The 71568-nt window shown below is 46.5% G+C and overlaps 2 protein-coding genes and 1 long non-coding RNA gene across 3 annotated transcripts; 2 read left to right on the top strand and 1 right to left on the bottom strand.

The window, feature by feature from the left end:
• Positions 1–16045: 16045 nt before the first annotated feature.
• LOC119968641 (craniofacial development protein 1-like) lies at positions 16046–32482 on the top strand (the record flags this gene model as incomplete). The annotated part of the gene is made up of 2 exons (XM_038801265.1): positions 16046–16642; positions 32363–32482. Coding segments are annotated over 2 exons (717 nt in total), but the record flags the coding sequence as incomplete, so codon positions are not given.
• A 143-nt stretch (positions 32483–32625) lies between these two features.
• adamts1 (ADAM metallopeptidase with thrombospondin type 1 motif, 1) lies at positions 32626–41201 on the top strand. The gene is made up of 9 exons (XM_038801409.1): positions 32626–33506; positions 33881–34309; positions 34512–34644; positions 35113–35280; positions 35703–35989; positions 36473–36659; positions 36847–37025; positions 37568–37743; positions 38643–41201. The coding sequence occupies exons 1-9, from the start codon at positions 32964–32966 to the stop codon at positions 39379–39381; spliced, it is 2841 nt and encodes a 946-aa protein (XP_038657337.1). The 5' UTR covers positions 32626–32963; the 3' UTR covers positions 39382–41201.
• LOC119968747 lies at positions 34881–51413 on the bottom strand. The gene is made up of 3 exons (XR_005461195.1): positions 51258–51413; positions 42666–42821; positions 34881–35294 (listed from the first exon to the last, which is right to left on the bottom strand). It is a non-coding gene; the product is annotated as an uncharacterized LOC119968747 (long non-coding RNA).
• Between the last annotated feature and the right edge of the window lie 20155 nt (positions 51414–71568).

Genomic DNA, 71568 nt, shown 5'->3' with positions numbered 1-71568 from the left:
TAGGTGTGGAGTGAGGTTCTTGACAGAGTCAACTTCACCTCCCCGTGTGCGAAGTTATGCCTGATCCAGTTCAATGTGGCGCACAGGGCGCAACTGACTCGGGCACGCATGAATGGGTTCTTCTCGGGAGTGGAGGATTGGTGTGACCGATGCTCTATGAAGCATATGTTTGGTCTTGCCCCAAGTTTGTTAGATTCTGGTTTTGATACAATGTCAGGGATTATGGGTGTTCAGCTGCAACCATGCCTATTGGTGACTATTTTGGAAGTTTCGGACTCACCGGTGCTGCAGACAGGGATCAAGGCAGATGTACTACCCTTCACCTTGCTAATAGCCGTGGGCTAGTTCTGCTTGGGTGAAGTCCCCGATGCCGCCGAAAACCTTGGCTTGGCTGGAGGATCAGATGGAATTTTTGCAGCTTGGAAATATCAATATACCGTGAGGGGGTCAGTGGAAGGGTTCTACTCGAAGTGGCAGCCTCTTATCTCCTTTTTCAGGGAACTGATTACCATCAGCTGTTGGGGGGGCAGTTTGTTTTCCTGTTGCGGTTTTGCTCTCTTTTGGGGGGGGGGGAAGGGGTGGGGAGGGGGAGACTGAGGCATTGGATGGGAGTAGTTCTGGCATAATACTGTTTTGGGATTTGCTGTATTGTAGTTGTTTTGTTAAATTTAAAATCTTATTTGAATAAAAATATTTTTTTTTAAAAGAAGAAGCTTTTCCTCATGTCCCTTCTAATACTTCCACCAAGCAACTTAATTCTATGCCCCTGATAATTAGCCCCTCAGTTGGGGAAACAGGTCCAGGCCCCTCATAATTTTGTGCACCTCAATTAGGTCAAGGGGCTGGTTTAGCACACTGGGCTAAATCACTGGCTTTTAAAGCAGACCAAGCAGGCCAGCAGCACGGTTCGATTCCCGTACCAGCCTCCCCAGACAGGCGCCGGAATGTGGCGACTAGGGGCTTTTCACAGTAACTTCATTTGAAGCCTACTCGTGACAATAAGCCATTTTCATACCAAAAACGGCCAACATTCTAAATGGTGAACAGGGATTCTCACTCCCTGACTCCGATGCAGGCTTCAGTGGGTGCTATTCAGGTCAAACTATATTTTCACGTTATTCCCCGGTTTAACCCATACCTTCACCGAAGATTTCATCTAATTACCACTTAGTAGCATCGCTCCTGGGTCCCACATTGCTAAGTAAGTAAAGTACACTTAGGAATAACCACAGTTTCAGGTTAAAATAAGTTATTTTATTATTATTTTTTTTATTTTAAAAGCTGCAATCACTTTCTTTACAGATAGGTAAAAGGATCTTGCTTCTGGATCTTTCTGGTTGGTTGAAGGGACCTTCAGGCCCAACTTGACAATCAATCTCCTTTATAGTATGTTTTCTTTTAGGTGTATTCGCTAGTTAGCTCGGTTGCTATGTCTTGTCGATCCCATGTACTGAGCTATGAGAGCTGGCTCTGAGCTGACTCTGAGCTGACTCTGCCTCCTCTTTAAATTCTAGTCTTCCTTAGATGTATTAGCTGTTTTAGCTCGGCTGCTATGTCTTATCTTCCCCATGACCGAGCTGGCTGTAAGCTGACTCTGCTTGCTTCTTTTGTTCCTTCTCTGCTTCAATCTGAGTTCTGGTTCTGGTAGTTCCTGCTCTGGTCTCTAGGTTTATATTCTCTTTCTAGCAGTTATTAAGTTTTTATGACCTTATTGTAAAGTAACTATTATTCCACTTTGATTGTAAAAAGTATCTTTGATCTAAACATTCTAATACAACTAAGTATTAATTTTGACACAACCTCACCTCTCAGGTCTCTGATTACATTGTTTCCTTTGTGATGTTCAAAGTTCCTTTGTGACATACAAAAATGCTTTGGTTTCAATAGAGGTCTGAATTTTGGTTTGGTTCCTGTCATTTCTATAGTTTTATTTTCCAATTGTGTCCCCAGCTCATAATTTTGACTTTGATTTTGACTTTAAATTATGTTTCTCGTAGACTGATAGTCTCCAATTTTCTTTAATTTACTTGGTGTTCGCAGAATTTCACACCTAGAATTGTCACCAAATTTAACTCAACCTCATCCTTTCCTTTCCAGCTGCTTACTAAGAGTTAATTTCAATGAAGGTGTGAAACATTGCTTTAAGCTTCATACAAAAATCCTGTGTGTTTGCTAAGCCTGCTTAGAAGAAGAATTTGCATTTTATAATCCTGCTCTTTGCAGCTGCTGTTAACCCTTCGTGGAATCTTTCCCTGTATCCTCTCATGTTTCTGTCAGACCAGATATTGCCAGACTTCCATGTTTCAAATGACACATCTTTCCATATTTTCAATAGCAAGGCTTTCAACAATATTAACTCTTTTGTGATTGCCATAGCTTTCTTTTCCTGCGTTATCTTGGGTTGTATGCTTCTGTATATCCTGTGGGCTCTAGGTTTGGCAGTTCCACCCTTTTTCTTTGTGGGGACATGTCTATACTGTGCCCACAGGATTTTGCCTTTGAATGCCTCCTACTGATTTGGCAGTTATTCCTTGAATAGTTGTATCCCATCCACTCTTGCCAGCTCACCTCTCAGCTTTGGAAAATTTGTCTTCCCCCAATTTAGAACTTTTACTCCTGTTCCATCTTTTCTCTTTTCCATAATGACCCCAAATTAAACTATACTAGGCTCAATCCAACGGCCACACTGCGCCTAAAAAGCAGTTCTCTGCGGCACAGCATGGTTAATAGAAGCCAGGAAACCCCACTCCCGGGATCAACAAGGCTCGAGGCGCCTCGCGAGACCGAACGCAATCTCTAAATCCTGTCGATTTTGAACGGGATCATTTATTAGCAAATCTGCATATTAAAGCGATACAGCTAGTCTCACTTTAATGTGCAGATTCCCGGGTGACCTGAAGCGTGGGATCTATCTCCTTTGCCTCTGAAACCTTGGGCGAGCGTCGTTCACTACTGCTCTCCACAAATGGGATCCAGGTGGAACGGCACTGTGGGGGTCTCCCAGGGGGTTGAGTGGTACCCTGGCACTGCCAGCCTGGCAGTTCAAGAATACAAGAATACAATTAAAGAATTTTGCTCACTCTGTGCCTTTCTCACTGTTCATATCCCGACTGACATTAGACTATTTGAGTCCTAACAGCATGGCTGTCCCTTTTTTACTTGGAGCTTAACAGATATGGCCTTATGCAGGAAACCTCTATGTGCATCTTGCATTCTAACTAGTATTCAGTTCTGATGAGGGTGATGGTTCCTCCAGGGAGTGTAATCAGAATCAAGACCATGGTATTATGAGTAATGCAGATGTATGGTAGAGGAGGAATAAGATGAGAAAGCAATACTGATAGGGGATTCAGCAATTCGAGGAACAGACTGGAGTTCTACAACCACTGATTCCAAGATATTGTCAGGGTTAAGGATGTCACTGAGGGGTGCAGGAACATTCTGAGGGAGACGACTGAAAAGCCAGAAGTCATGGCAGCTAAACATTCCAGGATTTACATGTTTCAGGCAGGATAGAGGGGGAGGTAAAAGGGGTGGAGGGGTTGCGCTACTGGTTCGGGAGAATATCACAGCTGTACCGCGGGAGGAAACCTCAGAGGGCAGCAAGGCGATATGGGTAGAGATCAGGAATAAGAAGGGTGCAGTCACAATGTTGGGAGTTTACTACAGGCCTCCCAACAGTCAGCGGGAGATAGAGAAGCAGATAGGTAGACAGATTTTGGAAAGGAGTAAAAGCAACAGGGTTGTTGTGATGGGAGACTTTAACTTCCCCAATATTGACTGGGGCTCACTTAGTGCTAGGGGCTTGGACGGGGCAGAGTTTGCAAGGAGCATCCAGGAGGGCTTCTTAAAACAATATGTAGATAGTCCAACTAGGGAAGGGGCTGTACTGGACCTGGTATTGGGGAATGAGCCAGGCCAGGTGGTAGAAGTTTCAGTAGGGGAGCATTTCAGGAACAGTGACCACAATTCAGTAAGTTTTAAAGTGCTGGTGGACAAGGATAACAGTGGTTCTAGGTTGAATGTGCTAAATTGGGGGAAGGTTAATTATAACAATATTAGGCGGGAACTGAAGAACATAGATTGGGGGCGGATGTTTGAGGGTAAATCAACATCTGACATGTGGGAGGCTTTCAAATATCAGTAGAAAGGAACTCAGGACTGGCATGTTCCTGTGAGGAAGAAGAATAAATATGGCAAATTTCACGATCATTGGATAACGAGGGATATTGTAGGCCTCGTCAAAAAGAAAAAGGAGGCATTTGTCAGGGTAGAAGGCTGGGAACAGACGAAGCATGTGTGTAATATAATGAAAGTAGGAAGGAACTTAAGCAAGGAGTCAGGAGGGCTAAAAGGGGTCACGAAAAGTCATTGGCAATTAGAGTTAAGGAAAATCCCAAGGCTTTTTACACGCACATGAAAAGCAAGAGGGTAGCGAGGGAAAGGGTTGGCCCACTGAAGGACAGGGGAGGGAATCTATGTGTGGAGCCAGAGGAAATGGGCGAGGTACTAAATGAATACTTTACATCAGTATTCACCAAAGAGAAGGAATTAGTGGATGTTGAGTCTGGAAAGGGTGTGTAGATAGCCTGGGTCACATTGAGATCCAAAAAGACGTGGTGTTGTGCATCTTGAAAAATATGAAGGTTAATAAGTCCCCAGGGCCTGATGGGATCTACCCCAGAATACTGAAGAAGGCAAGAGAAGAAATTGCTGAGGCCTTGACAGAAATCTTTGGATCTTCACTGTCTTCAGGTGATCTCCCAGAGGACTGGAGAATAGCCAATGTTGTTCCTTTGTTTAAGAAGGGTAGCAAAGATAATCCTGGGAACTACAAGCTGGTGAGCCTTATGTCAGTGGTAGAGAAATTACTGGAGAGAATTCTTTGAGACAGGATCTACTCCCATTTGGAAGCAAAGGGTCATATCAGCGAGAGGCAGCACGGTTTTCTGAAGGGGAAGTTGTGTCTCACTAATTTGATAGAGTTTTTCATGAAGGTCACAAAGATGATTGATGCAGACTGGTACAAAAGGTGAAGTCACACGGGATCAGAGGTGAGCTGACAAGATGGATACAGAACTGGCTAGGTCATAGAAGGCAGAGAGTAGCAATGGATGGGTGCTTTTCTGATTGGAGGGCTGTGACTAGTGGTGTTCCACAGGGATCAGTGCTGGGATCTTTGCTGTTCGTAGTATATATAAATGATTTGGAGGAAAATGTAACTGGTCTGATTAGTAAGTTTGCGGACGACACAAAGTTTGGTGGAATTGCGGATAGCGACGAGGACTGTCAGAGGATACAGCAGGATTTAGATTGTTTGGAGACGTTGGCAGAGAGATGGCAGATGGAGTTTAATCTGGAAAAATGTGAGTTAATGCATTCTGGAAGGTCTACTATAGGTAGCGAATATACAGTGAATGGTAGAACCCTCAAGAGTATTGACAGAGAGATCTTGGTGTATGGGTCAACAGGATACTGAAAGGGGCAACACAGGTGGAGAAGGTAGTCAAGAAGGCATACGGCATGCTTGCCTTCATTGGCCAGTGCATTGAGTATAAAAATGGGCAAGTCATGTTGCAGCTGTATAGAACCTTAGTTCGGCCACACTTGGAGTATAGTGTTCCATTCTGGTCGTCACACTACCAGAAGGATGTGAAGGATTTAGAGAGGGTGCAGAAGAGATTCATCAGGATGCTGCCTGGTATAGAGGGCATTAGCTATGAGGAGAGGTTGAATAAACTTGGTTTGTTCTCACTGGAGCGAAGGAGGTTGAGGGGCAACCTGACAGAGGTCTACAAAATTATGAGGGGCATAGACAGAGTGGATAGTCAGAGAATTTTTCCGAGGGTAGAGGGGTCAATTACTAGGGGGCATAGGTTTAAGGTGCGAGGGGCAAGGTTTAGAGGAGATGTACGAGGCAAGTTTTTTACACAGAGGGTAGTGGGTGCCAGGAACTCGCTGCCGGAGGTGGTGGTGGAAGCAGGGACGATAGTGGCGTTTAAGGGGCATCTTGACAAATACATAAATAGGATGGGAATAGAGGGGTTCGGACCCTGGAAGTGTAGAAGATTTTAGTTTCGACGGGCAGCATGGTCGGCGCAGGCTTGGAGGGCCGAAGGGCCTGTTCCTGTGCTGTACTTTTCTTTGTTCTTTGTTCTTTGTTCATAGCAGTGCCAACAAAATAGGTGGAAAGAGGGGTGAATGCCTGTAAGCAGTTTTTAGGAAGCTAGGAAAGAGATTAATAAACAGGTAGTAATCTCTGGATAGCTTCTAGGTTTACCTGCTATTGCGTCTAGCAATAGGAGTTTGGAACAGATGAATGTTTGGTTGGAGAAATGGTGCAGGAGGGAGTGTTTAGATTCCTGGGACATTAGGACTGGTTGTGTGGTAGGTGGGATTTGTTGAGACCAGACAAGTTGCGCCTTAATAGAACGAGGGCCGATGTCCTCATGGAACATTTGTAAGTACTAATGGGGGAGAGCTGAACTAATTTGGTGGAGAAAGATCTCACATAAAAGAGAAGAAACAAGATGCACAGAGGATTGAAGAGGACAGATAGCACCTGGAGCAAGCAATAGAAACATATTTGGTTGGGTCAGACTAAGAGGGAATAGAATAAGGCCCAAGTTAGATTTACAATGTATATGTGGTAAACGCATGAAGCGTGTAATTAAAGTCAGTGTGCTGCAGAGTCACGTAGCCACATTAGAATAAGAAATTCCAATAATGGAGACCTGGCTCACAAAAGCACAGGGCTGACTAATACATATTCCTGGATATAAAGTGTTCAGGAAAGAGAAAGAAGAAAAGAAAGGGGGAGAGGGTGATAGTCTTGATTCAGGACAATATTGCAGTTCTGGGGCGAAATTCTCCGACCCCACGCAGGGTCGGAGAATTGGCGGGAAGCGGCGTTATTTCCGCTCCCACAGGTTTTTGAATTCTCCCGCCGGTCATAAACCGGCGCTGTGCAAATCCCGCCGGCAGCCTGTGAAAACAGCTGGCGCCGGCGGGATTTCATTTTTTTTAAACTTACCTCAAATCTCCGGCCCGGATGGGCCGAAGTCCCGCCACTGGGAGGCCTTCTCCCGCCGCCGAGTTTTAAACCACCTCTGGAACGGCGGGCTCAGCGGCGCGAGCAGGCCCCCGGGGTCCTGGGGGGGCGGGGGGCGATCGGACCCGGGGGGGTGCCCCCACGGAGGCCTGGCCCGCTCACTCCGCGGGGAGTGCCGTGGGGGTACTCTTTCTCCTTCCGCGCCGCCACGGCCTCCGCCATGGCGGACGCGGAGGAGAACCCCGCATCGCGCATGCGCCGACCGCCGAAAGCCTTTCGGCCAGCCCCGCTTCCGACTGCGCCGGGTGTTTGCGCCAGTCTTCTGGTGCAAACTGCTCCGGCGCGGGGCTGGCCCCCAAAGGTGGGGAGAATTCCACACCTTTGGGGAGGCGCGACCCCTGAGTGGTTGGCGCCACTCCCCTACGCCGGCACCCTCCGTCACGCTGGGTAGGGGAGAATCCAGCCCCTGTAGAGCAAGGATGTCCTAGAGGGGTCAAGGACCAAATCTATTTGGTTCGAGATTTTCTTTTGTTTGTCCTTGGGATAAACACATCACGGACAATGCCAGCATTTATTTCCCGTCCCTCATTTCCCTTGAGAAGACGGTGATGAGCCACCTTCTCACACCACAACAGTCCATGTAGTGTGGGTATACCAACGGTGCTATTCGGTAGGGAGTTCAGAATTTTGACCCAGCCACGGTCAAGGAACAGTGATATAGTTCCACACCAGGATGGTGTGTGACGCACAGGGGAGGTTACAGGTGGTGGTGTTCCTATGGATTGGATATTCTTGCCCTCCTTGGTGATAGGGGCTGTTGGTTTGGAAGGTTGTGTTGAAGGAGCTTGTCAAGTTGCTGCAGTGCATTTTTGGAATGTTTACAGTGATGCAACTGAGCATTGGTGGTGGAGGGAGTGAATGTTTAAGGTGGTGGATGGGTTAAGAGTTAAGAAACAATGGAGTTGGACCAGCCAGAACTATATATGGGGAAGAGGGCCGTTGCCCTGGCTTTTGCTTCCTTAATCGCACACCAGAGAATCCTGCTTGGCTGGCAATCAGCAGCATAGCTACAGACTGGCTGGCAGACCTGTCGGAATTTCCCCACCAGAAGATGATCAAGTACACCATCCAAGGGTCGGACGAGTGCTTCCACAAAGCCTGGGGGCCATTCATCAGCCTGTTCCAAGACCTGTTTGAAGCCAATAGTGATTAGGAAGAGAGGAGGGGAGGGGGGACCAATGAGGGCAGACAAGAGCACACAGAACAAGGGGGTGGGGGGAGGCAAGGAGGGAACACAGGGGAGAATCATAGAGAGAGACGTAGGAAAAAGAGGGAGGAGAGGGGGCAGGCCCCCCCCCCCCCCCTCCCCCAGCGAACCCACAAGGATAACAACAGGAACCGCATGAGAAACGAATGAAGTACAGCAATATGGCACCCAGGGTGAAAGGTGGTGCCAGGCAGGAGCCCGATTATCAATGGCCGGGTGGTGGGAGGGTGGGGAGAGCATGAGGGGGGGAGGGGGGGCAGGAGGGGGGGGGGGGGGAGAGCAGGAGGGGGGTCAGGAGGGGGGGGGGAGAGCAGAAGGGGGGTGGGGGGGGGAGTGCTGACAGAAGGGGTGCATGTAAAATTGAACCGAAAGACAATCAGTAATTTGAACATTCTGAATTCTCCCTCAGTGTACCCGAACAGGCGCCGGAATGTGGCGACTCGGGGTTTTTCACAGTAACTTCATTGCAGTGTTAATGTAAGCTTACTTGTGATAACAAAGATTATTATTATTATTGTAAATATTATGTGTTGTATATGTTAAACTGTCATACTGTTAAAATTGAAAAATGCCAATACATTTTTTTTTAAAGAAACAATGGAGGTTCCATTTTGACTGGGTGTATTCCATAAGCTACAAACAAGTGGGAAAGATATGGAGCAGCAAATTTTCAGGGAAATTAAGAGAGGTGCAAGAAGTGTGGAGTCATGATAATGAGGGACTTTGGTTCATTTAGACTGAGATAGTAGTGGCGTAAAGGGCAGAGAGGGAAAAGAGTTTCTGTCACGGGTTCAAGAGAATTTTCTTGATCAGTATGTTTTCAGTCTTACAAGGGGGAGTGGCACTGCTGGATCTGGTTCTGGGAATAAAGTGGAACAAGTGGATCAGTTGTCAGTACAGGAATATTTAGGAAACAGTAATAATTGTATCATCATGTTTAGATTTGCTATAGAAAAGGACAACAAGCAATCTTGAGTAAAAATATTTGATTGGAGGAGTGTTGAGAACAGACCTATCCGAGGTAAATTGATATCAAAGTTTTACATGTAAAACTGGAATCAATGGGTTTTCATTAAAAGAAGACGGTTCGGGTACAGCCAAAGTACATTCACAGAAGAGGGAACCAATGTCAGAGCTCCCTGGATGACAAAAGGTGTAGCGAGTAAGATAAAGCAGAGACAGACGTCGGGTTTATACTACAAGTGAGAACCAGGCTGAATATAAAAGTTTTGAGGGGAAGTGAAAAAGGAAATAAGAGGAGCAAAGAGAAAGTACGAGAGGAGACTGGCAGCTAATATGAAAGTGAATCCAATAGGTTTTTAATAAATATACGAAAAGTAAAAGTGCAGTAAAAGAAGGGGAAGGAACCAAAAATAGAGACTTACACATGGAGGCTGAGGGCATGTCTGAGATACTAAATGAGTACATTGCATCTGCCTTTATGAAGGAAGAACAAGATTCCAAGGTCATCCTGAAAGTTACTAAATGGGCTAAGAATTGATAAAGAGGGGTTACTAAAAAGGTTGGCTATATTTAAAGTTATAAGTTACCAGGATCAGAACGGGATACAGTCAGGACATCGAGGGAAGGTAAGGGTGGAGATTGCAGATGCACTGGCCAGAATCTCCTAATCCGCCTTAGATATGGGGATTGGAAGGATAAACCAAACAAGTACAGGCCAGTTAGTTTTCATGTACTTAATGGTGGCAGAAAAGATTCTGGAAACAATTATCGAGGTCAAAATGTTGAAGTCACTTAGACACCGGTATATTAATTAAGTAAATCTAGCATGGATTTATACAAGGCAAACCATGTTTAAATCACTTGATTGAGTATTTTTGCTGAGGTAACAGAGAGGGTTACAGAAAGTATGCAGTGCTTAATTGTACTTGGACTTCTAAAAGATGTTTAATGAAGAGCCACATAACATTTTTCAATGGAAAACTCTGGCCTTTTTGAAGGCCATTATAAGGTGTGGAGATATTGAATAAAGACTTTGACACACATTTGCTGCTTTATGGTGTTTTCATTTGTCACTTGAATCTGTTGTTTTCTGCATAGACTTCGATGGTAGACGAATCAGGTTTCATGGAGATATTTGGGGAATTAGACCTCCTTGGCTATTGCGAAGCTCCACTTCTAACCAAATTTATGGGTGGATCCCCTGAGATTCAATTCATCGGGATCTCACTTTATATGCTGAGACTTGTGTACACAGGGCACAGTTTAAAATTTGTGAATGACACAAAATTCAGAAGCATATTAAAGGATGAAGAGGATAATAATTGACCTCAAGGATGGCACACTGGTTATCATTGCTGTCTACAGCGCTGAGGACCCGGGTTTGAATCTGAGCCCTGCGTCATGGTCCGTGTGAAGTTTGCACATTCTCCCCGTGTCTGTGTGGGTTTCACCCCCACAAGCCAAAGATGTGCAGGTTAGGTGGATTGGCCACGCTAAATTGCCCCTTAATTGGAAAAAAATAATTGGGTACTCCAAATTTATTTTAAAAAAGAAAGGAAAAAAAGAGAAAAATAATTGACCTCAAGAAGATATAGGCAGGCTGGTGAAATGGGCGGACACAGCATTAAATTGATGTTGAGAAATGTGAAGTGATACATTTTAATCGAAAATCAAAGAGTGGCAACATAAAACGAAGGATACAATTCTGAAGATTCTGCAGGAACAGAGACCTGTGGCCTCTCTATTGAAGGTTGTTGAAGGTGGCAGAACAAGTTGCAATGGAATCCAATGGGATCCTGGGCTTTGTAAAGAGTGGAATAGAGTACAAAAGCAAGAAGTTATGATGGACCTTAATAAAACACTGGTTCAGCCTCAACTGGGGTACTTTGTTCAATTCTGGATGCCACATTTTAGAAAAGGCATGAAAACTATAGAGAAGGTGCAGAAAGATTTACAAAATTTGTTCCAGAGATGAGGGTCTCAGAAACCTAGAAACATAGACAAAATAGGAGCAGGGGGAGGCCATTCGTCCCTTCAAGCCTGCACCGGCATTCATTATGATTATTGCTGATCATCCAACTCAATAGCCGAATCGCGCTTTCCCCCATATCTGTTGATCCTCTTTGCCCTAAGTGCTGTATCTAACTGCTCCTTGAAATCATACAATGTTTTGATAGACTTGGGTTACAAGAATGCATTGGAGAAGCTGAGGATGTTTTTCTAAAAAGAAGACTTGAAAGAGGTGTTGAAGATCATGAGGCATTCTGGAAAGAATGGAGAGGGAGTAACTGTTCCCAATAATAGAAGGGTCAATAAGCAGACAACAATAGATGTTAGTGATTGGCAGGAGAGCAAAAGGCAACATGAGGAATTTGTCTTTTATGCAGCAAATAGTTAGGATCTTCAATGCACCGCCTCAAAGGGTGGTGGAGACAGCTTGAATCATGGCTTTCAAAAATTGGATAAGCAACTGAAGGGGAAAATGCTCTTGCGCAGAACTGGCACTATTCAATGTGCTGAATGGCCACCTTCTGTGCTATTAGTCTACAATTGTATGGTCTTGGGTTGTGGCAACAAATGTGATTATGTTATTAATTTATCAACTTCCAAAGTCTTTGGTTCACCAAGATAGAGGGGAGAATAAGAGAGTTAAAATGCCTTCTGTCTCTTTTTTATCCATGCAGCTACTGGAATAATAGCACACAATTAACAAATTGTTAATGCAATTGTGAGCATGCAACACTCTATCTGTATCGATTTGAGTCAATCTGGTTCCACCACCACCAATTTTCATGTTGGTCTCATCCATGGGATATGATCCTTTATTATCTTTAGTTTTCTTCCGATTTCTCCTCTGCTAATCTTTAATCGGGCACATTTTACCAAGCAGTGGAATCCTTTCTATACGGTGTCGGAATATCCATTTTGTGAATCTGGAAAGTGAGTATCACGGTGCAGTTTGTGTCTGGGATACTAAAGCCAAACGCAAACCTGTAGTTCAGAAAAGCAACTCTGAATAGCGATCAGGGAGAGAATTGCTGGGTGATTATTTTCCCTCCCAAATGCAGAGGAGCAGAGACTTTCCTTTTTCACTCAAATTATCAGGATTTTCACAGAATTGAGACCCAACAAGTGAAATATGTGATAAGTTAACACAAAGCGCCATCTATCGCTTCTTCTTGCACACAGCATTTCCACTTCTGCATTAGGAAGTGAACAAAACTCTGAAAACAGGAATTCCAGCCACGATATCAGGATTGATTTTTCAAACTCTCACCTCTTCCCAAATTCATGTTGATAGTAGCTGGGTCAAGGGATTCAACCTGTTGAGGAAGCACATGTCTATTCTCTATCAGTCCAGCAATGTTAGTGGTCAGTACATTTTCCCCTACGTTTCATCAGAATTGAAAAATAGTGCTGTCTTCTTTCTCTCAGTATTCTTTCTCATCAATTTCTCCCTTCCAGGTCTCCTTTCTTGAAGACGCAGATTCTTTCCTGAAAGTTGGTCCTGCACTGGTATTTCACCTATCTCTGAGCATTGACAATGAGCATCGGAAGGCTATTCCCATTATCATGAGGATGAGGGGAAGTTGGCAACCATGGAGGGTGGGGGGAATTGGCGATTACGGGGAAGTGAGGTTTTGAAAATCATGAGAAGAGTGATGGAGGAAGGAGAGTGAGAGATCGCTGAGGTGAGAGGATGGGTCGCCAATCACGAGGTGTGTCAAGCGGCAAGCTTGTTAGGCTGAGGGCAAACACTCCAGTTCCTCAGAGTCCACATGCAGTGCTGTAAAGGCAATTACCTCATGGACCCAGCTCTTCTCTCCTCCTCTTACAAAACAGAATTCCTGAGCCTTGGGAAGCCGATGGGTTAAAACTAAAATCCTGTTAAAACAGAGGCACCACCTTCTCCCTGAAAGTATCTGCTGACCAACCACCATTTGAGAGCAATTTGTTCCAAGCTTCCCAACCTGCCTGTTGAGACAATAGAAATGGGAAGGTTGGATGCAAATTCAGGCCGGGTTTGACATCTTTCTAAATTACTTTCCACACACCCACAATCCACAGTTTGAGTTCCTGGAAAAGTATGATATGGATCAACAGGATGTGTGTTAAGTTTTGATTTCAATATAACATGGATATTGAGGATCCTTCCTGGGCAGTTCCACCTCTCCCTCCTCATTTAAAATGCTCCTTAAATCATACCAAATTTTTATATACCCGTCTATTATCTTTTTTTTTTGTAGGTATGACAGCCTCTGTGGAGAGAGAAGGCAGCTCACGTTTCGAGCCTGGACAACTCTTCATCAAAGCTTTAACAGAGCGGTCCAGACCCGAAATGCCAGCTCCTCCCTCCTTTTTGTTTGAAATGTTTTACTGAAGTTTTTACATTTCATACACTACACATTTGGTGAGGATAAATGCCCCAGTTACAATATACATGTCATTTTCCTCTGTGCCGACACCCTCCCTCACCCCACACTCCTCATGCATTGTTTCAGGGTCTTTTCCTGGGCCTTTCACTGTACAGTGAGAGGTTTTCTGCGATTTACACGTGGGCGGTGCCCTTCCCTTCCCTCCCCCAACTTTTGTCGTTTGGCATCCTCCCTTTTCTTCTCCCCTCTCCTTATCCTGTTTTCGGCATTCCCTTGGCCTTGTTCTAGGCTTCCTGGCCTCTGTATCGGCCGTTTTCCAGCCTCATTCTCCTTTTTCCCTCAGCCTCCCCCTCCCATTTCCTGCCTGCTCCCTGTGGTCCCGTTGGCTCCCATGTGTTCCCCCCCTCCCCTGCCCCTGCTCTATTGGCTTGTGGCTTCGAACAGGCCTTGGAGCAAGTTGGTGAATGGCTTCCATGCTTTGTGGAAGCCATCCTCTGACCCTCGGATGGTGAACTTGATCTTCTCCAGGTGGAGAAATTCCAACAGGTCTGCCAGCCAGTCTGCAGCTGTGGGTGGTGCTGCTGATCACCAGCCAAGCAAAATTCTCCAGCGGACAATTAGAGAAGCAAAAACAAGGGAATCGGCCCTCTTCCTCATGAATAATTCTGATACCCCAAAGACTGCGACTCTTGGGCACGGCTCCACCCTCACCCCCACAACTTTGGACATTGCCTTGAAGAAGGCTGTCCAGAACTTGACGAGCCTTGGCATGCCCAGAACAAGTGCCCAGAATATGTGGGTGTGGTTGGCCAGGCCTCCCTGGAGCCGTTCACATTTTTCCTGCACCTCCAGGAAGAACCTGCTCAGTTGGATTTTTCTCAGGTGTGCTCTGTGTCTGTTGGAGCTAGTGCACTGCCTTCCTGGTGGATAGCAGTTTAAAGTCCATTTGTAACGGTTCATAGTCGGGACCTCAGAGTACCTACTGTACAGAATAGAGTCGATCATGTTGCTGCCTAGCCGCTCTCTCTTCCCTGTCTCTGCATGTCTTGCAGGTGATAATTTCTCCTGTAATCACAGCCTTCAGCACCTCCCAGGATGTGGAGGGTGAGATCTGCCCTTCCCGGTTTTTAGTAATGTACTTGTCTATGGCCTGTGATGTTTTCTAGCAGAAGACCTATCGGCCAAAAGTTCGTGTCCAACCTCACATCCATGTAGTGTAGAACGTGATTGGAGATTACAATCGCGGAGTATTCCGCTCTTACTATTTCTGGAAGCACCAATTTCCCCAATACAAAGAAGTCGATGTGGGTATAGACCTTGTGTACTGGCGGGAAAAACAAGAATTCCTGCTTACCTGGGTGCATGAACCACCACGGGTCCACTGCCCCCATCTGCTCCATAAATGTTCCCATTTCCTTAGCCATGCCTGCCATTTTCCCTGTTCAGAATTTGGATCTGTCCGTCAGTAGGTCCTGTACATGGTTAAAGTGCTTATTATGACGTACTGTCCCTCTTGGTCCTTAACCGTCCTTGTCGCAGTAAACACCATTCTCTTACTTATCCGTATGGCTAACCCCCCCCCCCCCCCCCTCGCCCTTGACCCGTGGCAGGAATGGTAGATCTGTCCCACCCAGCGCCTTTCCTTTACCCGCAGTCGGTCCTTCTCCCTAAGGTGCACCTCTTAGAGGGAGACTTTGTCCACTTTGATGTCTTTCAGGTGGGTGAAGACTCTGGACCTTTTCACTGGGCTGTAAAGTCGCCTAATGATCCAAGTGACTATCCTTTTTTTTTTCATTTTAATTTGTATAGACACATTGGCAACGTCATGATTCAGATTGCAGATATTAAAAGTATTCACAAAACTAAAGTACAATTTTTTTTGTCCTTGTAGAACAAAAGTGAACAGTAATGTCACCAAATAACATCGAGCCCAAGTATGAAGTTGTATAACATGCAATGATCTTTGTCACCTCATTGAACTTGCCGCAGTCATTAAAAAATAAAAAAAGTCCCACGACCCACTATTAGTCACTGTCCAACTATCTATCGATCAATTTTAAAAAAAACATTTATCTTTAACACAGAGTTAACAATTAAAAATACAATGGAGTCCACAGGAAAGGCTGGACATTGCTTACAGAACGTGTGGGACAGTCACAGTCCTGGGGCACTGGTAATTGGTGCTGAGTTGATCAGATATACATTTACATTAAACAACATGCTTCGGAGAGATTGTCACGGCTTCATGTTACTGAGCCGGATGTCACGTTCCAGCTCAAACTGCCAGAAAAAGGCTCTCAAGAAAGCAGGAAAAGGAATCTCTTCCAAAAAAAGGAACCCAGGGGGACTATGTTTGCGGCGTGATGATGTGGAAGAAGGAGAGAGTGACCATACTGCCCACACAACAGTGGACGACGATTTGCAGAAAAGAAGAAAGCTGATGACCTCTGGGCCAACTTCCTGAGTGATGTTGGGCAAAAGCCTAAACCTGTAGCAATTACTCCAACTTCCAGAAAAGAGGACATATTAGTAGATCAAGAGAAGTTGAGCAAGTCTCCGGACATAGTGAAAGATTCCGAGAAGCCCAAAGCACCTGGAAAAGTCAAAATCACAAAGGTGTTTGATTTTGCTGGAGAAGAAGTCAAGGTGACTAAAGAAGTGGATGCGGCTTCCAAAGAAGCTAAAATCTTTTTTAAAAACCAGAATGAAGTTCAGGAAAAAGATTTACCAGCAGTACCAGCAACTGTGGAAGTGGGAGTTCCTACAGGTTCAGGAGTAAAGAGACAAAGTGCTATAGGTAACATTCTGGGAAAGATGGGAGGAAAGAAACAAAAGATGAGCACCTTGGAGAAATCAAAGGTGGACTGGGAAGCATTCAAAGAAAAGGAAGGGATTGGCGACGAACTTGCAATCTATAACCGAGGAAAAGAAGGATACATCGAACGGAAAGCTTTCTTGGACAGAGTCGATCACCTACTGGGAAGTGTTTATCTCCCACACCTCCTGCCTGCAGGATCAACCATACTTACCTTATGGATGTGCCCCTGCACTCCAGGATTTCCCTTTGTAATGGAGCCATTCAAAATGGCCATGGTCACTGCTCACCATGAGGCTGGCCGCTGCACTCCGGGGTTTCCCTTTGTCCAGGGACTGCACAACCTAGACGCTAACTGTGTGTACGCCATGTGGGTGAGCGCCTGAACTCCGGGGTTTCCCTTTGTTCAGGAATCCCCCAAAGTGACTTCTTGTAGTGCCACCTTGTTCCACATTTCTGAGAGACCTGCTGAAGTGAGGGTGGAGCCGTGCCCAAGAGTCGCAGTCTTTGGGGTATCAAAATTATTCATGAAGAAGAGGGCCGATTCCCTTGCTTTTGCTTCTCTAATCGCCCGCTAGAGAATCTTGCTTGGCTGGTGAGCCCTTCCTCCCCCCTGTCATTTTGTTCCCTCTACGGATTTGTTTCATCCCCACTCCTGCTGTCCCCCAACCCCACCCCCCCCCCCCCCACCCCCTCCCCGTACCCCCCTCTCTTTACCTCTCTGTTTTCCCCTCCTTGGTGTTGTGTCCCCTCCCCCACCCCCGTCAGATGTTCTCTCCCCAATGGAGGATGCATCATGCCCCCTCCCCCCCCTCACTCATACATCCTGGTGCTAGCTTTCCCACTTGTGTGGTGGCCCACCTCCTGGGGCCGGTCTGAGCCCCTCCTATGCCTCCTGTTGGTGTCCCCTGTATCTCCTCCTCACCATCTCCTGCGCGCTGCTGCACTCACCCCCTCCTTTCTGCAAACTGTGCTCTGCTGCACTCGTCCCCTCCTTTCTGCGAACCGGTTCCCCTGTTCATAATGAGCCGATGCAGTCCCGCGCAAGATTGTCTATTGGTTTTCCTCTGCCTCCTCGGTGCCTTCTATATCGCTGTCTCCCTTGCTGTCTGTCCAGACCGTTCTTTTGGACGGGCTAGTCTGCTTCTGCAGGGGCAGTAAAGTAATGTTCCTTGCCCTGGTATGTTACCCAGAGCCAGGCTGGGTACAGCATCCCTAGTTTAATTTTGTTTTTGTACAGTGCCGATTTTACCTCATTAAATTCAGCCCTGCGCTTTACCAGGTCCGCCCCAATGTCCTGGTAGACTCTGATTTTATGTCCCTCCCAGTTAAAAGCCTTTGTCTCTCTGGCCCAGCGAAGGATCCTTTCCCGGTCCTGGCACTTGTGCAATTTGTCTATGTCCGCTCTCGGCTGCTCCCCTGCCTTGGGGTTTGGCTCAGAGGGACCTGTGAGCCCAGTCGATCTCCGGCAGCTTGGGGAACCTGTCCCTCCCCACTAGGTTACCCAGCATTTGGGCCAAATTGCCGGTCAGATCCCTGCCCTCAATTCCCTCTGGCAGCTCAGCTATTCTAATGTTCTGCTGCCTTGACCGATTTTCTTGGTCCTCCATCTTTCCTTTCAAGCTCCCCTGGGTCGCCACCAACCTCTTGATTTCGACCACCAGGGCGACGATTCGGTCACTCTGGTCTGGTGAGGATTTCTCCAGCTCCTTTATTGTGCTCCCCTGTGCCTTCAGTCTCCTTCCCATACTGTCGAGAGCCAGCTACGTGGTGGCCAGCACCTCTGACACTGCAACTTTGACTGCCGCCTTTATTTCTACCTTAATGCCATCTCTCATCTCCTTCAGTTCCCTGGTGAGAAACATCTTCCATCCATCGCCTTGGGGGATGGGGAGGGGGAGGGAGGGAGTGAAAAGCTCTCTTTTCAGGTCTCCTGTCTCCCTCTCTCGAGGGTGGCTGGGGCCCCTCACCTCGTGGGTCTGCTGATCCGCTGGCCTGCTGCTCTTGTCCCTTGCTGCAGTTCTTGGTGTCACTGTGACCTCTTGAGCTGCTTCTTCCTGGCATGCTTATATCTTGTCGTTGAGGGTGAGGGATTGTTTTAGTCCATTTTTGTGGGCTAAATTCGGTCAAAAGTGCCCATTATTCTGTTTTATGGACGACAACCACCTGATTTATGGCTACTCAGCACATCCCCTGGACTGGAAGTCCAACAGGCCTGGCATTATACCAGCACTGAAATTCATACACCATATCGCTCATTTGTGCAATAGGCAAAAATATGTTTTTTTTTATATAATCTTTCTTGTCACAAGTAGGCTTAAATTAACACTGCAATGAAATTACTGTGAACAGCCCCTAGTCGCCACACTCTAGCACATGTTCGGGTACACAGAGGGAGAATTCAGAATGTCTAAATTACATAATAGCATGTCTTTCGGGACTTGTGGGAGGAAACCCACGCAGACGCGAGAACATATAAACACCACACAGACAGTGGCCCAAGCTGTGAATTGAACCTGGGACCCTGGTGCTGTGAAGCCATAGTGCTAACCACTGTGCTACCGTGCTGCCCACTACATTTTAAATCAAAGCAAGTTGTTGTAACAGTTTGATCATGAGATGACAAGATGTTGAAGAAAATTAATAACTGTGGAGTGGAATCCAACAAAATAGTAACAGAATTTGGCTAATAATTGGAGAAATCCATTTGTATAAAAGAGAACAGAGTAGGACTGGGGTAGGTGGCACAGTGGTACTTTCACTGGTCTAGTAAACCAGAGGCCTAGAGTAATGCTCTGGGGACCCATATTCAAATCCCGCCGCTACAGATGGTGAATTTAATAAACATTTGGACTTAAAAGTCTAATGATGATCATGAAACCATTGATGACTGTTGTAAAAACCCTTCTGGTTCACTAATGCTCTTTAGGGAAGGAAATCTGCCACCCTGACCTGGTCTGGCCGACATATGACAATGTCCACAACAATCTGGTTCACTCTTATGGGATGGGCAATAAATGATGGCCCAACCTGTGTCTCCCATGTCCATTGGACCACTGGAATATGAGGCTGGAGAAGTAGTAATAGGAAACAAAGAAATGGCAGAGGAATTGAAGAGGTACTTTGCATCACTCTTCACGGTGGAAGACACTAGTAGGATGCCAGATGATACAAAGATTTGCAGAGGGACAAGTAGTGTTGAGGAAGCAGGGGTGCTGCAGAAGGACTTGGACAGGCTAGGAGAGTGGGAAAAGAAGTGGCAGATGGAATACAATGTGGAAAAGTGTAGAGGTTATGCACTTTGGAAATCAGAAGCATAAAAGGACTTGGGAGTCCTTGTTCATGATTCTGATAAGGTTAGCGTGCAGGTTGTCGGCAGATAGGAAGGCAAATGCAGTTGGACAGCACGGTGACACAGTGGTTAGCACTGAGACTGCGGCGCTGTGGACCCGGTTCAAATCCCTGGGTCACTGTCCGTGTGGAGTTTACATGTTTCACCCCCACAACCCAAAAGATGTGCAGGTTAGGTGGATTGGCCACGCTAAATTTCCCCTTAATTGGGAAAAAAAATAATTGGGTGCTCCAAATTTTTTTTAAAAGGAAGGCAAATGCAATGTTAGCATTCATGTCGAGAGGGCTAGAATTCAAGAGCAGGGATGTACTTCCGAAGCTGTATAAGGCTCTGGTCAGACCCCATTTAAAGTATTGTGAGAAGTTTTGGGCCCTGTATCTAAGGAAGGATGTGCTGGCCTTGGAAACGGTCCAGAGGAGGTTCACAAAAATGATCCCTGGAATGAAGAGCTTGTCATATGAGGAACGGTTGAGGACTCTGGGTCTGTACTCATTGGAGTTTAGAAGGATGAGGGAGGATCTTATTGAAACTTACAGGATACTGCATGGCCTGGATAGAATGGACATGGAGAGGATTTTTCCACTTGTAGGAAAAACCAGAACCAGAGGACACAATCTCAGACTAAAAACCTTTGGAACAGAGATGAGGAGAAATTTCTTCAGCCAGAGGGTGGTAAATCTGTGGAACGCTTTGCCACAGAAGGCTGTGGTGGCCAAATCACTCAGTGTCTTTAAGACAGAGATAGATTTGTTCTTGATTAATCAGGGGTTATGGGGAGAAGGCAGGAGAATGGGGATGAAAAAGATATCAGCCATGTTTGAATGACGGAGCAGACCCGATGGGCCAAGTGTGCAATTCTGCTCCTATGTCTTATGGTCGTATGGCACTTGAACGAAGAAAAAAAATACATGCATTATGTTCAGCAATCAGCTGTGCTAGAGTTTTGAATGTATCGGTACTACATGTCCTATCTTGCTTGCTGTAGTCCTGTAACCTCTGCCATGAGGGGATCTTGGCCAATTTACAATGAGTTCAATAAAGACCTCTCACTGAGCCAGACACAGAAGCATTGCAGTTTCAACACAATACAAGCTGCAGCATAAACCAAGTGACCGAAGAAGCTGAGAGACCATGAGGTCAATAATGTGATGGAAATTTTTGCAGTGAATCAGGTGCCAAAGCCCTGCGCTACCTTGTACAGAGTTCGTGAATGCTCCAGGTTCGATTAAAATGAGTGGCAAGCCTCTTAATCCACTTGCAATGTCTAAACAGCACTCCAAATGCTCAGCATCCATTTGAAATGCATGTCCAGAAACACTTAGCACTGGTCCTGAGCCCCACACACATTCTCCCTGGTAAGACATCTTTCTGCACATCCTTGTAACCTTGCCACTCACATTGCACATCATGTATTATATGATGGGAAAGCTGCCTAGACATTTAAGTTGGCTGGCATCATATTATTTTATATTGTAAGGACATTCATAGCCCACAGATACAGCAGTTGTTACTTGCTTAAAAGGTTTGTAGTGCCAGGTGTGTTGTGATTTGTCTTTATTATGAAATGAATTGAAGGTAAAAATAAGGATGTTACGCTTCAGTTATACAGGGCATTGGTGAGACCACATCTCGAATGCCGTGTGCAGTTTTGGTCTCCTTATTTATGGAAGGATGTAAATACATTGGAGGCTATCAGAAGTAGATGGGGAAAGTAGAACTCAAAACACAAACAGATCAATCATGATCTTATTGAATAGTGAAGCAGGCTCGATGGGCTGAATGGCTTGCTTCTGCTCCTGCTTTGTATGTCTGTCAGGGATTACACCATGACATCACTAGAAAGAAACTGTGTCCTGCGATCTATTTTTAGTTTCAATTTTACTTTCAGCAGCCACACAGACACAAGCACATAACTCTGTAACTCTGGTGTCTTTATGGGTGGGATTCTCTGATCCTGAGGCTAAGTGTTGGCACCATCGGAAACGCAATTGCATTTCTCGACGGCATCAACACGGCCTCAGGATCAGCAATTCTGGCCCCTACAGGGGACCAGCACGCTGCTCCAGCTGCTAATCCTGGCGTAAACTGGGCGCCGCAAGGTCCGTGCATGTGCAGTGGCACCGGCACCAACGCGCGCATGCGCAGTGGCTCCCTTCTCCGGGCCGGCCCCAACACCAAATGTGTGTGTGTGAGTGTGTGTGTGTCTGTGTGCGCAAGTGTGTGTCTGTGTGTGTGCGCGAGTGTGTGTGTATATGTGTGTGTGAATGTATGTGTATGTGTGTGTGAGTGAGTGTGTGTGTGTGCACGAGTGTGTGTCTGTGTGTGTGCGCGAGTGTGTGTTTATATGTGTGTGTGTATGTGTGAATGTGTGTGCATGTGTGTGTGAGTGAGTGTGTGCGTGTGCACGAGTGTGTGTCTGTGTGTGTGAGTGTGTGTGTGTGCAAGTGTGTGTGTGTTGCTGTGTGTGCATTGGAATTGAAAATATCATAGAATTCATAGAATTTGCAGTTCAGAAGGAGGCCACTCGGCCCATCGAGTCTGCACCGGCTCTTGGAAAGAGCACCCTACCCAAGGTCAACACCTCCACCTTATCCCCATAACCCAGTAACCCCACCCAACACTAAGGGCAATTTTGGACACTAAGGGCAATTTATCATGGCCAACCTAACCTGCACATCTTTGGACTGTGGGAGGAAACCGGAGCACCCGGAGGAAACCCACGCACACACAGGGAGGATGTGCAGACTCCACACAGACAGTGACCCAAGCCGGTATCGAACCTGGGTCTCTGGAGCTGTGAAGCAATTGTGCTATCCACAAGGCTACCTGTGTCATTTGAAACATGGAAGTTGGCAATATCTGGTCTGAGAGAAACATGAGAGGATACAGGGAAAGATCCCACAAAGGGTTAATAGCAGCTGCAAAGAGCAGGATTACAAAATGCAGATTCCTTCTCCCAAACAGGAATTTTGTATGAAGCTAAAAACAATGGTTCACACCTTCATTGAAATTAACTATTTTAGTAAGCATCTGGAAAAGCATGGATGAGAGTTTCAGTTGAGTTAAGTGATAAACGTAAACCTTTCAATTTATAACTAAGTGAATTTTTAGCATACAGCTAAAAGCAATGTTTCACACCTTCATTGAAATTAACTATCTTAGTAAGCAGCTGAAATGGAAAGGAGGAGGTTCTGTTGAATTCGGTGACAATTCTAGGTGTGAAATTCTGCGAACACCAAGTAAATTAAAAGAAAATTGGAGACTATCAGTCTACGAGAAACATAATTTAGACCCAAAATCAAAGTCAAAATTATGAGCTGGGGACACAATTGGAAAATAAAACTATAGAAATGACAGGAATTAAAAGTAACACCCCTTTGAAATCAAAGCACTTTGAACATCACAAAGGAAACAATGTAATCAGAGACCTGAGGGGTGAGGTCATGTCAAAATGAATACTTCGTTGTATTAGAATGTTTAGATAAGATTCTTTTTACAATCAAAGTGAAATAAAAGTTATTTTAACATAAAGTCATAAAAACTTAATAACTGTTAGAAAGAGAATATAAACCCAGAGACCAGAGCAGGAACTACCAGAACTCAGAGAGAGGAGAGAAACAGAGGAGGAACAAGAGAAGCAAGCAGAGTCAGCTCACAGTCAGCTCGGTCATGGGAAAGATAAGACATGGCAACCGAGCTAAAACAGCTAATACATTTAAGGACGACTAGAATTTAAAGAGGAGGCAGAGTCAGCTCAGAGTCAGCTCACAGACAGCCAGCAGAGCCAGCTCCTACAGCTCGGTACATGGGAAAGATAGGACATAGCAACCGAGCTCACCAGCGAATACATCTAAAGAAGACCAAATTTTTAAAAGATTGATTGTCATGTGGGCCTGAAGGTCCCTTCAACCAACCAGAAGGATCCAGAAGCAAGATCTTTTTACCTATCTGTAAAGAAAGTGGTTGCAGCTTTTAAAATAAAAAATATAATAATAAAATAACTTAATTTAACCTGAAATAGTGGTTATTCCTAAGTCTACTTTACTTACTTAGCAATGCAGGACCCAGGATCGATGCTACTAAGTGGTAAGTAGATGAAATCTTTGGTGAAGGTATCGTGGATTATCATTAAATTTACAATGCAGAAGGAGGCCATTCGGCCCATCGAGTCTGCACTGGCTCTTGGAAAGAGCACCCCACCCGAGGTCAACACCTCCACCCTATCCCCACAACCCAGTAACCCCACCCAACACTAATGGCAATTTTGGACACTAAGGGCAATTTACCATGGCCAATCCACCTAACCTGCACATCTTTGGACTGTGGGAAGAAACCAAAGCACCCAGAGGAAACCCACGCACACACAGGGAGGATGTGCAGACTCCGCAGAGACAGTGACCAAAGTTGGAATCGAACCTGGGACCCTGGAGCTGTGAAGCAATTGTGCTACCCACAATGCTACCATGCTGCCGTGGTATGGATTATACCGGAGGATAACTTGAAAATATAGTTTGACCTGAATAGCACCCACTGAAGCCGGCACAGAAACCCTGTTCACCATTTAGAATGTTGGCACTTTTTGGTATAGGGGGAATTCTAAGAATAGTGGTGAGTTTTCAACAACAGCATGTAAGTGTGTGTGTGTGCATGTGAGTGTCTGCATGTGAGTGTGTGTGTGTGCATGTGAGTGTGTGTGTCTGTATGTGTGTGGAGTATGTGTGTGTACATGCGTGTGTGTGTGTGCATGTGAGTGTGTGCATCTGTGTGCGTGCATGTAAGTGTGTGTACATGTCTGTGTGTGTGTGCATCTGTGTGAATGCAGTGTGTCTGTGATGTGTGTTTGTGTGTGCATATGTGTGAATCTGTGTGTGTGTATATGTTTGTGAGCATATTGTGTGTGTGTGTGTACATGTGTGTGTACATGTGTGTGCATGTGTTTGTGTGTGCATGTGTGTGAGTGGTGTGTAAGTGTAGTGTGTGTATTTGTGAGTATGTGTCGTGTATATGAGTGTGTGTGAGTATGGTGTGAATGTGTGTGTGTAGTGTGTGTGAGTGAGTGTGAGTATCGTCTGTGTGAATGTGAGTGAATGAGTGTGTGTCTGTGTGTGTGTTTGAGTAAATGTGTGTATGTGAGTGTGTGTTTGTGTGTGTGTACATGTGTGTGTGTGTATCAGTAATTTTTTTTCTTTTACAAGATGTGGGCATCGTTGGTTCGGCCGGCATTTAATGCCCATGCCGAGTTGCCCATCAGAAGATGGTGGTGAGCTGCCTTCTTAAACTGCTGCAGTCCTTGAGGTGTAAGTACACCCACTGTGCTGTTAGGGAGGGAGTTCCAGGATGTTGCCACAGCAACAGTGAAGGAATGGCGATATATTTCCAAGTCAGGGTGGTGAGTGGCTTGGAGGGGAAGCTCCAGGTGGTGGGGTTCCCAGGTATCTGCTGCTCTTGTCCTTCGAGATGGTAGTGGTCTTGGGTTTGGGAGGTGCTGTCTAAGGAGCCTTGGTGAGATACTGCAGTGCATCTTATAGATGGTACACATGGCTGGCACTGTTCGTCGGTGGAGGAGGGTTTCAATGTTTATGGAAGGGGGAGCAGTCAAGCGGGCTGTTTTGTCCTGGGTGATGTCGAGCTTGTTGAATGCTGTTGGAGCTGCACTCATCCAGGCAATCGGACAGTATTCTATTACACTCCTGACTTGTACCTTGTAGGTGGTGGACAGACTTTTGGGGGGGTCAGGAGGTGAGTTACTAACCGTAGTATTCCTAGTCTTAGGCCTGTCCTGGTAGCCACAGTGTGTGACTGTGTGTGTGTGTGTTTGTGTGAGTGTGTGAGTTTGTGCATGTGTGTGTGTTTGTGTGAGTAGTGTGTTTGTATATGTGAGTAGTGTGTTTGTGTGTGAGTGTGTGAGTTTGTGCATGTATGTGTGTTTATGTGAGTGTGAGTAGTGTGTTTGTGTATGTGAGTAGTGTGTTTGTGTGTGAGTGTAGAGTGTGTGTGTGCGTGTCATCTATGTGTATTTGTGCATGTGTGTTCTGTGTGTGTGTTATGTGTAGTGTGCTTGTGTTCTATGTTTATGTGTGCGTGTATTCTATGTGTGTGGTGCATTTGTGTTCTGTATGTGTCTATGTATGTTGCGTCTGTGTGTGTAGTGTATTTGTATTCTGTGTGTGTCTGAGTGTGTTGTGTGTGTTTGTGGCTGTGTGTGTAGTGTATTTGTGTTCTATGTGTGTGTGTGTGTGTGTGGTAAATCATCAATAATTTGGTGGTTATGTGCAGCAGGAGTTTGTTACAAAGTGCAGGCTTATAAATAATCATTTTACAGCAACTGGTCCTTACATAGGGGAACAGTCTGAATCATTGTTAGAATTAAAACATTTTTCATATTAGAATGCCACAGGTAGCTTTAGGATGTTAAACAGAAGAAAAACATTGCTTTCCTGATAGCTACTTCTCTTACTGGCAGTCTTTCCCGTGTGACTAACAATATTGTTCTTTCATTGTTTGTCTCAACATTCATCTCACATCACCATCAATTATCCCACTCATCTTATTTTCAAAGCTCTGCCCCTTGTCTATCTTTTTTTTTAGAAGTTTTTATTCTCCATTTTCACATTTTCCTCCAAAATCCCCCACCCCCAAACAGTAAACGGTAACAAATACAAAGTCAATCCCCTTAACCAGGGCTGGCCCAAGGTACCGGCAACTTGGGCAGTCGCCCGGGGCGCCATGTGTTAGGGGGCGCCAGAGACTCGGGTCCCGCGCATGCGCAGTTGGGCCGGTGCCAACCAGCGCATGCGCGGTGGCCGCCCTCCCCACCTTGCTAATGTACAGTGCCCTCTTCACCCGGTTGAAAGCAGCCCGCCTCCTCGCCAGCTCCACCGTAAAGTCTTGGTATACATGTATACCAGCTCCAGCCCACTGCACCACCCGCTTCTGCTTGACCCAGCACAGGACCTTCTCCTTCACACTGTACCTACAGAAGCACAGAGTCACTACCCTTGGCGGCTCACTCGCCTTTGGTACAGGCCTCCACAACCGATGAGCCCGATCCAGTTCATATCGGGAGGGATTCTCCCCCTCTCCCAATAGTTTCGCCAGCATAGCGGCAAAATACTCCGTCGGCCTCGGCCCTTCAACTCCTTCGGGCAGCCCCACAATCCTCAAATTCTGACGCCTGGTCCTGTTTTCCAGGTCTTCCAATTTGCCTCGCAGATCGTTGTTCACCTCCATCGCCTTCCGCATCTCCTTCCCCATCGAGGTAAGTTGATCACCGTGCTGCGCCACCGTCTACTCCACTTCCTTCAGCGCCTCCCCTTGCGCCCGCACCTCCGCCACTGCACTCGCCACAGCCGTCGTCACCTGGGAAATCGCCTCCTCCACCAGCACACTCAAAACCTCCCTCATTTTCTTCCTCATCGCCTCCAGGTGTTTTGTAAACTGCCTTTCGAATTCTGCAGCCATCACCTTAGTTATTTCTTCAGCCTTCAGCAATGCGGCCTCCCCTGGTGCTCCAGTCTCCTTTTTCCCCGGTGACCCCGTGGTGACCTCTCCACTCCCCGACGGGCCCTCAGCTGTTCTTTTACCGGCCGTTTTCTTGCTGATCCTGGACATCTTCTTCTACTGTGCCTTCTCCGTGCCTTCTCCCTGCCTGTGACGCCTCCGTGGACCCTGGGATCGGGCCTAAAGCCCTGAAAATGCCGTTCCCGATCGGGAGCCCTCCGTTACGCGGCCGCCTCCCGAGCGCCGTCACCGGAAGTCCGCCACTTGTCTATCTTTAACATAGAACGTAGAACACAGAACATACAGTGAAGAAGGAGGCCATTTGGTCCATCGAGTCTGCACCGACCCACTTAAGCCCTCACTTCCACCCTATCCCGTAACCCAATAACCTCTCCTAACCTTTTTTGGTCACTAAGGGCAATTTATCACGGCCAATCCACCTAACCTGCACGTCTTTGGACTGTGGGAGGAAACCGGAGCACCCGGAGGAAACCCACACAGACACAGGGAGAACGTGTCGGCTCCACACAGACAGTGACCCAGCGAGAAATCAAACCTGGGACCCTGGCGCTGTGAAGCCACATGTATCATCTTGTTTATTTTTTTCTCTATTAACAGCCCCGTGCACCCCCAATCTCATTGGGAAGTTTCGAGGCTCCCATCAGCCCTGCTTCACCACACCTAAAATAGCCTTTCTTCAGTGACAGCGGACTCAGGTGGATTTTGTGCATGGCCTGTCCTCCATGAACCAAGATGGACTGGCATTATCAACTCCATAGGTCCTCCGACAGACAATGTTCAGTGGGACTACTAACAGATCAGTCCCCTCCTTCTCTCCCGGCCCATCCTCACTTGCCTCATCATCTCTGCCAACATTCCTCCTGCAAGCAGGGAACTGGATTAGGTGGAGTTACTGGGTTACAGGGAGAGGGTGGAGGCATGGGCTTAAGTAGAGTGCTCTTTCCAAGAGCCGGTGCAGACCCGATGGGCCGAATGGCCTCCTTCTGCACTGTAAATTCTATGAATCTTATGGATGATCTGAGTTATGAAACTTCTAATATCCAAAGTCACAGCCAATCCAATCAAGTCATGGGCTATCCCTTTCTCTGAGATTATGCCCTCTGTCCTGGACTCTCCCACAAAGGGAACCATCCACTCTCCATCAAGCCACCTAAGAATTCTATAATAATAATAATAAAAAAATCCTTATTAGTGTCACAAGTGGGCTTGCATTAACACTGCAAAGACGTACTGTGAAAATCCCCCAGTCACCACACTCCAGCGCCTGTTCGGGTACACAGAGGGAAAATTCAGAATGTCCAATTCATTGAACAGCACGTCTTTCGGGATTTGTGGGAGGAAACCGGAGCGCCCGGAGGAAACCCACGTAGACACGGGGAGAATGTGCAAATTCCGCACAGTGACCCAAGCAGCGAATCGAACCCAACTAGGGAAGGGCAATAGATGCTGGCCTAACCAGTGAAGCCCACGTCCCGGGAACAAATAAAACAAGCCAGGTTTTACAGCTTCCATCCGAAAGGACATCAGCTGAGCTTCTGACAATCCAACAGCATCATCATCAGTTTTACTGATGCCGCACTTTTTATTTTCAAATATTTTGAACTGAATTTGAATTCTCAAGCGGAGTGGTGTGGGACGTGATCTCAAGTTCCCCAGATTGCTGCTGGTCAAGAATGGTTAACCAATTTCCTGAATGTGACCCTGCAACTGATGTCATGATACATAATTCAGTAAATTTGTCAATAAAACACCAAAACCAGCCCCAATCTTTTAGACAATGAAAAATCTGTTCTTGGCTATTGGTTTCATAGGGTGGTGTTCAGTCATTCGGATTTGACGATACAGAATTAGAATGTGGTGATCCACTGCCACCTGGTGGACATTAAACATCCGGTTAACTGCAGATATGAAAATTGCTTATTGTCACGAGTAGGCTTCAAATGAAGTTACTGTGAAAAGCCCCTAGTCGCCACATTCCAGCACCTGTTCAGGGAGGCTGTTACGGGAATTGAACAGTGCTGCTGGCCTGCTTGGTCTGCTTTCAAAGCCAGCGATTTAGCTGTGTGCTAAACAGCCCCTTATTCAACAGATATGTTGAATAATAGACACATACCCCAGGAGTGAGTTACAAGCCAAATTGAAATCGAAGCGTTCAAATGTAATATGTAACAATACATACCATACAGGCTGGAATATAATCAAAGATTTCAGATGGTTCATTAATATAACAATGGATGCCCAAGGGTGAGTTCAATTCTGGATTCTAATTGAGTGGTTCAGAAGGTTCATACATAGAATAACGGATACCTGAGAATGAGTTACAGGTTGGAATCTAATTCCGGACGTGATGGTTTAATAAACCCGCAAATGCTTAAATAAAATGTTGCATTATGAGGACTTTTGTCCTCTAAGTGAGCACCAACGGGCTCAAGAGCTTGTGTATGCATAGTAAATGGAAGCAGGATGAGGCCCTTCATAGTCCACATTGCTGTGGGGCTGGTTTAGCACAGGGCTAAAGAGCTGGCTTTTAAAGCAGATCAAAGCAGCCTAGCAACACAGTTCAATTCCTGCACCAGCCTCCCCGATCAGGCGCTGGAATGTGGCGACTAGGGGCTTTTCACAGTAACCTCAATTGAAGCCTACTTGTGATAATAAGCGATTTTCATTTCATTAAGGTATTGTATGCGGTTCACTGGTAAAAGTATCGACAAAGAATTAGCAGCAGATAATCCATAGGAAATGCTGGAGGAGTTCGTCGGCTGGGTTCACGTGTAAAAAGTGTACAATTGGCGCCATCTGGTGGTAAGTCACGTACATTGACTTAGGTCGCGAAGGATTTTTTTTCTATTGGAAAATCAGAAGTGTCTGAAAGTGATCTAACAAATTCCTTTTGAAGTGCACTGACGTTTTATGTAGATCAGAAACAACATTTGGAGTTAAATTTTGAGGTTGTCAGTGCCAGCACTGGCCATTAATGGAACATTTTCCAACTCGAAAGTCTATATGTGAGCTGGAGAAAATGGGTAGATGCAGAATCAAGTTGCCTCTACTCTGCCCCAACAATGTGCCTCAACGCCAAGTCACAGAAAAACCCCATTTACTGCATCACGGTTACATGTTTCCCTTTCCCACACCAACTCATCCCGCTGCCTTTGAGTGACATCGGGATCCCAAGTAATGTTCAACAAACGATCTGCTGCAGAGCTAAACGAAATACAATGGGTTTTTTTTGTAAGCCCCGGGAAGTAAAATGCCGAAATGCTCTGAAGATTGTAAATTAAGCATCGTCAAGGCCCTGCCTGTTTCCCTGTTTCAGCCTCCAGTTCACATCTCTATATTAGGTAAATATAGGCACTAAGTGATAGCTTTCGAATGATAGATGAAAGGTGTTGCCAGATTTAACCTGCTTGCTTACACTGGAGACATCAAATAGTTTGGGTTTCTGTTTATTGATCTATAACTGTTCAACTGCACGTCATCTAATCGGCACAGGTTGAGTGAAAAATGACAGGTTGATGGAATATGGTACAGATTGGGATAAATGTGTGGTTAAGAGTCGCCACCTGCAGTTGGTTTTGTTCCATTTTGAGAGTTCTCTTGACAATTCACACTTGGAGTACTGAGAAAAATAGCAGACAAGATGTTCTTTACTATTTTCTTTCAAGTAACATTACAGATATAGAAATACATATTGAATGCGCGAAAACGTGAGCTTGCACGTTTAGGTTTTTATTTAATTTCCATCATTTCACTTATCTGTTACGGCAGAATTTTACAGGTTCACAGAGTTTTACACCACACAAAGGCCCTTCGGCCCTTCGGTACGACTGGATAGTTAAACAGCGCGAGAGCAAGTCACTGGTTCCAAGCAACATCTGTGCTGAAGAAATAGCACAAAGCTGTGAAACTCACTCGTAAGCGGCTGGAAGAAGCAGGGGGCATCAATTCCGAGAATCCCACCAAAACACACACACTTGTTTGTAAAATTTAGATTCAAAGTGATGGAGCTACGCCAGGAAAACCGTGTGGGTTTCAGCATGTCCATCTCAATAATGTGTGGTCATTATTAATTGTTTCTTAATCATATAGAATTTACACTGCAGAATAAAATGCCTTTTTAATTTAATTTTCATTATAAGGGGTTAATAACATTTTAGTAAGGGAGAGAGATCCATTAGTGTTCAGGAACACAAAGCCTGTCTATTGCCCTGGTTTGAGTTGGATATTTAATTGCGGCTGTTGTTGAGCTCAGCGATACACTGTACATAGATTCAGGCTGGCCGGAGCTTTCTATTAAGGTGGAGAGGGAAGGAGCCGCTGCTATAACAGTGCATGTCGCTCCAGCCAGGAGCATATGTGCTTGGGAAAAGATCCCCTTGATGGTTAAGAAAAATAACAAAATAATTGGACAGCATCTGCTTCAGGGAACCTTTACCTGCCTGTTTAAGCGGCATCTTCGTAGTTGGTCTATAATATTTGGGCCCTGAAAAGTTGCGTTTCGTCCTTTTCCCCAAACAAATCTTCTTTATTCACTTAATTTTGCTTTTCATGACGAGAAACTAAAATGCGCTATTTCAACTTTCGAAATAACGATTTGGTTTATTTTTGCCTAATTACTGGTCCCGTCCACCTTAAAAAGTTGGGCTCCGCCCAAAGCTGGGAACTGAACTTGTCTTTTTATTTAAGTTTGTGAAGAGCTTTCTTTTTGATTCAAATTAAAGTTTTTTTTTTACACATTCAATGCCCCGTTCGGCTGGATGGGAAAGACAAAGAAATGTTGTGGGATAATTCAGATAAAATTTGAGATTAATGATCCCCTTACTGGAATGAGACTGATACTGAAATCTATCTAAGCGATATGAAGGGACAAAGAAAGCGTTTCCTCCTGTTGGGTTACCCAGAATTTCACTAGGGGACGGAGAGAGCATTGGATTGGAAGAAGTTTCAGTGAATGAGGGAGCTGTAAGGTTTACCGTGAATGTGACAATTGTATCTGTGATACTTTTGTGATTCGCAGAACAGGTTACATAAAATGCATCGGGGCTACCTAGAAAAAAAGGTGCAGAAGATTGAGAATTGCTTATTCAGTGAACTTGCCCAGCCCCCGGGTGGATCAGGAGCCCTCTTTCTGGCCTGATGGAGAGTGGGCTCAGGGCCAGTTGGCTGATCTAACTCTGTCTTACGCACCGAGCTGGGATAGGCTGTAGTGTCTTTGATGAGGGAAAGGAAGGGGCCGTGGTGAGGGGGCAGCCGGCCAGTGTGCAGGGCTGGAGGGCTGTATAAAAGGAGCGCTAGCAGTGCCGAGTACGCCACAAACCAAAGAAGCGTGAGGAAGGGGGAGGGAAAATAAAAGAGCAGCACTTTGGAAAGGCAACACAGTCACAATCCTGCAGTAACTCCACCAGAGAGAAAGAACTTTCACTGCAACAAGGTGGCAGAGGTTGGAACTGTGATTCCCTCCGACTTTGAAACTATTTATTTTATATTGAATCGCTGGGGCGGGGGTAAAAGGTTGCAGTGGGAAACTTTTAGTGCATTAAAGTTTAAACAAGTGTCAGGAAGATTTTGCCATCGATTCCCGGCCGCTGGAGGACTCGTACTCGATCAAACTTTGCAGCATGGGAATGAGGGCGGTGCTCAGGCTGCTTGTGCTGCCGCTTTTGAGCGTCTTGTCCGCCGGGCAGGCTGCGGGCGGCCGCCCCGAGGAGAGTCTGCTCTACCCGGTGCGGCTGGATGAGAAGCGGCAGGAGGTGAAGGAAGGAGCCGACATGTTCCCGCAGGGGGAGAAGGTCTTCTACCGGCTCGAAGCCTTCGGGCAGCTGTTCCTGTTGGAGCTGGAGCCCGATCACAGCTTCCTGGCCCCGGCTGTCACCTTGCAGCGGCTGGGGCAGCCCAAGGCGGGCAGAGGCAGCCAGGGGGCCAAGGAAGAGGAGGACCCCGACCTTCGCCACTGCTTCTACGCCGGCACCGTCAACTCCCTGCCCGGCACCTTGGCAGCGGTCAGCCTCTGCCGTGGAATCCGAGGCGCTTTCCTGATCGGAGGAGCCGAGTATCACATTCAGCCCAGCAATGTGACGATGCCATCGGGGGACATCCAGCCGCACCTCATCCGAAGGACAAGACTGAGATCTTCCGGCAGCCCTGGCGCTACCAAGTGTGGGGTAAGCACCACCCCGGGCTTCATTCACTTTCTGCTTCTTCTTAGACTGTCTTCAGTTTCTGTTCCATTGTTAATTTCCCAACAAATGTCATTTTTATGCATTTTGAAGTCAATCCCGTCTCTTTTTAATATGGTTTTGTGAGGTTATTCCTTGAATTTAAAGGAAATGTTGGCAGCAGAGCGAGGTGCTGGATCTCTAATTTATTTTAGTTCTGGATCCTGTCAGACAAAGCCAGCAACTGAAGGAAGCTCTGCAAGCAAGGGGCTCTGATAGGCTGGCACCTCCTTTTAGCTGCCTTTTGTTAGATATGGAGGCTTGAGGGTCTGACTGATTGTAAATAAACGTTCTATTTCAATTTTTAAATGTCTGTCTAGGTTAGTGATCAAGATGCAGCCCAGGCAACTGAGAGCACTCAGACCCTTCAACAATCTGCATCAGAGGCCACTCCATCACAACCCTCCGGGCATCAAAGAACCAAGAGGTTTGTCTCATTCCCTCGCTACGTGGAGACATTGCTGGTAGCAGACCAATCCATGGCAGAGTTTCACGGCAGCGGGCTCAAGCATTATCTCCTGACTTTAATGTCGGTGGCTGCCAAATTGTATAAACATCCGAGCATCAAGAATTCTATCAGCTTGGTGGTGGTGAAGATCCTGGTTGTCTACGAGAAGGAGAAGGGACCCGACGTGTCTCCTAATGCTGCTCTGACCTTGAGGAACTTCTGTACTTGGCAGAGGCAGCACAACGCTCTCAGTGACCGTAATCCAGAGCACTACGACACTGCTATACTCTTCACCAGAACGGTAAGCCAAGGCTCCTGTCCAAACTAGTCTATTAGTATGCGTGTCCAATCTTTTAATGTGCATGCAGAGCGCCCTTCACAAAGCATCTTTTGAGAATCACGTTATTTTAAAAAGTTCTTGGTGAAGAAGGATGCCAACATTTATAGTTAACTTTTTTCCCCTATGATTTTGCTAAATGCCACCCTTGTTTATTCTTATTAAGGATCTGTGTGGAGCCCACACTTGTGATACTCTCGGGATGGCTGATGTTGGGACAATTTGTGATCCCAGCAGGAGTTGCTCAGTCATTGAGGACGATGGGTTACAAGCCTCATTCACTGCAGCTCATGAGTTGGGTAAGTGTCCCCATCCATTGCCCTGCTATAAATCTTCATAGGAATCATTTTGTAACTTACTGCACATTCACTTGCTACAGATGAGGTGGGTTCCTGCTGCAGTTAGTGTTCATTTTGCTTCACTCATTACCTGTACTATCTGGGTATAGTGGGGAATGATGCATTCAAGCAGCTTTTAATCAATTGGTTGTTAAATATTATCTATGCAGCAGTAAGTTTTGAACTTTAAGGAACCACATGGTAAAATTTTGATTTATTAATCTGAGAGAAATATAGACATGTTATTAGTTTATGACAAATTATACAGTACAGAGTTGGGGAGTACAGTCCAGTCCAGTATTGTCTGAGGTACATATCTGACATTAGTACAGGTGCATGAGGACACGTGGAATAGTCCAGCACCAGTACAACTAACTCCAAATGTTTACATCATCTGAGACTTGAGTGATTTTTTTGTTCTCTTTCTAGGCCACGTGTTTAACATGCCCCACGATGACGCACGACAGTGTCTTCATACCGTTGGTCTAACTGGGAATTCCCACATGATGGCGTCGACACTCTCCAACTTGGATAGGAATCAGCCTTGGTCTGCCTGCAGTGCTTACATGGTCACTTCCTTCCTGGATAATGGACATGGTAAGAACCACACCCTGCCCCAAATAAATTTTATGTTTCTGGTCAACTTCATTTTTTTTAATGTACAAGCTTAGCAACTAATTTGATTCAATACATAGTAACTATTATGAACAATGTATTTAATAATATATTGCATTTTGAATGAAAAAACAGTCACTAGTTTTAATAATGGACTAGTTACAAACTGTATTGCACTTTACCAATTACTAGCACAATTTTTTCTTCTATTTCTAGACCAATCTGCTAGTATCTATAATCAGATAAATTAATATTTTTTATCAATTTAAATCTAATATTGGGAGATTTTCTTATTTTCTTGTGAATGCCTATTTTTTTTTCGAAATCTGCAAACAAGCAATGTGCTGTTTTATATTGTGCTGTTGATATCAAAAGCTAACGATCAGTTTACACCTCTGTTTCAGGTGAATGTCTGTTGGACAAGCCCCAGAAGCCACTACAGCTTCCTGGTGAACTGCCAGGGAGCACCTACAATGCAGACCGCCAGTGCCAGTTCACCTTCGGGGAAGAGTCAAGGCTTTGTCCTGATGCAGGCAACACCTGCTCATTACTGTGGTGCACTGGAATGTCTGGCGGTATGCTCATCTGCCAAACCAAGCACTTCCCTTGGGCCGATGGTACAAGTTGCGGGGAAGGAAAATGGTGCATGGAGGGGAAGTGCGTTAACCAGACAAGCATGAAGAATTATAATGTAAGCATTGCATACACTTATTTTCCTTTGGTTACTCCTAAATTACATACTTATTCTTAATTGCTTCAATTACCCTTCCAATTAATTAGTGCCCATCTTCTGTGATATTGCCTGCTAAAATACCCTGTAGTGAAGGGGGTTAGCAGACACCATTTTCACCTTTAAGACATAGGTTTAAATATGGTCCAGATGCTAATATGTGAAAGTTCACCCTCAAGCTTTCTCGCTGTTATTTGCTTAGCATGTGTGCTTGCTAATAGTCTCATCTTAAGTGAGATTAGGTTATCTTTGATCTGATAAATTCTGAGAGAGCTGATCATGCCTGATGATTCCCCCTCAGGACAAGAGAGAGGACAAATTAAAAAGGGGAAATAAATAATGGGAGGAAAATAATTGCTGTGACTGCTTGGACAGAAACATAGTATAATTAACTGTGTTGTTACTGAATCTTTTTTCTCTAACCTATTTATCCAATTTTTACAGACTCCAGTGCATGGGAGCTGGGGATCATGGGGACCCTGGGGTGAATGTTCAAGGACATGTGGCGGAGGAATACAGTACTCATTTAGGCACTGTGACAGTCCAGTTCCCCAGAATGGTGGAAAATACTGCGAAGGAAAGCGGGTGCAATACAAATCATGTAACACCATGGATTGCCCAGCTAACAATGGTAAGATCTATACAATAATTTATTATAGTCAGCAATTCCAACTGAGAGGGATTTTCCCTTTTTCTTACTTATAGGAATTTAGGACTTGAGAAATTGAATACTTCTTTCAAATTATCGTTTTGACTTTGATATGCTACGTGAATTAGTTTCATGTATTTGATCTTCAGTTTGATGGTTTTTATTACAGGTAAAACATTCCGTGAAGAGCAGTGTGAGATGCACAATGATGTCTCAAAGTCTACTGCCTTTGGAGGAATGCCTGCAGTCGAATGGATTCCAAAATACGCTGGTGTCTCTCCGAAAGATCGATGCAAACTTATTTGTCGAGCAAAAGGCACAGGCTACTACTTTGTGCTCCAACCCAAGGTATGTTTTCCAATTGCTTAACAATTTAGTTAGCTTGAGGAAAGGAAGCAAAAAGTCCTTTGGGATCGTGGTTTGAGATCTGATGTTTTTGGAGGGTGGGGGCAAGCATTGTCATTATTACAACAGACAAAAGTTCAAGAAATTTTTCAATGAAGAGTATTACAAACATACCTTCCAGAACTTTTCCACCTTTGTATTTGCCAGCCTGCAAATTCTGTTAATTAATTTTAGTGGGCTAAAAATTGCTAGCTAAGAGGCACAGGGGCAGGACACCCACCCATGACTTGGTTCTGTTACAGCTATTAATCAATTATCCAGTCTTAAAAATGGATCAAAAATGTTATGAAATTTATATTGGTAAGAAACAGGAAAAAGGAAAAATTACTGATGCCCAAGGACATTAATATCTTATCAAAATTATTCTAATATAAACTGAAGTCCAGTTCCTGTTTAGCACTCCATTCCTATGAAGTGATTGTTTTACCACTGGCATACTTTTATTCTCCCAGCATTAGTAATAAGTATAAACCTTTTATTCACAGGTTGCTGATGGCACTCCATGTAGCCCAGACACCACTTCTGTCTGTGTTCAAGGACAATGTGTCAAAGCTGGTTGTGATAGAATCATTGGTTCAAACAAGAAGTTCGATAAGTGTGGTGTGTGCAGAGGCAAAGGCTCAACTTGCAAAAAGATTGCCGGTTCTCTTGACCGTTCAAAGTAAGTAGGAGCTCCTTGATATGCTACCATTATTGGTTAAATGTCAAACATCCAAATAGATTTACAGTATCATAAGTACTAATGTTTAAACTGTTTGGTTTAGTAACAATTTGAATGCCACTTTAAACAAAAAGCTAAATTAGTGTCTTTCATCATTTCAGAAATGTATTCCAGATACCACACTAGTTCTGAATATAGAGCATTAAAACTGTTCCTCAGATATTTCAGTATCTCTAGCAGAACAGCGCCTTTTGAGATTGCCTGCTGGTGCTATGGTTGGACTGCCTTCTTTAACAGATGGCAGACCACTAAACTCAAGTAGCAAACTCTAAATCTAGGCCTTCCTTGTCTGATATTCAGACTCCCTCAGCTGCCAATTCAGGGAATGAGAACCTCACCCAGGCAAGAGGCAGAGGAAATAATGGTTTAGTGAGTGAATTATTATGAAAACCTGCCCAATCTCATACACCAGGGTTCATTTTAGCTGAAGAAGTGACACTGGTATCACTGGAAAGGAAAAGGAAAAATAAATAGCCAGACTTCTTGCTGCTGACTGTCATTCAGTGACGGCTGCTGCATGTGTGTGTGTATCAATAGTCCAAGACTGGATTCCACTTTGAGATATTTGTGTGATTGAATAACTTCCCAGTATTTGCAGGTGAAAAACTGCTACATGAAGAGAGTCCCAGAGGACCACTAATACCTATGAAAGATACATTTTGTACAATGTAGGTTTCTAAAAATGAAGGAAGATAGAAAATTTGTGTGTTTGGTGGCAGACACAAAACAGATTGGGAACATTATTGACTGATAAGGGCTCATGTTTCAGTTGACATTACATTGAAATTGAAAGCCAACAGATTAATTTGATTACTTTTTCTTTCAATCTGTTTCGATAGACCTGGATACCAAGAGGTTGTTACCATTCCAGCTGGGGCAACCAACATTGACATAAAACAACGCAGCCTCCGTGGAATAAGACATGATGGAAACTATCTGGCATTGAAGAAAGTTGATGGCACATACCTGCTCAATGGAGAGTACACTTTGTCAACACTAGAACAGGACATTTCATATCAAGGCACAATCTTGAGATATACTGGCTCATCGGTGTCGCTAGAAAGAATTCGTAGCTTTGGTGCCCTTAAGGAGCCGCTAATTGTTGAGGTACTCACAGTGGGTGACTCATTGCGCCCAAGAATCAAATTTACATTCTTTGTGAAGAAGAACCTGCCGCATCAGTTGACTAAACACAATCCAAAAAAGGAGTCTTTTAATGCCATCAAGGAAACAGTAAACTCTGAGTGGGTTATTGGCGAATGGGGAGAGTGCTCCAAGTCATGCGGCCTGGGGTGGCAGCGCAGGGCAGTTGAATGTACGGACATCTATGGGAGGCCAGGTACTGATTGCGTGAAAGAACTGAAGCCTGATGACCTCCGATTGTGTGCAGATATCCCCTGCCCACGGTGGTTGTTGGGAGAATGGTCAGCCTGCTCCAAGACATGTGGGAAGGGCTTTAGGAAAAGGTCTTTGAAATGTGTCATGCGTGATGGCCAGGTGCTGCCACAGGAGAGCTGCAACATGTCAAAAAAACCAAAACATTTGATTGGCCTTTGCACTATACAGGCTTGTAGTTAAGGAACCAACATATATGAAAGACAATTCAGATATGTTTTTTATTCAAACTAAATGCACTGAAAGTAAGGGTTTCCCAATCCATGTCATGTGAAACATGATAGTTATCTGACCCAATTTTCCCTTTGACCATGAATGTTTGAATTAGTCACAATAGTTCAATAGGTGGATAAAGTTTGAGGAAGGAAGAGTAAGGTGGGGATGAGGGGGAGTGGGAGGGGAAATTGGGAAACTCAAATGTTCCCCAATTGTTTACCTCTCAAGTCAATAATCCGGGAACACTCACTGTTGACAGTGAAATCAGAAGTTTTTCTCATTCTTTGGTAAGCATGTAAGACCCTAATTCATGAGTGCTGCTGGCAAGCTTAAATGTAACCACATTTTGTTACACGTGAAAGAATACTGTCTCTCTACAATGAGATATTCTGTTATTCTCTGAGAGGAAGCAATCCCTGAAAACTGCAAGGAACATTCTGTTTTAGATTATTTCTAAAATATTCTGCTAGTTCACAAATTGTTATTGTGAATTGAATTCTTACACCACTGGGTGTTATAATTATTGTTTCCCCTGCAGAATAATATCTAACATTGCTATTGGTACTAAGAGGATAAAAGCATCAGTCAATTGCTGTGCCTCAGATTGGAAGCTGAAGCTTCCAGCTTTGCCGCTGATTGATTAGGCCCTTCATCCTGTGCCCCATTTTCTTTCAAATCAGAGGAGTGTGCAATATCATGCTCCCAGAGAATGTGGGTCAGAGACACTGTGGCCCAAACCTGCCAATTCACTGTGTGAGCTAGATTCCCGCCTGGTTTTGCAGGATCATCATAAGCCCAAGTTCAGTTTAATTTGCATATGCTGACTATCCATGACATTGCCAGCTGTAAAGCCTTCAGTCTTTACATGTAACAAAGTTGGCACCTGCTAGAACACTGAAAAAATATGAGGTGGGTACAGAACCTTGGAATGAGAGCTTTAAAGAGATAAAAGCAAATATTAATTTCATTCCCATTCTGAAATGAGTTAGCTGATCTCAACTGGAACACCTGTTAGGGCTCTATCTTTGTCCTTACATCTTAGGCTGGGCAGGGTATAGAGGAAATTATCCAGAATTCCCACTCATAATCGCTGTACAGTGATTTGTGTTGCAGATTATATGGATACAAGGACAGGACTAGGCTCATTGTGATGTTCCCACTGTTAGATGCCTGCTGAGAAGTGTGAACCTAGACAGGGAATGATGAATAGGCACAGAGAGAAGTGATGGGAAATCCTGTCCTCAATAGGAGCCAGTTTTTTGAAAAAAGGGTGAATTTGATTTGGAAAGAGTGGTGGGGGGTGTATTTCTGGTTATAATATCCCTGCTACAAGGCATTATCAAATAATACCCTGAGGTTCTGACACACAGGTTGGTACTGTTCATTGTTTCAACTTCTGACCAATCCTATTCCCACCTACCTCAGTGATGAAGGGCAAGATTTATTTTATTTAAAAAAAACAGCTTAAACTATGCTATACAAAGGCTGCTATTAATACAAAGCTACAGATTTGAAATCCGCAGTTACATGAAGAATGTAAATATTAAACTAGCACCAAGGTTAACGAGGTGTACTTTATAAGTAAAGAGTATTTAAATTCCTTCTGTGAAGGACTTAGCATTTTGTACAGATTTCAAATAAACTTATTTATTTTTGTAAAGCTTTGTATAATATAATCGTTAAGTTATCGCTTTTTTTAAAAAGGAACAAAGAACATTTAACAAGAATAGACTATTTATACAGTATAATGTGTCACTAAGAGGTAATAAAAATGATTGAATTCTCAATCTTTGTGTCTTTCTTGTGTTTGCCATGGAGATGTAAAGAATACTGCAAAGTATTCCAAACTGATGAGTTCAATGGCTTTCTGATTTTAGCCGTTTGGTTATTGGACTAAAGATCCCATTGCACTATTTGAAAGGGAGTACATACGAAGGAGGAAGCCACTCAGCCCCTCGAGCCTGCTCCAGCATTTAATAAAATCATGGCTGAACTGATAGTAACGTCAAATTTATAACCCGCCTACTATTACCCCCTTGCTTACAAAGAATCTATCCACCTCTGTCTTAAAAATATTCAAAGACTCTGCCTCCACAACCATTTCAGGAAGAGAGTTCCAAAGACTCCTCACCCTCTGAGTGAAACATCTTTGCCTCATATCCATTTTAACTGGCAGACCCTTTATTTTTAAAGTAAGGAGATTTCCCAGTGTCTTGGACAACATTCTTTACGCAACCAAAAACAAATTAACCGCTCACTTTTATTTGTGGAATGTCGCTAATATAAAGTGGCTGCTATGTTTGCCGATACAACTGTCACTAAACCTCAAAGTGGTTTGTTGTATGAGATTCATTTCCGTATAAAAGACTGATCTTTCAGTCTTTACCCCGGTTCTTTGAAAATCTGTCCTGATAACTACTTTACATCATCTCCCTTCTTTCAGAATGCCAAGGGTTTCTTGATTTGTCGTGCCTTCTCACCGGCTATCCCCTTTGACCCTTGGAAAGTACTCTAGTACTAGAACTAGTTGTTAACTGCATGCCCATATTCCATGACTTTCCGGAGTAAACAGTTATCAATGCGAATATGTTACCGAAAACAAAGTTGAGTTCATCACAGCAATCAAGACACTGAAGTAATCTCAGGGAAATGAGCCAATAAACACTGTCAATGACCAGCTGAGGAGGGATGAACTGATTCTTTGATATTCAAACTTCTTGTTTGGTCACAGCAAAAGTTAAAGTTTCTTTTTTCACGAGGGCAAGACTCACGATGCTCTGAGTGGAATAATTTTGCCTCATCTCCATTTTAAATGGCCGACCCCTTATTTTTAATACAGGGAGATCTCCCAGAGTCTTGGTCAACATTTCTATGTATGTATCTATGTATAACGTTCTTCACACAACCAAAAATCAGAATGTATTTAACTATTTAGGCTGTGAGTAATAGGAGCCAAAATTTTCTTGAGTCAAAGAAAAAGCAAATATATTCACCATAGACCTGAGAAAAATAAAAACACAATGTCCAGCATTTGGCCCTCATGCATTCATTTGGGTCCCCACACACGTGCATACACACACACGGTCATGCACCACACACACACGGTCATACACCACACACACGGGCATGCACCACACACACTTGGGCATGCACCACACACACTTGGGCATGCGCCCCACACACACACACAGGTCACAGAAGGAGCTAGAGTCCACAAAATAAAAAGGTAAAAGAATATGCAATTAAGTGACCTTTGTTCTTGAAGCGTAGATTTTAAATACTGAAGCTGACTGAGGTTCGTTGATTTCTTGGATGTGGTCAGGCACAGAAGTTTTACAATTATTATAAGATCTCAGTTCGCTGGTTGGTGTATGATAGAGTTGGCTTCTCAAACTGGGCGACATATTCTATAAGAGAGAGGGAGAGAGAGTAGCTCTTTATCGGTTTCCTCTGCTGAAGACTTTTTTTTTAAAAAACATTTTATTAGTGTATTTATAGTTTTCATAATAATAATAACATAAGCATAGTATCTAAAACATTTCCATCCCTGACACGTTCCTCACACCCCCAACAAAGAAAAAAAGCCTAAACCCCCCCCCCCCACCAGATTTCTGCCTCTGCTGACATCTAATTTTCCCCCGAAAATGTCGACAAACGGCTGCCACCTCCGGATGAACCCTAACATTGACCCTCTTAGGGCGAACTTTATTTTCTCAAGACTGAGAAACCCAGCCATGTCGCTAACCCAGGTCTTTGATTTTGGGGGCTTCGAGTCCCTCCACATTAACAGAATCCGTCTCCAGGCTACCAGGGAGGCAAAGGCCAAAACGTCAGCCTCTCTTGCCCCCTGAACTCCCAGCTCTTCCGACACTCCAAAGATCGCCATCTCGGGACTCGGTGCCACTCTTGTATTAAGTACCATGGACATGACATCAGCGAAACCTTGCCAAAATCCTCTAAGCTTCGGGCATGCCCAAAACATGTGGACATGATTTGCTGGCCCTCCCACGCACCTCAGTCCTCATCCGAAAAAACTTGCTCATCCAGGCCACCGTCATGTGTGCCCGGTGGACTACCCGAAATTGTATCAGTCTGAGCCTGGCACAGGATGAGGATGTGTTAACTCTGCCTAAGGCATCTGCCCACAAACCCACCTCTATCTCTCCCCCTAGCTCATCTTCCCACTTGCTTTTTAGCTCCTCTATTTGAGTTTCCTCTGACTCCATAAGCTCTTTATAGATATCCAATATCTTCCCCTCTCCCACACCATTCTGGAAACTACCCTGTCCTGTATCCTCCATAGTGGCAGGAGCGGAAAGGTCGGAACCTGCTTGCTCAAAAAAATCACGTACTTGCAGACACCTAAACTCATTCCCTGCTGGCAGTTCAAATTTCTCCTCCAAGTCCTTCAAACAGGGGAAGCTCCCATCTATAAATAAATCTCCCATCCTCTTGATCTCTGCTCTCTGCCATCTCCGAAACCCTCTGTTTGCACAAGAAATTGCTATATGTGTCAGGATTGGTATAATAAAGATTTCTCAAAGTATTGTAATAGCACAGGTCAAGGGCAAACCAGCAGTCAAGAGGTTAAACATATACCAAGGAAAAACCAGCAAGCAAGGAGTTAAAGTCACCCACATTGGAAATGATTTAATCATCTCACAGGGCATTTGAATATTAAAAGAGAAACACAGGAGGTCCCAGTAAGTCTAAGGGATCCATTGTCCAACACATTCGCATCTCTTCTAGAAGTTAAATATGTTGAGCACAAACCCATGAGATTGTAAGGAAACATTGTTTTCTTTAATCGTTTTCCCATTACAGGGACCGGAAAATATGCATACTGATCACTTTGTATTGTTCCGAATGATTCAGTGATGTCAATACCTGCTTGTGACTCCGAAGAACTTTAAATATATATGCATGTAATTCTGAGGACAGGCAGAGTTGACTTTTGTGAGCTACAGGATAGCCACAGAATCTATCTCTCCTGTGTGCACACAGTCTTTCCGAATTAAACAAAATTTTACCAACACCACGCGGTCGAGAACAGACTTTGAGGTTTTTCTTCCCTCCAACACCCTCCATCCAGCCTTCCCGGTACAAACCGATAGTTATTGTAAATTGGGGCCCAGACCGATGCTCAATCCGCTCTCCTATATTTCCTCCACTGCTCCCTGACTCTCAGGGCCGCCACCACCAGCAGGCTTGTGCAGTACCGGACCGGCGAGAATGGCAGAGGTGCTGTTCTCAGTGCCCCTGCTGAAGGCGTTTCTGACACCGCCTGTGTAATCTCTCATGAGGATGGGTAGCCTTGCCTTATCTCTGAGATGTTTTGGCTATGTCTGTCTGTGGCAGCCATTGTTTTACTATCCAGAACTTTGTATTTTGAATGTCTCAGTTACAACTTTCAATGGGTTTCTGGATTATAGGAAATGTCTCTCTCTGCATATCCTCCTGAGGGCGATTTGTCTATTTCTCACCTTCACCTTGGAATATGGTCTTGCATTTTTAAGCAGGTTGCCGTCTCAGTTCAAATCGCAAAATGTCCAGTCAGTTCAAAGTTGAAAAATCATATTTCCAATAAATAAAGGGGCATAGTCTCATTACACCTACCCGTCATAAAAAACTGTCTTTTCATTACAAGTATAAGAACAGAAAACAAAAATAGCACATTCACTTCTATTCCAGCTCATTCCAGCTAAGAAGATAGCTGCATGAAGACCTGCCCACTCGCCCCCCCCCCCCCACCCCACCCCACCCCCCAATTCAAGGGTCCGAAGTTGACAGACTGTTGGATTTCATCGAGGACGAGGAGATGGGTACATCCTCTTCCCCAGGAGACAAACCCTCCTCGACTACCTCCTTTTCTGCAGCTGTAATGTACTCTCTAATTAACAGTACCACTCCCCCTCCTCTTTTATAACCCTCCCAATTCTTCTGAAAACATCTAAATCCTGGGACATCTAACAACCATTCATGCCCCTGTAAAATCCATGTCTCTGAACTGGCCACCGCATCGTAGTTCCAAGTACTGATCCATGCTCTAAGTTCATCTCCCTGATTCCTGACACTCCTTGCATTGAAACAGACACACTTAACCCATTCCACTGAGTGCAACTTTGCCCTATCAACTGTCTATCCTTCCTCACAGACTCACTGCATACTATTTCTGCCTGTTCAACAGCTACCCGATACTCTGAGCCGTAGCTCTGGTTGCCATCCCCCTGCCAAACTAGTTTAAACCCTTCCGAAGAGCTCTAGCAAACCCCCCGTCCAGGATATTGGTGCCCCTCCAGTTTAGATGCAAGCCGTCCTTCATATACAGGTCCCACCTCCCCCAGAAGCTCCAGGAGCTGGAGTTGGGTGCACTTCCCGCAGGTGTAGTCAGTGGGGATACTAGTGGGGCGCGATTCTCCAATGTCACGCCGGTTGGGAGAATAGCGGGCCGCGCCAGTTTTTCACACTATGCCGGTCCGATGCGCTCCTGTGATTCACCCAAATGGCAAAATCGGTTCCGTCGTGTTCCACACGGCAAAACCCGGAGAATCGCCCGAGGCACCTAAAATCGCTCGTCAACCCCCAGCGACACTCGGTCACCATCACAATCCCCGTGGCAACGGAAAAATCACACTGTCTTACAAGTTAGGTGCAACAGTGAGTTTAATGGTGAATATTATGTACAGATACCCTAGCCCCTACAACTAAACTGTGCCCTTCACTCGTGCCAACTTACTCTGTGTCCCTCCTCATTGCATTACGGGCCCTACCACTACGTCTAAGTGAATCCCCAGGTGGTACAGCAGGAGTGGAGGCGGACTGCTGAGAATCACGCCCCGCGACATGTCTCCCCGTGGGCACTTGTTTCCTGGGGCGACCCGGCCTTGATGGGCCAGGCTGCTCCGCGGGCGTCTCGGGTGACGTTGTGCCACCCTGCTCTGCCCGCTGCCCACCCGATGCAACAGAGATGGGACGGGGGGGAGGCCGAGTGTTCAGGGACGTCCCGTGATGGAGTTAATGGGCGGGCCCCAGAACCTCCTCCTCCCTCGGGGAGCCCGGTGGCCCCCGGGCCTCACTGTGGGATGGAGGTGTGAGCGGGGAGGTGCCCCGTCGCCCCACTGACACCTGCCGCTGCCAGTCCTGGAGGCCGGCAACGATATCGACCAGGATCCGAACATTCGCTGAGACGGAGTCCAGGGAGTGAGACATTCCCACTAGGGACTGTGCAACCTCAACCTGTGAGTGCTCGATGCCATCCAGCACGTGTGTCAGGCAGTCGATGCTCTCCGTGACTGACTGTTGGGACTGTGCCACGGCCTGATGGGACTGTGCCATGGCCTGCTGGGACTGTGCCATGGCGTGCTGCGACTGAGCCATGACCTGGTGAGACTCGGCCAGGGCCTGCTGGGACTGTACCATGGCTTTTGAGACTTGGCCAGGGCCCGGAGCGCGGCGGCAATGTCATGTTGGCTCTGCGCATTGCTGCCTGTGAGAGGGCAGCCCTCTCCTGGGCCATGGATGACGCGTGCACATGAAGCCCAACGCCTTGCAGAACCTGACCCATGGCCGATACCGTTTCACTCGTTGCCTCGACTGCGGACACCACCCGTGTGGTGTCGGCCTGGGTGACTGCCATGAGCGGCACCACTCCCTGCTCCTCGACGCGGTTTGACTCCTCTAACTGCGTCTTCAGCTGCTGGAAGATGGCCCTCATCCCGTCATTGTGTCCCTGGGTTTCAAAATGCATCGGCTGTCCAGGTGGGTCGAGTAAATCCAGGAACCCGGGAAACGTCTGGGCGGCAGCTGGATGCTGGGCCTGGGCTGCCCTCCGACCGTCCAGCCCCTCGGCTGCTCCGACCTCCACCTGCTGTACTGGCTCAGCTGTGTGGTGCACACCTGACCGTGACCCAGGAGCCTCATCACTTAATTGCCCAACCGAGGTGAGTGTCTCTGGGATGGTGGATGGTGTGGGAGACAGCAGTGCCGCAAGCTCTAGGTCCTCGTCCGTCAGAAATTCAGGAGTGTCCTGGTCCCAGTCCTGTCCCAGCGCAGGGCTCTCGTGGCCCATGTACGGTTCAGCGTCAGGTGAGTCCGTTGACTGCGTCGCCGTCCTCTGTGCGTCTGGGTCCACTGACCCTGTCCTGTCTCACGGCCCGACCTTCGGGCAACGCACAGCCATGAAAGTCGTCACTGTCCGTCTTCTGTACGTCCTGCTCGAGAGTCCCGGATTTGGGGGATGGCCCTCCTGGCCGACCTCCTGCCACCCTCTGGCGTGCGACCCTGGGTGCGGTGGTCGTCGCGGATGGTCACCTGTGTGTGGCACCAGACGGCCCTGGACGTTCGTCAGCTGGCCCTGGGGAACAGATTGATACGGGGTTAGTTAGACACGCTCGGCCATGCGTAGGATGGTCCAGTAGGCAGAGTGTGAGGGGAGAGAGGATGGGTGGTCCAGTGGGCAGAGTGTGAGGGGACAGAGGATGGGGGGTCCAGTGGGTAGAGTGTGAGGGGACAGAGGATGGGGGGGTCCAGTGGGCAGGGGACAGAGGATGGGTGGTCCAGTGGGCAGAGTGTGAGGGGACAGTGGATGGGGGGTCCAGTGGGAAGAGTGTGAGGGGACAGAGGATGGGGGGTCCAGTGGGTAGAGTGTGAGGGGACAGAGGAGGGGGGGTCCAGTGGGCAGAGTGTGAGGGGACAGAGGATGAGGGGTCCAGTGGGTAGAGTGTGAGGGGACAGAGGATGGGGGGTCCAGTGGGTAGAATGTGAGGGGACAGAGGATGGGGGGTCCAATGGGAAGAGTGTGAGGGGACAGAGGATGGGGGGTCCAGTGGGTAGAGTGTGAGGGGACAGAGGAGGGGGGGGTCCAGTGGGCAGGGGACAGAGGATGAGGGGTCCAGTGGGCAGAGTGTGAGGGGACAGAGGATGGGGGGTCCAGTGGGCAGAGTGTGAGGGGACAGAGGATGGGCTGGGGCGGGGGGTTGTCATGCAGGGTTGTCTCACTTGGTTCTGCACCTCCAACCTCGCATTGCGCGACCTCCCAGGTGGCAGATCCCCCAACAAGGTCCAGTGCCCTCTGCTCAAACACTGTCAGGGGGTGCATAACGAGTGAAGCCCCTCCGGTTCTGTTGCGCTCCTGGCTGTTGTGAGCAGTCTTGTCCTGTTGGGGGGGGCATAGATAGAGCATCACAATTAGGCGGGTATCATCAGGGCGTTCAGATATAGGCTACATTAATGCAGGGTGGGGGGAAAGTTGCAGCCACACCATGGCATCTCTCCAGGGGGTTTCAGCGCTCATGTGGGTCTGTGACAATTTTGTTAACCACCCTCCACTCACTCGCCCCCCCTCCCCCTCGTGCCCACAAGGGAGGGGGGGATGTATGAGGGACATGGGGGGGGGGGGGGGGGGGGGGGGGGGATGGTTGTGACCCGGGGGGCACCCTCGTGGCACTCACCCTGGCAGCCCTGGTGAGGTTCTTGGAGCTTCTTTCGACACTGCTCCCCGGACCGAGGGGTCTGCCCCACAGCACTGACTGCCGTGCCCACCTCACGCCAGGCCCGTCACACTGCGATGGAAGGGTGGCAATGCCCTCGCCTTGGGCAGGGGATGCCCTGCACTGCTCCACCTCATCGAGGAGGGTCTCCAGGTCCATATCACAGAACCTCGGGGCGGCCCTCCGTGGCTCCGTCATTTCCCTCCCTCCTTTCTCTGCGTGGATCGCGCCCTTTTAGGATGCGGAGCGACATCATTCGGGCGGCGCGCGCTGATGACGCGCATTCTACGTCACGCCCCCGTGTTCCGCGCGGCCCCGATGCTAGCCCATTCCAGGGGCCAGAATAGGTTGCGATCAGGGCCATTTGACTCCGTCGTTGAACTCGATAGAGTTCACGACGGCTACCTCGATGCGGCGCAACATCGGAGAATCGCGCCCATGGTGTCCCTTACCTCCCACATCCTACAGGAGGAGCATGCAACTGCCTTAACCTCCATTCCCTCTGATCTGAATTCCCAAAGAGATTTAAAAGGGAAAATAAAATTAACAATTTAAATTAAACAATTTTAAATTAACGATAAAAAAAATACAGCTTCTACTCTCCCAAGTGAACCTTCTAAAATCGGTGATTCTGCTGAATGAAACAAATATAGCTTGCTGCACCTAAAAAAAACTCTTACCTTACAGAACGTAGCTGAGATTCCACCCTGTGAACCAGCTGGAACTCCATTCTCCGACTCTGCTCTCAGTCAGCTACACTCTTTGTAAACTCCCAGCTCCCCTCATGCTCTTTGAGGAAATGTAGGAAATGAAAAGAGCACCTTGCTCCCTCATCACCGTACTCGCTCAGTCACTGAACTCCCACTTTAGCACTCTAATGCAGCCCAAAGTCAGCAAACGAAGTCAGCACTGTAAGATGGTTCACTTTTATACTGTCTGACCCTGACCTCTGAAAACTGGCTTAATCCAGATATCTAATTAACTAATTAGCAAGTTGCAGCTGCACATAGAGCCTGAGTAAACTCTGTTAAAACTGATATAAAACTCACCTTCTCCTAACCCAAATAGCAACTTTTAAGTTAATTTACTAAATAAAAGAAAGACTAGACTTTTGATAGAAATTATAGCATTCTAAAATGTTTCTCAGTAATGGCAGTGACTTCTTGGAGGAATGCACTCCGGTTGCCGCCCTTTTTCCAAAAAGCTGGGAAACTTCCAAACAAATGCAGGAAAGTTCCTGAAGCTCCTCGCACACCAACAGGTTAAAGATCAGGACAAAATATTTCTGCGTAAACAATGTGGTCAAAGGGACAAATTAAGGCCGTGTTCAATGTTTGGCAAGTTTTGTTCCAGATGCAATTAAAAAATCATTTTGGTCAGAATTGTTACTCAAAGCTCAACCCCAGATCAGTCAGCACAGTGGAAGACACAGTCTCCAGTGATGAAACATCATTGTTTGTTGGAGTAATAACAGAGAAGAATTTTTTGGAGAATTAAAAATTTCTCCAGCACTTAAAAAAATGCAAATTGACACTCCATTTACAATAAATGGGGTTGATGAGGACAAATGGCTGTTTACCACTGGAAGTGAACGGTACAGTGGTCCAATTGAAGTAAGACATTGGTGCCAAAGCCAATTTAATCAGCCTGGCTGATTCAAAAAATCTAAAAATTCAGCCGATTAGAAGAAGTCACAAAATATCTCTGAGAGATTATAATGGTTCAAGCATTAAATGTTATGGTGCTTGTGACCTGAGTGTGGTGGTGAAGGACACAGTTTATTCCGTCCCATTCTGTATTGTGTCCAAGATCTTGGATTCATTATTAGGTGATCAGGCCTGTGAATAAGTAGGTCTAAAGCAGTTGGTATATAGCATCCACAAAGGATTGGATCAACACTACAATGATTCTGAGAAAATTATCTGCATATTCAGCGATGTGTTCACTGATTTTAGTGCACTACCATTCGCCAATGAGATACAATTTAAAGAAGATGCATTATCAAAAGCACCAATACAAAACTATTAATCGTAAAATTGTTGAAGATGTCAATCTGCATGTCAATCTTATTTCTACCCTACCACTTGTATCGGATAAATTATCAAGAAGGTAGAAGAACCTACCAATGGGGTAAATTCCATGGCATGTGTGATACAAAAAAATGGTGATGCCTCGTGTAGGCATGGATCCCAAAGCTCTTAACGAAAAACATGTACATACATATTGTAAAACAATCAGTACAGAAAGCAATGGACAGCCTATCTGATCCATAACTCGCAGATCACATTATAAAGCATTACCATTGTCACATAGTAAATCACCAGCAGAGATACTCATGAATTGAAGGTTGCTTACCACATTCCCATACTTGGAAAAGGTGAATACAGTGGTACTGCAGGAAATGCAGTGGCACCACGGCTGGCTCTGATGTTCAGCAGGGAGGTCAAAGCGCAGAAGAACAATAGTGATAGGTGACTCTATAGTCAGTTGCACAGATAGGCGCTTCTGTGGACGTGAGACTCCAGGATGGTATGTTGCCTCCTTGGTGCCAGGGTCCAGGATGTCTCAGAACGGGAAGCAGTCATCCTGGAGGGGAGGGCAATCTATGCTGTACTGTTCTATGTTCTATGTTCTTAAAAACAGACAGAGGTCGTGATACATATTGGTACTAACAACATAGGCAGGAAAGGGGATGAGGTCCTGCAGCAGGAGTTCAGGGAGCTAGGCAGAAAGTTAAAAGACAGGACCTCTAGGATTGTAATCTTGGGATTACTCCCTGTGCCACGTGCCAGTGAGGCTAGAACTAGGAAGATAGAGCAGCTGAACACGTAGCTAAACAGCTGGTGCAGGAGGGAGGGTTTCAGTTATCTGGACCACTGGGAGCTCTTCCTGGGCAGTTGTGACCTGTATAAGAAGGACGGGTTGCATCTAAACTGGAGGGGCATAAATATCCTGGCCGCGAGATTTGCTAGTGTCACACGGGAGGGTTTAAACTAGTATGGCAGGGGGGTGGGTACCGAAGCAATAGGTCAGAAGGTGAAAATATTGAGGGAGAACTAGGGAATAGGGCCAGTATGGCTCTGAGGCAGAGCAGACAGGGAGATGTTGCTGAAAAAGCGGGACTGGTGGCCTGAAGTGCATATGTTTTAATGCAAGAAGTATAACAGGTAAGGCAGATGAACCTAAGAGCTTGGATTAGTACTTGGAACTATGATGTTGTTGCCATTACAGAGACCTGGTTGAGGGAAGTACAGGATTGCCAGCTAAATGTTCCAGGATTTAGATGTTTCAGGCGGGATAGAGGGGGATGTAAAAGGGGTGGAGGAGTTGTGCTACTGGTTAGGGATAATATCACAGCTGTACTGCGGGAGGACACCTCAGAGGGCAGCGAGGCTATATGGGTAGAGATCAGAAATAACAAGGGTGCAGTCACAATGTTGGGGGTTTACTACAGGCCACCCAACAGCCAGCAGGAGATAGAGGAGCAGATAGGTAGACAGATTTTGGAAAGGAGTAAAAACAACAGGGTTGTTGTGATGGGAGACTTTAACTTCCCCAATATTGACTGGTACTCACTTAATGCTAGGGGCTTGGATGGGGCAGAGTTTGTAAGGAGCATCCAGGAGGGCTTCTTAAAACAATATATAGATAGTCCAAGTAGGGAAGGGGCTGTACTGGACCTATTCCTGTGCTGTACTTTTCTTTGTTCTTTGTTCTTTTATTAGCGCAAAACAAAAGCAGTTCTATGATAGAATGTCTGGAAGTTTACCACCTCTGAGTAGTGATGGCATTGTGAGAATAGAAGATTCAGGTAATTGGTTGAGAAAAGTCATTGTTCTTGAAGATGTAGAACCTCGTTCCTACAATGTACAGACAGAGGAAGGGTTGGCTTTAAGAAGATACTGTTGTGCACTCTTGAAAACCATGAAAACTTTCACAACAATGTGATGGGTGACGAATCTACATCAGAATCAACGTCAGCTGCAGTGTCAGATAGTTCAGCAGTTCCTGAGCATGAGAGTGTCATGGAGAACATTGAATCTGCAAGTTCAAACTTTGAGAAGTTCGACCAGAGTCAGAAGAAAACATAATCGACTGAATTTGTAGATTTGGACTATTTGCTTGCTGTTCTTCTATGTATGTATATATATATAATTTTAAAAACAGATTGAACAAATATATATATATTTGTTAAATCAGTTTTAAAAACTTTAAACAAAAACATTAATACTGGTAGACTGACAGGCTAATGCTATCACATTTATAATATACTGATGATAATGTATTAAATCATTCCTTCAAAGGAAAGAGAATGTAGTGCTATCATCATAGGGGCTGGTTTAGCACACTGGGCTAAATTGCTGGCTTTTAAAGCAGACCAAGGCAGGCCAGCAGCACGATTCAATTCCCGTACCAGCTTCCCCGAACAGGTGCTGGAATGTGGCGACTAGGGGCTTTTCACAGTAACTTCATTGAAGCCTACTTGTGACAATAAGCGATTTTCATTTCATTTTTTCATTTCATCATGGTTGTGTGTAATTCACCATCTGACCACGAGGAGTCTCATTAGTGTATAAGTGAATGTTAGAGTCAGGTGACCTCAGACTGACTAGGGAGCTGAGAAAGAGGTTGCTTGTGCATGTTCATACTATTATTCATCTGTTGTTTTGTATATATTTTTACGCACAGTTAATGATAATAAAATGTCTATAGCTTTAACTGCAAGTGTTCTTTTGTTTGCACTGAGTGCTGAATTTTGGTGCATTTGAGTTCTATAGTGAGTTTGGTGACTGAGGGAGTGCTGAATTTGGGAGCTTTTGAGTGCTATAGTGAGAGTTTGGTGACTGAGGGAGTGCTGAATTTGGGTGCATTTGAGTGCTATAGTGAGAGTTTGGTGGCTGAGGGAGTTAGGTAAGGAGGGAGTAAGGTGCTCCTTTCATTTCATTTCCTACATTTCCTCAGAGCGTGAAGGGAGCCTGGAGTTTACAGAGAGTGCAGCTGACTGGGAGCAGAGTCGGAGGGCGGAGTTCCAGTTGGCCCACAGGGCAGCTATATTCTGTAAGGTCATGGAGGATGGAGGCGAGGGCAGTTGCATGCTCCTCCTGCAGGAAGTGGGTGGTGAGGGTTACCACCGCTGTCACCGCTGACTATACCTGCGGGAAGTGCACCCAACTCCAGCTCCTCAGAGACCATGTTAGGGAACTGGAGCTGGATGAACTTCGGATCATCCGGGAGGCAGAGGGGGTAATAGACAAGAGTTACAGGGAGTTAACCACACCCAAGGTACAGGACAAGAGTAGCTGGATTACAGTCAGGGAAAAGAAAACAAACAGGCAGTCAGTGCAGGGATCCCTCGTGGCCGTTCCCCTTCAAAACAAGTATACCATTTTGGATGCTGTCTGGGGGGATGACCGACCGGGGGGAGGCTCTAGCGGCCAGGTCTCTCGTACTGAGTCTGGCTCTGGGGCTCAGAAGGAAAGGGGGGGGGGGAGAATAGAAAAGCAATAGTGATAGGAGACTCAATAGGGGAATAGATAGGTGATTCTGTGGTCGCGTGCGAGACTCCCAGAAGGTATGCTGCCAGGGCCAGGGATGTCTCGGATTGTGTCTTCAGGATCCTTAAGGGGGAGGGTGAGCAGCCAGAAGTCGTGGTGCACATTGGTCCCAATGACATAGGTAGGAAAAGGAGCGGGGATGTAATAAACAAATTTAGGGAGTTAGGCTGGAAGTTAAAAGCCAAGACAGACAGAGTTGGCATCTCTGGTTTGTTACTGGTGCCACGTGATAGCGAGGCTAGGAATAGGGAGAGAGTGCAGTTGAACACATGGCTGCAGGAATGGTGTAGGAGGGAGGGCTTCAGGTATTTGGATAATTGGAGCGCATTCTGGGGATGGTGAGATGTGTACAAGCAGGATGGGTTGCATCCGAACCAGAGGGTCACCAATATCCTGGGAGGGAGGTTTTCTAGTACGCTTCTGGAGGGTTTAAACTAATTTGGCAGGGGAATGGGAACCGGATTTGTAGTCCAGCAACTAAGGTAGCTGATGTTCAGGACATCAAAGCGTGTAGTGATGCAGTGGGGAAGGTAACACTGACAAAGGAGAGTACTTGTAGGCACGGAGATGGGTTGAAGTGTGTATACTTCAATGCAAGAAGCAAGAGGAGTAAGGTGGGTGACCTTAAGGCATGGATCGGCACTGAGACAACGATGTGGTGGACATCACGGAAACTTGGATAGACGAGTAGCAGAAATGGTTGTTGGAGGTTCCTGGTACTAGATGTTTTAATAAGATTAGGGAGGGTGGTAAAAGAGGTTGTGGGGGGGGGGGGGGGGGGGGGGGGGTTGCATTGTTAATTAGAGATAGTATAACAGAAAGGCAGTTCGAGGAGGATATGCCTACTGAGGTAGTATGGGTTGAAGTCAGAAATAGGAAAGGAGCAGTCACCTTGTTGGGGGTTTTCTATAGGCCCCCAACAGCAGCAGAGATGTGGAAAAACAGATTGGGAAACAGATTTTGGAAAGGTGCAGAACTCACAGGGTAGTAGTCATGGGTGACTTCTGCACCTTCAACTTCCCAAATATTGAGTGGAAACTCTTTAGATCAAATAGTTTGGATTTGGTGGTGTTTGAGCAGTGTGTCCAGGAAACGTTTCTAACACAGTCTGTTGATTGTCCGACCAGAGGGGAGGCCATATTGGATTTGGTACTTGGTAATGAACCAGGGCAAGTGATTGATCTGTTAGTGGGGGAGCATTTTGGTGATAGTGACCACAATTCTGTGACTTTCACTTTAGTAATGGAGAGGGATAGGTGCGTGCAACAGGGCAAGGTTTATAATTGGGGGAAGGGTAAATACAATGCTGTCAGACAAGAACTGAAGTGCATAAGTTGGGAAAATAGGCTGTCAGGGAAGGACACAATTGAAATGTAGAACTTGTTCAAGGAACAGATACTACGTGTCCTTGATATGTATGTCCCTATCAGGCAGGGAAAAGATGGTCGAGTGAGGGAACCATGGTTGAAAAGAGAGGTTGAATGTCTTGTTAAGAGGAAGAAGGATACTTATGTAAGGCTGAGGAAACAAGGTTCAGATAGGGTGCTAGAGGGATACAAGATAGCCAGGAGGGAACTGAAGAAAGGGATTAGGAGAGCTAAGAGAGGGCATGAAAAATCTTTGGCGGGTAGGATCAAGGAAAACCCCAAGGCTTTTTACACATATGTGAGAAATATGAGAATGACTAGAGCAAGGGTAGGTCCGATCAAGGACAGCAGTGGGAGATTGTGTGTTGTGTCTGAAGAGATAGCAGGGATCTTGAACGAGTACTTTTCTTCAGTATTTACGAATGAGAGGGGCCATATTGTTGGAGAGGACAGTGTGAAACAGACTGGTAAGGTCGAGGACATACTTGTTAGGAAAGAAGATGTGTTGGGCATTTTCAAAAACTTGAGGATAGACAAGTCCCCTGGCCCTGACGGGATAGATCCAAGGATTCTATGGGAAGCAAGAGATGAAATTGTAGAGCCGTTGGCAATGATATTTTCATCCTCACTGTCAACAGCGGTGGTACCAGGGGATTGGAGAGTGGTGAATGTCATGCCCCTGTTCAAAAAAGGGAATAGGGATAACCCTGGGAATTACAGGCCAGTTAGTCTTACTTCGGTGGTAGGCAAAGTAATGGAAAGGGTACTGAGGGATAGGATTTCTGAGCATCTGGATAGACACTGCTTGATTAGGGATAGTCAGCACAGATTTGTGAGCGGTAGGTCTTGCCTCACAAGTCTTATTTAATGCTTTGAGAAGGTGACCAAGCACGTGGATGAAGGTAAAGCAGTGGATGCAGTATACATGGATTTTAGCAAGGCATTTGATAAGGTTCCCCATGGTCGGCTTATGCAGAAAGTAAGGAGGCATGGGATAGTGGGAAATAAATTTGGCCAGTTGGATAACAAACTGGCTAACCGATAAAAGTCAGAGAGGGGTGGTGGAAGGCAAATATTCAGCTTGGAGCCCAGTTACCAGTGGCGTACTGCAGGGATCAGTTCTGGGTCCTCTGCTGTTTGTGATTTTCATTAATAACTTGGATGAGGGAGTTGAAGGGTGGGTCAGTAAATTTGCAGATGATGCGAAGATTGGTGGTGTTGTGGATAGTGAGGAGGGCTGTTGTCGGCTGCAAAAAGACATAGATAGGATGCAAAGCTGGGCTGAGAAGTGGCTGATGGAGTTTAACCCTGAAAAGTTTGAGGTTGTCCATTTTGGAAGGACAAATATGAATGCGGAATACAGGGTTAACGGTCAGGTTCTTGGCAATGTGGAAGAGCAGAGAGATCTTGGGATCTATAGATCTTTGAAAGTTGCCACTCAAGTGGATAGAGCTGTGCAGAAGGCCTATGGTGTGCTAGCGTTCATTAGCAGAGGGATTGAATTTAAGAGCCGTGAGATAATGATGCAGCTGTACAAAACCTTAGTAAGGCCATATTTGGAGTACTGTGTGCAGTTATGGTCGCCTCATTTTAGGAAGGATGTGGAAGCTTTGGAAAAGGTGCAAAGGAGATTTACCAGGATGTTGCCTGGAATGGAGAGTAGGTCTTACGAGGAAAGGTTGAGGGTGCGAGGCCTTTTCTCATTTGAACGGAGAAGGATAAGGGGCGACTTGATAGAGGTTTATGAGGTGATCAGGGAAACAGATAGAGTAGTCAGAGACTTTTTCCCCAGGTGGAACAAACCATTACAAGGTGACATAAATTTAAGGTGAATGGTGGAAGATATAGGGGGGATGTCAGAGGTCAGTTCTTTACCCAGAGAGTAGTGGGGGCATGGAATGCACTGCCTGTGGAAGTAGTTGAGTCGGAAACATTAGGGACCTTCAAGCGGCTATTGGATAGGTACATGGATTACGGTAGAATGATGGGGTGTCGATTAATTTGTTCTTAATCTGGGACAAAAGTTCAGCACAACATTGTAGGCTGAAGGGCATGTTCTCTGCTGTATTTTTCTGTGTTCTATGTTCTATGTTCTACTATCAATCAGGCCATCCGACAAGAACATTACAATGTACTTTCCCATTTTTAGGCGGGTGCCTGCCTCAGAGAACCAGCTGAGGACTTCCTCCAAGTTGCTGAGATGCTCCTTTTTGGTGGCTTCGGTGATCAGGACATCATCCAAGTAAACTGCCACCCTGGAAGCCCTCGGAGGATGCTATCTATAACTATCTAAAAAAATCACACAAGCAGATGATAATCCGAATGAAAGCCCTGTATATTTGTAAAGACTACTGTGGCTATTGGTGGTCTCAAACCTGCTGAATGGACCACGTCTAGCTCCAACTGGAGTTATGCATTACTCATGTCTGGTTTTGAAAAGAAATGAAATGAAATGAAAATTGTTTATTGTCACAAGTAGGCTTGAAATGAAGTTACTGTGAAAAGCCCCTAGTCGCCACATTCCGGCGCCTGTTTGGGGAGGCTGGTACGGGAATTGAACCGTGCTGCTGGTCTGCTTTAAAAGCCAGCGATTTAGCCCTGTGCCATCAGCCAATTTTGCTAGAGGTCCTCCATGTGCGGCATTAGGTGCCCTCCAAACAAGAGGCCTCGTAAACCGTTAACTTGTAATCACCACACAGGAACTTCAGGCGTTGCTACGAACTGCAAATGGTGGATGATTCCCAGTCTTTCCAGCCGGTTGAGCTCATTGTCTAGCTTCGGCAACAAGATATAAGGGACTGGGCGGGCCCCAAAATATCTTTGTTGGGCTTCTGGGTCCAAATAGATTTTGGCCTCAGCACCCTTTATTTTTCCCAGGTTCTCCTGGAAAACTTCCGGGTATTTCGGTGACTTAGATGGGGGCTACTCTTGCTGCAGTGATACAGTGTAACTGCATGCACTCGTCCTCGTCGGGCTGCACCAGGCATAAAGCCCTGGCACCAGGTGGGCATGTCCCCTGACGAGGGCGGCGGGCTTGTTGGCTGATTTGGCGTTCCTGGTCCCTACAGTTCCTCCAACCCACAGGTGCAGCACTGCCGTGAGTCCTCCACTTGGGGTTCAGAGAAAGCTCTCACTAAGTCATAGAGACCCTCGGCCAACAGGTCTGGCCCCGACATTGCTCGGACAGTGGCTGGGTGCCAGAGGCTTTATTCTTAGGCAGCACTGTTTGCCTAAATGGGGAGGCATCCAACACTATTCACTTCCATCTCTAAAGAGCAGCGGAGCTTCTGGACTCCCTTCTCCGCGTTTTCACATGAGCAAGAGATCACTTTGGCTCTTCTCAGGTCCAAAGATGGTTCATCCTTCGTTGGGTCGCCATGTTGTTGATTCCGCACACAATGCGATTCCTCAGCATCTCCGGCAGGGGTGGCCCATAATCGCAGTCCTCAGCCAGCGAGCATAAGCGTGACAAAATCTCTGTAATTGACTCCCCGGGGTACTTCCGGCTATATTAAACGTGTACCTTTGGATAATGATTAATGGTTTGGGGTCATAGGGTCTGCCACGAATGCCAGCAGCTCGTCAAATGCTTTGGAATCTGGGGTTACCGGGTAAGTCAGGTTTCTGATATCGCTAAAGGTAAGAGCTCCACAGGCAGTCAGGAATATCACCTTCTGATGGTCATCTCCTCGAAAGGCGTTTTCTCCAAAAAGTAAAGCATTCGCTCAGCGTACTGTGCCCAGTCTTTTATGCTCGCCTCAAAAATATAGAGCCTCCTGACGAGAGGCATTTTAATACTAAAGAGGTTCAGGGCCTTCTTGGGCTATAAACTGCATGTCAGAAAAAGTGCGGTGTTTCCAGTGAATGTGGCGGGTCGGGGAGCCAATCTGGGGGGTTGCCATCTCGGGTTGCCAGGGACAGGTTTAGGTATTCTGTTAGCTTTGACAAAGAGACATTGGACTTGAAACGTTAGTTCTTTTCTCTCCCTACAGATGCTGCCAGACCGGCTGAGAATTTCCAGCATTTTCTCTTTTGTTTCAGATTCCAGCATCCACAGTAATTTGCTTTTATTAGGTATTTGGGGGTTCAGGTGATGGGGGAGTGGGTGACAATGCAGAAATGGAATCTAACAAAGTTGGTGGAGGTGGGTATGAAGGACTTTAGGAGATGGAATATATTACACCTGACATTGGCAGGGAGGGACCAGGTGGTAAAAATGAACATTCTGCCAAGGTTCCTGTTTGTATTCCAGACCCTCCCGATCTTCATTCCGAAGGCCTTTTTCCGGAAACCGGATAGAGTGGTTTTGGCGTTTATATGGGCAGGGAAGGTACCTAGGGTAAAAAGGGCCCTGCAACAGAGGCAGATGCAGAAAGGGAGGTTGGCATTACCTAATCTGCTGCACTACTATTGGGTGAACAAAGGACATAGAACAAAGAAAAGTACAGCATAGGAACAGGCCCTTCGGCCTTCCAAGCCTGTGCCGACCATGCTGCCCGTCTCAACTAAAATCTTCTACACTTCCTGGTTCCGTATCCCTCTATTCCCACCCTATTCATGTATTTGTCATGACACCCCTTAAACGTTACTATCGTCCCTGCTTCCACCACCTCCTCTGGCAGCGTGTTCCAGGCACCCACTACGCTCTGTGGGTGGTGAATGTGGAGAAGCTGGGGCGGTGGTGGGAAGGAAAGGAGTTAGAATGGGTTAGGGTGGAGGAGAAGGGAGTCCAGCCTGAGGGCCATGGTGAAAGCCCGGTTGTACTGTCCACTATTAGGGTATGGAACCAGTTGAGGAGACACTTTAGGATGGAGGGATGTCGATGTGTGGGAACCACGGGCTTAAGTTGGGGAGACGGATGGCATGTATAGGACGTGGAAAGAGGTGGGGCTGGTGAGGGTGAGGGATTTATATCTGGAGGAGAGGTTTGCAAGCCTGGAAGAGATGCGGGAGAGGGTAGAGCTTCCGAAGGAAAGCGAATTAGAACTTAGAACTTAGAACAGTACAGCACAGAACAGGCCCTTCGGCCCTCGATGTTGTGCCGAGCAATGATCACCCTACTTAAACCCACATAACCCGTATACCCGTAACCCAACAATCCCCCCATTAACCTTACACTACGGGCAATTTAGCATGGCCAATCCACCTAACCCGCACATCTTTGGACTGTGGGAGGAAACCGGAGCACCCGGAGGAAACCCACGCACACACGGGGAGGACGTGCAGACTCCACACAGACAGTGACCCAGCTGGGAATCGAACCCGGGACCCTGGAGCTGTGAAGCATTGATGCTAACCACCATGCTACCGTGAGGCCCCCAAATTCAGGTATATGCACGTGAGGAACATTGTGCGAAGGAATGGAGAGGTTTTCCCAAGCTGCCAGAGTATTCCTTTTTGGAGTTGTTGCTGCTGCCGGATGTAGAAGGGTAGGGTAGGATTGGGGCTATATACGGGTGGCTGGTGGACCGGTGGGAGCACAGGTGATGAGGATTAAGGAGAAATGGGAGGAGGAGTTGGTGGTAGAGATAGGATGGAGAATATGGAGTGTGGTGAATTCAACCTCGTCGAATTGGGCAGCACGGTAGCATAGTGGTTAGCACAATTGCTTCGCAGCTCCAGGATCCCAGGTTCGATTCCCAGCTTGGGTCACTGTCTGTGTGGAGTCTGCACGTTCTCCCGTGTGTGCATCGGTTTCCGCCAGGTGCTCCGGTTTCCTCCCACAGTCTAAAGATGTGCAGGTTAAGTGGATTGGCCATGCTAAATTGCCCTTAGTGTCCAAAATTGCCCTCAGTGTTGGTTGGGGTTACTGGGTTATGGGGATGGGGTGGAGGTGTGGGTAGTGCTCTTTCCAAGAGCTGGTGCAGACTCGATGGGCCGAATAGCCCCCTTCTGCACTGTAAATTCTATGAAATCTATGCGCAAGGATGAGTTTGATTCAGTTTAAGGTAGTGCATAAGGTGCATATGACTCAGGCAAGGATGTGTCGATTCTTCCAAGGGGTGGCGGATGAATGTGATAAGTTTGGACGAGGACCAGCAATTCATACGCACAAGTTCTGGGCTGTGAGATGTTGGAGAGATACTGGGAGGGGGTGTTTGGGACGTTATCAAAGATTGTGGGGGTAGAGGCCGTGCTGGACCCTATGGTGGCGATTTTTGGGCCATCTGAAATGCCAGAGTAGATGGAGGGGAGGAAGGCTGACTTGTGGCCATCACCTCTCTACTTGCATGGCGAAGAATTCTGTTGGAATGGTGGTCGACAACGCCACCAGAGGTGGTGGCCTGGCTGGTGGACTTGTATGACTTTCTCCTGCTGGAAATGATTAAGTTCGAATCAGCGGAGGGCTTTGACACACGGTTGGGACTGTTCATGGCCATCGCGGGGGAGGAGGGAGGGGAGGGGAGGAGGAGGGGGTAAAAAGGGGGAAAAGCTTGCACAAACTGAACTGTGAGATGTGGAGAATATTCTCTGATTTATTTATGTTTTTGTACCTTTAAATATGTTTGGACTAAAATACATTTTTTTAAAAAGCCACACCATCTGTAGTTGGGTTTTTTCCTCATTGCCAATATTACAATCACAAGAGTCCCAAAAAGGTATAAAGCAGATTTGTTTATTCTAAAAGTAAATGCAAGCCGCAAAGCGGAGAGCAGTACAACTAGTCCCAGCCGGTACAATCTGAAGATGCCGGTTCCCTTCCTGGCTAGCTTTTATAAGTAGATTTTGACGAGCCGTTTGTTAATAATAATCTTTATTGTCACAAGTAGGCTTACATTGCAATGAAGATACTGTGAAAAGACCCTAGTCGCCACATTCTGGCGACTGTTCAGGTACACAGAGGGAGAATTCAGAATGTCCAAATTACCTAACAGCACGTCTTTCGGGACTTATGGGAGAACTGGAGCACCCGGTGGAAACCTTCACAGACATAGGGAGAAAGTGCAGACTCCGCGCAGACAGTAACCCAAGCCGGGAATCGAACCTGGGACCCTGGCGCTGTGAAGCAACAGTGCTAAACACTGTGCCGCCTCTGCCCCTCAATGGGGGAGCTCGTATTCCACAAGCCCCATGGGGAGATCAATCAGGTCCTCCCCGTGGATCCTGTGGGGTTATAACAGTATGCTTTATTAGTCTTTTCCTTTCTTTAAACCAGGCATTGTGAAATTGTCTTGACTTAGTGGATAAATGAATCATCCATGGTCGCACAAAGCAGTCAGATTAGAAATTTGCAAGGTTCAATTACCTAGCCTGTGCGAAATAAGATAATTGTATCCAAGGTAAGAAGGGGCAAAGTCAACCTGAGAGCTTGGCTGAATACAAGAGAGTTTGGATATTCTGTTGTTCTGTTTTCTAAAGGAAGCCTAAAAATACATTTCTGGAAATGCCTCCACAGTTACTCAATGTAATAGCACCCTCTCCTGGTTATTTCACTGATTGCATCAATAAAGATTTTGTCCTCAAAATAATGAGGCAAGAAGGCATGTGGGTGGGTTGGGGGTCAGAGATGCAGAGAAACACAAAAATGTGAACACCCTGGAGGGTGTGACAAATTTTAGAGCAGGATATCATTTTTAATTGTTTCCTTTGTTCTGTGGCTGACAGACACCCAAACTGAATAGAGAGGTTGGCTAGTTATCAGGCAGCAGACCACACCAAGGGAGCAGAGAGGAAGAAGAGAGATATCATGTGGCAGGTTTATAAATGGAATGCTGCAGACAAGGTCATGGACGGATGATCGGGGTGGGGGGATAGAATAGAAGGTCAGAGGGGAGATTGTGGGCACAGGGAAGCCAATCACAGGGAGGGAGGCAGGTTTGCTTGAAGGTGCATTCCCACTTCTCCTGGTGCACAACTAATGTTGGAAAGGTATTGACTTGTTGAATCCAGCACTTCTGATTTTCCTTCAGTTGCCAGGTTTCCTGAGCCCAGGAAAACCTATTCTTCCTGCAATTACAAGTTTAAATGGTTCTGTAATTATTCACCTTCCTGCACTAATAATCATACCAAATCCGGTGAGTTAAGCTACTTGCAAGTGGTTAAATATGCCTCAGTTAAACCCAGAAGCACAGTAAGAAGTCTTACAACACCAGGTTAAAGTCCAACAGGTTTGTTTCGAATCACCTGAGGAAGGAGTTGTGCTCCGAAAGCTAGTGATTCGAAACAAACCTGTTGGACTTTAACCTGGTGTCGGAAGACCTCCTACTGTGCTCATACAGTCCAACGTCAACATCTCCACATCAAACCCAGAAGCATTGGAGCTAGGTTGTGGTCGCCCTTTATTTTTCTCCGAATTTAATTTTGAAACCAATCACAATTCGCCCATTCTTGGGTGTGACAATTCTTCCCACTATCTCCCCTTTCTTTCCATTGAAGGAAGAAGAAAACATGTAGTTATAGAGCATTTGAGAATCTTTGAAAATTTATTTTTTTAATTCATTCAGATAATACGGACATCGTTGACAAGCTCAGAATTTATTACCCATCTTTAATTTCCCTTGAGAAGGTGGTGGTGAACTGCCTTCTTGAACTGTTGCTGTCTGATATAGGCCGAAGACAATAAGATCATAAGGTGTAGGAGCAGAATTAGGGCATTCGGCCATCGAGACTGCTCCGTCATTCGATCATGGCTGATCTGTTCCTCATCCCCTTTCTCCTGTCTTCACTCCATAACCCCCACCTTCACCCCATAACCGCCGATCCCCTTATTAATCAAGAAATTCCCTTATTAATCAAGAACACCAGATTTGTGTTTGAGGTGCTGTTACCTGCACTGTTGTTAGGGAGGGAGTTCCAAGATTTTGACCCAGCAATGATGAAACAATGGCAGTATATTTCTGCCAAGGATGTTGTGTAACTTGAAGTGACACTTGCAGGTAATGGTGTTCCCATATGCCTACTGAGTTTGTTCTTGTATACAGCTTAAGTCACAAGTTTGGAAGGTGCTGTTAGGTAGTCTTAAAACGTTGTTGTGGTGAATCTTGCAAGTGGGACATGTTGCTACCAATGTGCCAACGCTGGAAAGAGTGAATGTTTAAGGTTGCGGACTGGGTGTCAATCAAGTGGCCGGTTTTATTCTAGATAGTCTTGAGCTTTTTTAGCAGTGTTGGAGCTACACTCATCCAAGAAGCGAAGAATATGCTATCCCACTCAATAGAATAGAATCCATAGAGCCCCTGCAGTGCAGAAGGAGGTCATTTGGCCCATCGTGTCTGCACGACTCTCTGAAAGAACACCCGACCTGGACCTACTCCTACGCCCTATGCCAGTAAACCCACCTAATCTGCACATCTTTAGACACCAAGGGGCAATTTAGCATGGGCAATCCACCTAACTTGCACATTTTTGGACTGTAGGAGGAAACTGGTGCACCCAGAGGAAACTCATGCAGATATGGAGAGAACGTGCAAACTCCACACAGTCAACCAAGGCGAGAATTGAACCTGGTTCCCTGGCTCTGTGAGGCAGCAGTGCTAACTACTGTGCCACCATGCCACCCCACTCCCGAGGTATCTGGAGATGGTGGAAAGGCTTTGAGAAGACAGGAAGTGAGATCTGCCTGCAGCATTCTAGCATCCGTCCTGCTCTTATAACCATAGTATATATGTGGCTAGCCCAGTTAAGTCTGTAGTTATTTGTGATGTCTAGAATATTGATGTTGGGGGTTTGTGATGGTTACGTCAATAAATGTAAAGGGGTGATGGTTAGACATTTTCTCACTGGAGATAGCCATTGTCTTGCACTTGTGTAGCACAAATGTTATTTGTCACTTATCAGCCCAATCCTGAATGTTGTCCAGATCGTGTTGCATTGGGGCATGGATAGCTTCATTATCAGAGGAGTTACGAATGGAACTGAACACTACACTCTTCGGCAAACATTCTGACTTCTGACCTTATTATTGAGATTAGATCATTGATAAAGTAGTTGATGATAAAAGTAGTTGATGATATTTGAGCACTGGTAGTCTGGAGCTGAGATCATTGGCCTCCAACATCAACTATATTTTTTTGTGCTAGATTGCCAGCCAATAGAATGTTCCTATTAACTTCAGGACTTTGCACAGTTGAAGCAAGACTTTTAACCACTTGTATTGTCAGAGAGAAAAAGGCTACCAGTGGGAACTCCAGGGACTGGAGTGCATCATCGCCTCCGGGACTGATATTTTGGTTTAGTTAGTTAAGCTTACTTTTGGCATTGTGTTTTAGTTATAGTACCCCACCAGGGGCTATTTATTTAATTTAAAGATTTATTTGTTTTAATCAAAAGTGTATAAAAAAGGGCTACCATTCAATTACCTTCTTTTTTATTCTTTCCTGGATCTATTTATGGCACTTGAATGATGGTAGTACCTGAATCCCTAATAATAGTGAACAGTAGTGGTTAGCACAACCGCCTCACGGCGCTGAGGTCCCAGGTTCGATCCCGGCTCTGGTTCACTGTCCGTGTGGAGTTTGCACATTCTCCCCGTGTCTGCGTGGGTTTCGCCCCCACAACCCAAAAATGTGCAGAGTAGGTGGATTGGCCATGCTAAATTGCCCCTTAATTGGAAAAAATGATTGGGTAATCTAAATTTATAAAAAAAAAAATAATAGTGAACAGTTGAGGCCCAAACACAGATCCTCCTACAATACCACCAGTCACATCCTGATTGATGGCATGCTCAGTCAAATGCTGCCTTGATGTCAAGGGTAGACATTCTTGCCATATCTCTGGAATTCAGCTCCTTTATTCTTCTTTGGACCAATGTTGTAATAAATGTTCCTGGTGGATCACAAACTGAACATTGGTAAGTAGATGATTGAAAAACAGGTGCCACTTGAAAATACTGTCAATCACCCCAATCATTACTTTGCTGATGACTGAGTAGGTTGCAGGGTAGTAAATGGCCATTTTAGATTTGTCCTGTGTTTTGTGCACAAGGCATACCTCGCCAATATTCCACTTTGCCAGGCACATGTCAACATTGTAGCTGTACTGGAATGCCTTGGCGAGAGGTGCAGCTAGTTATGGGGCAAATGTCTTTCGCACTACAGCTGCAATGTAGTTGAGGTCCACAGCCTCTGCTATATCCAGTGCTTTCAGCCATTTCTGATTATCATATAGAGTGAATTGCTTGGTTGAAGACTGGCATCTGTGATGATGAGAGCTTCAGGAGGATGCCAAGGTGGGTCATCAATTCGGCACTTCAGGCTGGAGATTTCTACAAATGCTTCAGCCTTGTCTTTGCACTCACTTGCTGGGGTCCCTCATTACTGTGGATGAAATGTTCTCCTCCCCCAGTCAATTATTTAATTGCCCACCACTATTCAGGACTGGACACGACAGGACTGCATTGGTTTGGTCTGATTTATTGAATGTGGGATTGTTTAGCATATATATTATAGTTGTAGCTTCAGTAGGCTGGCATTTTATGCTTAGGTAGACCTGGTGCTGCACTTGGCAGGCTCTCCTGCGCTCTTCAGTGAACCAGGGTGAGTCCCCTGGCATGATGGTAAAGATAAAGTGAAGAATATGCCAGACTATGAGGATACAGATAAAAGCAAGTTACTGCGGATGCTGGAATCTGAAACGAAAGAGAAAATGCTGGAAAATCTCAGCAAGTCTGGTAGCATCTGTAGGGAGAGAAAAGAGCTAATGTTTCGGGTCCAATGACTCTTTGTCAAAGTTCCGAGCTTTGACAAAAAGTCATCGGACTCGAAACGTTAGTTCTTTTCTCTCCCTACAGATGCTGCCAGACTTGCTGAGATTTTCCAGCATTTTCTCTTTCGTATGAGGATACAGATTGTGGTGTAGCATGCTGCTGCTGATCATGTCCCACTGCACCTCATGGATGCCCAGTTTTGAACTGCCAGGTCAGTTGTCAATAAATCCCATTTAGAAGTGCCACACAGCACAATGGAGGTCATCCTCAATGTGAAGATGGGATTTTGTTTCCACCAGGATTGTGTTGCAGTCGTCTCTACCCATACTTTTTAAAAATTCATTCAAGGGATGTGGGCTTCGCTGGCTAGGCCAGTATTTATTGACCATTCGTAATTCCCCGTGAGAATTGCCTTCCTGAACCACTGCAGTCCATGTCGTGTAGACACATCGACAGTGCTGTTAGGGAGGGAGTTGCAGGATTTGACCCCAGTGACAGTGAAGGAACGATGATATACTTCCAATCAGGATGATGAGTGGCTTGAAGGGCAACTCCCAGGTGGTGGTGTTCCAAGTATCTGCTGTCCTTGTTGTTCTAGATGGTTGTCATGCATGTGGAAGGTGCTATCTAAGGTGCCTTTGTGAGTTCCTGCAGTACATCTTTTTTTTAAAATAATTTTTATCGAAATTTTTGAAAAATGTATAACAACAGAACAATAATAATAATAACAATAATAAACACCCCCCGGCACCCGTAACAACGCATATAAGGAACCCCCCCACCCCAATAAACAACAACATAAATTAACAATAAATGAAATTAACATAAACAATGCCCCCCTGAAACCCCCCCCCCCCCCCCCCCCCCCCCCCCCCCCCCCCCCCCCCCCCCCCCCCCCCCCCCGGGTTGCTGCTGCTGCTGACCTAGTTCCCTAAAGAACCCTTGTACCGACACCCTCAGGGCAAATTTGACCTTCTCCAGCTTAATGAATCCCGCCATGTCATTGATCCAGGTCTCCAAGCTTGGGGGTCTCGCATCTTTCTATTGCAACAAGATCCTCCGCCGGGCTACGAGGGACGCAAAGGCCAAAACACTGGCCTCTTTCGCCTTCTGCACTCCCGGCTCCACCCCAACCCCAGATATCGCAAGTCCCCAGCCTGGTTTGACCCTGGATCCTACCACCCTCGACACCGTCCTTGCTACCCCCTTCCAGAATTCCCCCAGTGCCAGGCATGCCCAAAACATATGGGCATGGTTTGCTGGGCTCCCCAAATACCTAATGCACCTGTCCTCACCCCCAAAAAACCTGCTCATCCTCGTCCCGGACATATGAGCCCTGTGCAGTACCATGAACTGGATGAGGCTAAGCCTCGCACATGAAGAGGAGGAGTTCACCCTCTCCAGGGCGTTCGCCCATGTCCCCTCCTCAATCTGCTCCCCCAGCTCCACTTCCCACTTAGCCTTCAGCTCCTCTAACGACACCTCCTCCACCTCCTGCATCACCTGGTAGATGTCAGACACCTTCCCATCCCCGATCCACACCCCGAAAGCACTCTATCCCTTACCCCCCCGTGGGGGCAGCAAAGGGAACCCCTCCACCTGCCGCCTAGCAAACTCCTTGACCTGAAGGTACCTGAACATATTCCCCGGGGGGAGCTCAAACTTCTCCTCCAGCTCACCCAGGCTCGCAAACCTCCCGTCAATGAACAGGTCTCCCAACTTCCTTATGCCCGCCCTGTGCCACCCCAGGAACCCGCCATCAATGTTCCCTGGGACAAACCGGTGGTTCCCCCACAGCGGGGCCTCCACCGAGACCCCCACTTCCCCCCTGTGTCGCCTCCACTGCCGCCAAATCTTGAGGGTAGCCGCCACCACCGGGCTCGTAGTGTACCTCATTGGAGGGAGCGGCAACGGCGCCGTTACCAGTGCCTTCAGGCTCGTGCCCCCACAGGACCCCATCTCCATCCGTTTCCATGCTGCCCCCTCCCCGTCCATTACCCACTTACGTACCATCGAGGCATTAGCCGCCCAATAGTACCCAGAGAGGTTGGGCAGCACCAGCCCCCCTCTATCCCTGCCCCGCTCCAAAAAGACCCTCCTTACCCTCGGAGGTAGTGCGCCCAAACAAATCCCAGAATGCTGCTGTTCACCCTCCTAAAAAAGGCCCTAGGAATGAAAATGGGGAGGCACTGAAACAAAAACAAAAACCTTGGGAGCACCATCATTTTAACGGACTGTACTCTATCCGCCAACGACAGCGGCAGCATGTCCCACCTTTTAAACTCCTCCTCCATCTGCTCCACCAACCTAGTAAAATTAAGCTTATGCAAAGTCCTCCAACTCCTAGCCACCTGAACCCCCAGGTACCTAAAACTCCTCACTGCCCTTTTTAGCGGGAGCCTACCAATCCCCTCCTCCTGATCTCCCGGATGTACAACAAACAGTTCGCTCTTGCCCAGGTTCAACTTGTAGCCCGAGAAACTCCCAAACTCAGCAAGAATCTCCATCACCTCCGGCATTCCCCCCACCGGGTCTGCTACATACAGCAACAAGTCATCTGCATAAAGCGACACTCGATGCTCCTCTCCACCCCGCACCAGACCCCTCCACCTCCCCGACTCCCTGAGCGCCATGGCCAGAGGCTCAATTGCCAACGCAAAAAGCAAGGGGGACAGGGGGCACCCTTGCCTCGTCCCACGGTAGAGCCTGAAGTACTTTGACCTCCTCCCATTTGTCGCTGCACTCGCCATCGTGGCCTCGTACAGCAACCTCACCCATTTAATAAACCCCTCCCCAAACCCGAACCTCTCTAACACCACCCACAAGTACCCCCACTCAACCCTATCAAAGGCCTTCTCCACATCCAATGCCACCACAATCTCCGCCTCTCCATCTGCCGCCGGCATCATTATCACATTTAGCAGCCTACGCACGTTAGTGTTCAGCTGCCTCCCCTTCACAAAATCCATCTGATCTTCATGTATCACCCCCGGCACACAGTCCTCTATTCTAGTGGCCAAGATCTTCGCCAGCAACTTGGCGTCCACATTCAGCAGTGAAATTGGCCTATATGATCCACACTGCAAGGGGTCCTTATTTCGCTTCAGGATCAGAGAAATCAGCGCCCGTGACATCGTCGGGGGCAAAACTCCCCCCTCGCATGCCTCGTTAAAGGTCAGAACCAACAGGGGGCCCAACAGGTCCGCGTATTTTTTATAAAATTCAACCGGGAACCCATCCGGTCCCGGCGCCTTCCCCGACTGCATGTAGCCAATCCCTCTAACCAGCTCCTCCAATTCGATCGGCGCCCCCAGTCCCTCCACCTGCTCCTCCTGCACCCTTGGAAATTGCAGCCTGTTCAAAAAGCTTTCCATTCCCCCCCCGCCCTTTCCCACCGGCGGCTCCGACCGGTACAGTTCCCTGTAGAAGTCCCTAAAGACCCCATTGGCCTCTGCCCCCGCCGCACCACATTCCCACCCCTATCCTTCACTCCACCAATCTCCCTAGCCGCGTCCCGCTTGTGAAGCTGATGCACCAGCATCCTGCTCGCCTTCTCTCCATATTCATAGACCGCTCCCTGTGCCTTCCTCCACTGTGTCTCCGCCTTTCTGGTGGTCAATAAATCAAATGTGGCCTGCAGGCTACGCCGCTCCCCCAGCAATCCCTCCTCCGGGGCCTCCGCATACCTCCTATCTACACTCAGCAGCTCCCCCACCAGTCTCTCCCTCTCCCTCCTCTCCCCCCTCTCCCTATGGGCTCGGATGGAAATCAGCTCCCCCCTAATCACTGCCTTCAGAGCCTCCCACACCATCCCCACCCGGACCTCCCCAGTATCATTGGCCTCGAGGTACCTCTCAATACATCCCCGGACCCTCCTGCACACCTCCTCATCAGCCAACAACCCCACGTCCAGACGCCAAAGCGGGCGCTGGTCCCGCACCTCCCCCATCTCCAGATCCACCCAATGCGGAGCATGGTCCGAAATCACTATAGCCGAATATTCGGTATCCTCCACCCTCGGGACCAGCCCCCTACTCAGGACAAAAAAATCAATACGGGAATAAACCCTGTGCACGTGGGAGAAAAAAGAGTACTCCCGA

The sequence above is a fragment of the Scyliorhinus canicula genome, chromosome 7, assembly GCF_902713615.1.
Source record: "Scyliorhinus canicula chromosome 7, sScyCan1.1, whole genome shotgun sequence".
Classification (NCBI taxonomy): Eukaryota; Metazoa; Chordata; class Chondrichthyes; order Carcharhiniformes; family Scyliorhinidae; genus Scyliorhinus; species Scyliorhinus canicula.
Note: the sequence above shows the minus strand (reverse complement) of the source record. Positions and strands in the feature narration are given on the sequence as shown.

Bases quoted from the DNA above. Each gene is read 5' to 3' on its own strand.
- adamts1 (XM_038801409.1), top strand. From the start codon at position 32,964: ATGGGAATGAGGGCGGTGCTCAGGCTGCTTGTGCTGCCGCTTTTGAGC. The intron at 33,507-33,880 runs GTAAGCACCACC...ATGTCTGTCTAG, and splicing joins CTGGCGCTACCAAGTGTGGG to GTTAGTGATCAAGATGCAGC. The intron at 35,990-36,472 runs GTAAGCATTGCA...CAATTTTTACAG, and splicing joins CAAGCATGAAGAATTATAAT to ACTCCAGTGCATGGGAGCTG.